Source organism: Natrix helvetica (assembly GCF_964273705.1).
Source record: "Natrix helvetica genome assembly, chromosome: 7".
NCBI lineage: Eukaryota > Metazoa > Chordata > Lepidosauria > Squamata > Natricidae > Natrix > Natrix helvetica.
This window is the reverse complement of record NC_138558.1, coordinates 24,932,363-24,993,310: the sequence shown is the minus strand read 5'-3', so window position 1 is coordinate 24,993,310 and position 60,948 is coordinate 24,932,363. Positions and strand designations below refer to the sequence as shown.

General features: G+C 39.9%; 1 protein-coding gene across 3 annotated transcripts; it reads right to left on the bottom strand.

Moving 5' to 3' along the window:
- Positions 1–414: 414 nt before the first annotated feature.
- EGF (epidermal growth factor) lies at positions 415–57,334 on the bottom strand. Of its 3 annotated transcripts, none has more exons than XM_081960077.1 (20): positions 56,686–57,334; positions 52,472–52,603; positions 49,450–49,649; positions 47,374–47,552; positions 46,497–46,727; positions 45,838–46,040; positions 40,926–41,048; positions 35,213–35,335; positions 33,177–33,302; positions 31,547–31,731; positions 29,089–29,237; positions 26,893–26,997; positions 24,203–24,426; positions 20,413–20,580; positions 19,147–19,293; positions 17,983–18,099; positions 17,071–17,196; positions 13,429–13,570; positions 10,331–10,495; positions 415–2,050 (listed from the first exon to the last, which is right to left on the bottom strand). In XM_081960077.1, the coding sequence occupies exons 1-20, from the start codon at positions 56,810–56,812 to the stop codon at positions 2,017–2,019; spliced, it is 3,006 nt and encodes a 1,001-aa protein (XP_081816203.1). In that variant the 5' UTR covers positions 56,813–57,334; the 3' UTR covers positions 415–2,016. The 3 variants fall into 3 exon arrangements, 2 of the variants coding, with proteins under 2 accessions (XP_081816203.1, XP_081816204.1); XM_081960078.1 differs by having other exon boundaries at positions 31,547–31,683; XR_014175958.1 differs by lacking the exons at positions 415–2,050; positions 10,331–10,495 and having other exon boundaries at positions 13,433–13,570; positions 19,154–19,293.
- Between the last annotated feature and the right edge of the window lie 3,614 nt (positions 57,335–60,948).

The window sequence follows — 60,948 nt, the reverse complement described above, 5'->3', positions numbered from 1 at the left end:
TTCCTGCTATAGTTGTTAAGCGAATCACTGCAGTTAAGTTAGTAACCCAGTTTTTAAGTGAATCTGGCTTCCCCGTTGAATTTGCTAGTCAGAAGATCGCAAAAGGGGATCCCATGATCCCACCACACTGCAACTGTCATAAATCCATGCCAGTTGCCAAATTTTGTTCATGTGACCACGGAGGTGCTGCAACGGTTGTTAAGTGTGAAAAACGGTTATAAGTCACTTTTTTCAGTACCATTGTAACTTAGAACTGTCACTAAATGAACTGTTGTAAGTTGAGGATTAGCTGTATTTTGAGGTCAATTATTGTCACGCTGGTTCAATGTATTTTGTTGCTTTTTTCTAACCTAGTTTTTTTAATTTTCATTTTAATGATCGTGACTTACAGTTGGTATGTGAGTTGATGGCCAGATAAAATTAATGAATGAGTGCAGATCCAAAATGCTAGGAATTCTTTGAAGCAGTCAGATAAATCAGGCACCAATGGGCACACAGGGATAAACCAAATTTATACATCATACACTGGAAACACACAAAAACCTAGGAAGGAAACAAAAAAAAAACACATCCCCTCCAGCAGTGCACAATCAGATAAGCAAGGATCAATATCAGGCAATCATGTATAAAACAATACTTTAATCAAGGAACCATCAAGCAGGAAACCACACCTCTACCACTCCTGGCAAACGTAAACAGGTAGTAAATGCTATCCTCATTTGCGGTGATGATGTTACCTACTTGGGTAATAAAATATCTTCAAGCAAGCAAGCACCCAAACTCATAAAGTACCAAGAACTCCACAGATGTATGTCTTTCACCAGGTTTTAATTTTTAAGATGATTTTGCATTTATTTGATTGTAGATTTAATATTTACCTTATTTACCTTTTGTTAGTTCCTTCAACAAAACAGAACAACAAGAAATAAACCAAATAAATAAATTTGTATTCTACTAATAGTTGTGTATGACTTCACAAAGCTGATCCTGACACGAGACGAGGAAAACAAAAACAAAAAGAATGTTACAGAAGATTAAATAAGATTTGATTTAATCAACTCAGTCCAATATTTAGTTATCTAATAAACATTAAAACTCAATCAAAATTACATTAGATGCTGGGATTAATTGTAGCAACAACTGCTCCTAAGGATATCTTTATTTAGAGCAGTCTGAAATAGAAGGATAGCTGTGGTTTTAATGCACCTTTCTTGTTTTAGAAGTTTACATGCTGGGTTTTTTTCACTTAAGTTTGTAATAAAAAGGAGAAATACAATTCTGTTAGCTGATTAATTCTGCATCGTTCCATGCATTATTTCCAATAAAATAAAATTGTTGTCCATGTGAAGTACAATGAATGAGATAATGAGATCCAGTTTCTCATTCCTTTCTTTCACTGTTCAGTTGCCCAAATCCATCCAAAAGCATTTCCCCTCCAGGCCAAATGTCGTAAGTAGCTCGCAAAATCTTGGACTGTGATTCTGTACTTTCCTTCCAACTGTTCAGCTGGTAATAATGATGGGAGATGGGATTAAGCATTGCTAGGCCCCTCAACACGGAAAGGAGAGCCCAGCCAACAGTGGTCTCTAGGAAACAAAGTGCATTTTCATCTCTACAATGTGAATTGGTCATGTCATCATGTTGGCATTCTTTAATTTAGACCATCCCTCCAACTGTTTGTGCACAGCTAACAATAACACTGTCACTTGATTGCAATGCGTTCAGGCAGCTGTGAACTTTGAAGGATCACATAACAATGAGCTAAGAAGAACTTTGGGTCCATCAAAAAATACTTGATAGCCCTCCCAGTGGTTATTTAATATATTTAATATATGAAGCATTTGATGGATAATCTCAAGTCGATCCCTGATATCCTTTGATTTCTCCTTTGTTTTGCATTACTCTGTGTTACTATAGAATTACCAAAGGCTTAATAGTTGGCAGCATCATGTCTTTCCTTTTAGGGCTGGTAGGAGTGCTGCTGCAGCTCATGTTAGCAGCTATTCTGTCTTCTGCCTAGGTTTCCCTCTTGGAAAATCTCTGTTGTCTCCTGTAGAAAGAAATAAAAATCAAGGAATAAAATTCTCTGTGGACATACATTTTATGGTTATAAAATATAGTTCAAGCATCCATTTGTTTTGGTAGCTGAATTCCAATACAGCCCATTCCCTACCCTGAAGTGTAATACTAATCTTTAACAGTTGAGGGTGAAACTATTATTATGGTATTCCTCCAATTATAAGATGGCTTGGTCTTCTAGATGGCAATTATAGGAAATGTAGATCAGTAACATACATACTTGCTGAACAAGAAGGAGAATGCTATACTACTGGTCATAGCTAGGAATAATCAGATTGACACGGAACACGAGAGATAGAGAGATTGAGTTCAGTCTTCCCTCGCCTACAATTCTCAGATATATTTAACATCCATTAGGCTTACAAAGATGTCAAAATTAAAACGTGTCTATTTCCCAATGGGTAGAGAAAGGATGAACGATCAACGGCTCCAGTGGTGGGTTTCAAAATCTTTTAGAACCTCTTCTGTAGGTATGGCCTGCTTTGTTGGAGTGGCTTGCTGGCCATGTGACTGGGTGGGAGTGGTTGCCAGCCATGTGACTGAGTGGGAGTGGCTTGGCAGTCATGTGACTGGGTGGGCATGGCCAACTTGTAAAATGTGGTGAAACTCACTTAACAACGCTCTTGCTTAGCAACCAAAATGTTGGCTCAGAAACTGGCATTTGAAGCATGTAAGTCTTAAAGCTGTCAAGTTACAAGACCCTCGCACCCCTAACCCTTTAGAAAAAAAACCCAGGGGTGTTCAAACTTGACAGCTTTAAGACTTGTGCACTTCAACTCCCAGAATTCCTCCTCTCGCTCTTCATCTTGATGATGTACGGGCGGGTGGGGGGAGGGATCTGGAACTGGTTCTAATCGGCACTGTAGATTTGTGGAACCTCTTCTATAGAAGAGGTTAGAACTGGCAGGAACCCACTCCTGAATGGCTCTTACCCAACAGATATTGCTTAAATTTCAATTAATCTATCTGAAAATGTTCATCCGGATGTGCTTTTTCCAGATCCTTGGAATGTATGTGGTCCCTGATTGTTGCACTTAATTTTAACTAATAAATCAGAAGCTGAAAAATATTAAATGATTGCTTGATTATGTACGATCAAGTTATTTTCAACTCCTAGCCGCCACATAGATTTTCCCATCTCTCCAATCTATCCCTGATCTGTTTTTTTTTCAAGCTTTAAAACCATGGCACTATTCATATTAACTGTATTTAAACTTAAACTCAGATTGGAAATTCAAAATTACTTTTTCTATGTTCACTCCAACTTTATACATGTAATGGATATTTAGGTCTATCAGTCAAAGATGCAACCCTTAGCCTAAAAACTTGCAGATGGCTTCACCCACAATTGAGTTCCAATTTCTTTGGATGCTTTACAGTTTTCTCTGCAATGAGAGTTGTTTGATTAACTTTACATAAGTCAGTTTCCCAAAGCTTCAACTTTTCAGGACAATCAATATTGACGTCCACAATAAAGATGAACAGACTTCAAACCAGATACCTTTTAACTTTTATTGGAGCCTCAAGTACAAACAATCTCCAGTTATTTCTAAAGACCAAGAATGCTATGGAGCAAAGTTCATTTACCTTCCAAAACTAAACGAAGCTCATAATCTTTCACATTCAAGGCCACTCTTCCCTCTACTGAGCTTTCATCATTTCAGCTTAATTTAAATTGGAAAAATCCCTTTTGCTGTTGCTATTGCTAATCTATTACGAAACGGATATCAGAAGTATTCTATGTAAGCAGCCTATTTTACATTATTGTCTTAAAGGTAAAGGTTCCCCTTGCACATATGTGCTAGTTGTTTCCGACTCTAGGAGGCTATGCTCATCTCCGTTTCAAAGCTAAAGAGCCAGCGCTATCTGAAGACGTTCTCCGTGGTCATGTGGCTAGCATGACTAAATGCCAAAGGCACATGGAACGCTGTTACCTTCCCACCAAAAGTGGTTTCTATTTTTCTACTTGCGTTTCTTACGGGCTTTCGAACTGCTAGGTTGGGAGAAACTGGGACAAGTAACGGGAGCTCATTCCATTACGCGACACTAGGGATTCGAACCGCCGAACTGCCAACCTTTCTGATCGACAAGCTCAGCGTCTTAGCCACTGAGCCACTGCATCCATTTTATTATTGTCATAAAATTGCTTAAATAATAAGTAAAGCATTTAGGATGCTAACAGTGGATTGTATTAATTGTGCCACTTTTTACATATTAACTACTGATTACACTCAAGAATAATCTCACCATTCAAAAGTTAATACTTTTCTAATAGTAAACTCCCTGTCCAAGCGGGACTCCCATAGTCACAAATATACATACTGTACATAATTGGAATCAAAGACACCATCCATATATAAGTAGACCCCAGGTTTTGCTTAAATACCCCTCCAATACAACCTCCCTAAGGTATAGAATAAGTATACAGTACTTCAAGAAAGTGAATGGCATTATACACGCTGGCGTATGTCTCTCTGACTAGCAGCCTGAAGAAAAAAAACTTCATTTTCTTTATTTGTTTATCTGTAGATTCCATTAGTAAGACTTCTTGGTAAATGACTACAGCAGCAAGATGAAGATATTGTTTGTATTTTATAAGCCTTATCCCTGCAGGCCACGTTATTTTTATTTTTGCGAGTGTATTTTGTTAGATCTGCAAGCTTCTTAAACAGCAAAATGAGTTCATGTTTTATGGATGAAGCGAAGGCCTCTTACTGACCTGCTTCCAAAACATAATCAATACGTCTTAAAATACAGCAGAGTATGAGTAAAAATGAAATAGCAATCCCAATTCAAATATTGGCTTCTGGACTCCAGTTAAAGGGGGATTTAGATCAGTGATTCCATTTTGATCTAGTTAGCCTACTGATAGTGGTAATATAAACCCAGCCAAGCATGTAATTGAAAACTTGCTTTCAAGATAAACAGTTACATTGTCCGAAACCAATCGGTAAAAGGGAGAAATGAATCAGGGAAAAAATAAATGACAACAACAACAACAACAATAGAGTGATAGAATAATAATAGAATAGTACCAGTGGTGGGATTCAAATAATTTAACAACCGGTTCTCTGCCCCACTGACTGGGTGGGTGGGCGTGGCCACGGCAGGTGTTAAGTTCTTAATTGTAATTAAGATGCATGAGGCGATTCGGTAAAGTACTAGTTTTTTATTTCAGACTCAACTAAGTAAAACCATAACAAGAACAGTGAACTCCAGTTTGACAGCTATTTATATAGCAGCTGTCAAACCGGCAGCCAATCAGATGAATGTTAGCTCCCTCTGGTGACGCCTACAGGAATTGACCAATCCAGACATTTGGTGGGTGTTGATTGACACCTTATGTTTGCTAGTCTTAGACACAACACCAGGCGTGCCCAGGGTGTGTGACAGGTAGCACTAGGCCTCCTACACCCCCCTGGGAGCAAAAATGGGCTGTGGGGGTGCCCCCCCGTGCCCCATTTTGGGCCTAGTAGGCCTCCCTGCAGCCTCCTGGGAGCAAAAATTGGCTGTGGAGGGGGGCACGCGTTCTCTGTGCCCAGTTTTGGGCCTAGTAGGCTTATCTGCACTTACTTAGAAGCCAAAATGGGGCACGTGGGGACTCCTGGAAGGGGTGGAGCAGGAAGGGCTAGCCAGCAATTTAACAACTGGTTTGTCCAAACCGGTCTGAACCAGCTGAATCTCACCACGGAATAATATAGTCTAAACACTTGGCTGACAAAACAAAAATAATAATAGGATGTTTTTATAGAATAAAACAAGAGGAATGAATCAATGTTTCTAAATTTCAAATGTTCAGGGTATTTTTATAATAGTGGTGGTGGTGATGATAATTTTAATGCAATTTCATCACTTTGGATGGCTCTATATTTTGAATCCATCATCTATATGGGCCATTCAGCTGAACTGAGGAGTCAACAAACAACAGTTAACATATAATGTAGCATTCTGTCACCAGGTGAATTAAAAGAATACTGCTTTCAAAGAAACAATATATACATTGAGCAGGTTCAGGACATGATGGTTCTCAGACCATCTTGCATGTGAGGTGAGGTGATCCGGGACAGATGAGGGCTCTGCCAAGGTTGGTTTAGTAGTCCTCAATATAAAAATGTAAAATCTGACGTGTGTCTATCTACTAATATCAACACGCAAGTATGTAAGTTCAGAAAATCAGGGAATGCAGTTTCTCATACAAAGTACAGATATAAACAATTAAAAAACATAAAAACTAAAAGACTATTATAGTTAGGCAGTTTTGAGAAAACATTTGCCTTAAAAAATGTGGTATTATGCATAATATTCATTAGGCTGTTCCCTTTCAACGTTAAGCAACGTTATACCAAGCAGAGAAAAAAGCGTAAGAACTATAAACCAAACTGAAGAAACCAGATAAGGAAATATAGTTTAAGATAGTTTCTCCAAACCCATTCATTCCATATCTTTCTGTCCTTCAAAACCCATCATTGTTTTCACCAGGTCTATATCAGAAGTGGTATTCAGCCAGTTTTGACGGGTTCTGGAGAACCGGTAGCGAAAGTTTGAGTAGTTCGAAGAACCGGCAAATAGGCTGGCCCCGCCCCCACTGCCTCCCAGCGGATCTTCTTTTGTTGGCCTGAACAGGAGAACGGGGCTGGAAAACAGATTAGTGAGGTGGGGAGGGAATGGGGATTTTGCAGTATCCTTCATCTACCACGCCCACAAAGCCATGCCCACAAAGCCACGCTATGCCCATAAAGACACGCCCACAGACCCAGTAGTAAAAAAAAATTGAATCCCACCACTGGTCTATACACACCATTTTATATACTGCATTTTGAGGATCTTAACTTCAACAGCTCCTTCCTGCTAAACTCTTGGCTCTTTCGAACCCACCCCTCTGAAATCTTCACACCTATTCATCTTATTGTGTGCTTTCTCTAAATCAACACACAACAGAATTCCTTTCAAACATTCATTTTATTTTTGATTGCATTTTCTCTTTTAGAGATTCCTACTTTATCCTTCACCCATTTTCAGAACAACTTTTATTTCCATCAAAATTGCTCTGCACTGTCTCTGCCTCTTTTAATCTTTATGACTCCTTGCTGTCTTTGATTACAACTGTCTTTTTCTCTATACACACATCTCTATATATTATTCAGCTCTCTATATAAATTAGCCCCCACTCTACTTTTCTTTCTATAGATAATATAAAGTCTTACTTTTATCCTAACTGTAGTTACATATGATAATGCATTTTTATTGGCATCTTCTTTCAATTCAATTTTAAAGCAACGCCACGAATTACTGTGGCACTATCTTAAAAAAAAATTCTTTCACAATGCTGCATTCTCTCCAATATATTTTCATAAATATTTTTATGCTTTTTCCCCTGCAACCTTTTGATTACATTTCACAATTCTTTCATTCCCCTCCACCCCCGGATTCATTGCTCCAAGATCTGATTTTGACATTATCAAATAATTATCCATTTCAATTAATTATCTGTGATATTTTTCACTACCTTTCTCAATCTTTCATCATAGATAATCAAACCAGCCACGGTTTTGTTTCTGTAGTGGTTAAGGTACTTGACAAAGAGCAGGGAGATCCAGAATCTAGTAATCCTTGAGAGCAGAATCCAGCTGGATTATTTTGGGCACTCAAACCCTCTCAACTATAATCAGTGTTACACTCTGTAACAAGCTAGCTGATAAATAAATCCCTTGTCACATCATGTACTGATAGTGTCACTGTAAGAACTAAGTGAGCCCAGTGCAAAGATAAGTAAATCTTGCAACATGTGGGACAAACACTAAAAAAATGAATTGTAAGACATAATCTTCCATATTTTACCAAACAGATGGGCCTATAGGGATTCACTTTCAGCACTAACTGTGGATTTGATCAAATGGGATTTTTACATAATGCTTTTTAATAAGAGCAAGAGGGCGTAGACAAGATTATCAGCTTTACTCTCTACCACCTGTAGCAAGACCTACAAATCATGGTACCAATAAACCCCGATCAATGCTCAATATACCCCGAGCATGTTTATTCTATTCTAATATAGAGCCAACAATATATTAAAAGCCAGCCAACTGTTATTTGCCTGCCACCAACTACAAGGCACATGTAGTAGTCTAACACACCCAATTAGGAAAAAAATTCACAAGTTCTCAAGAACTTGTGACCACCCATCCCCACCCCAAGTATTTTATTCAGTTCAGCAAAGAATTTGGTAGATATCATTTTGACCGAAATTAAATTTTCCCAGCAAACAAAGATGAGCTGTGCAAGTCCAAGAAGACAGAGAGACTGAAATGCAGAGGTAGCTAGGGACTGTACAGCTGAATAAGCAGGGCACGTAAAGCAGGAGATTAAAAATTGGCCTTGTTAATTAACAATTAAGAGCCCTGAGCCAAAGATTTTGATGCTATTCCTTCTGAGAAATTAGATCTGCAGACCCCACAGCTTATTTTTTTCAGCAGGTGAGAACAAGTGCACAGTGATACTCTACCTTTAATGTATTCTTACTTCATATAAATTGACTTAAGAAAAAAGGTGCCATTGCCTTCTTCGCAATGAACTCTGTCCCTTCTTTTTAAAAAATTGATTCTGTTCTCAACTGAAGTATTTTTCCCTTGTATTTACTTCATCTTATTGATTAAGAGCCAGAGGAAACCCAGGAGCAATGACCACCAGGATCTGCTCAGCTGGATAGTCCCTCACCGCATCTTCCACCATTATTACCAGTTGGAAGGAAGCCTGAAGGAGAGAGATGATGATGGTAGGCATTTTCCCCTCCAAACACATCCAAAATTAACTATTTCAGGAAGGATCCCAAAATTTATTGTTTCATTTACAATATTGCTTGTCGATTGCCAGGAAAATTGTTAGCCTGACTAGTGGGATCACATAATGTTGATGATAGATATAAATATTTCATCTGTAATGATGGAATTCTACCTGTTTCTAGGAAGAGATGCTTATTTTATATTCTGAGAACCGCATAGAGGCAGAGAAGATTTATATACACCATTAACATATAAACCTAGCCAAGTGAAGGTCTGATTCAGAGATGGGTTGCTAATTTTTTTACTACCGGTTTGGGTGCACTCCCACACACGATCCCGCGTGCACAACACTTCTGTGCATGCGCAGAAGCGCCTGGGCAGGTGGGTGGAGCCTCCCACCACCACTACTACCTGTTTGTCCAATTCGGGACAAACCAGCAGCAACCCACCTCTGGTCTGATTTCAGTTTCATTCTAGTCCATTCTTTTTCTACATTTGTTTCTTAAAAGCATGACACATTCACCAATTTTCTGACATGAAATAGAAATATTGGGAAAATTATTTGCTTCTTTAGAAGTTGTTTTGATCCCAATGTAAACAACACACACACCTATTATATGCTGTTTAATTGCCAAATTAAATCCATCCTGTTGTCACATTTTTAAGACAGTTACAATAGTTAGGGAATAAAATAAAAGGGCATTTTAGATGAAGTGCAGTCATCAGAAGATTTATTGTGCAATTAATTTGGTGGGAATTCCAAGGAAATAATCTCACAGTTGAGTTTTCTTTTCTTTTCTGTTTTTGATATGGGGTTTTTAGCAGTTTAGATTTTTTTCTCTAATTCTATTCTATCATTTCTATTATTCAAGAGGAAACCACAATCTCCCCTATCCTAGATAACACAGCAACCACTATAAGCATGCTGGCTTTTCATAATTCTCCACAATTTCTTGCCTCCAATTCCTTCCTATTCTTTAAAAAATCATTAGCTGGAGTCTCAGATGTCCAATGAATAGGATCTACTACTTTCATCAAAATAACAAAAACAGGATTGACAGGACAGAACATCATGGCACATGTGCCAAAGTCCCAGAGTTTTTTCTGGATAGTGTAATGCTGTTCTCATCATTTACCTTCACATATGTGTCAGCCAAAAGGTTTTAGGCCCACGTGTATATGGCCAACATTAGATGACCATTAAAATTCAACCTTCAAAAGTTGGTAATTTCAATTCCTCAAACATATTGCTAGAAATGTTTAAAAGGCAAGCACAGTAGGATATGCAGTCATAAATTAAAATAGACTCAACATCCTTATTACTGCAAATGTATATTAAGACCAATAATGTACATGAATATTAAATTAATGAGTAAACAAATCAAAATCTTGGGTTTATGATGTATGAAAGAATGTATAAAGATCACAAACAACATAGCTACAGATTATCATATACAGGAAATAAAGTCTACCTATAGAAGTAGAAGGCAGCCATTCCAAGGAACAGGACCAAGAACAGCACAGCCAAGAACGCAGCAGTTGCGATGTTTTGCTTCTTAAGCTGCATCTCATGTTGTTGTTCCCACCACTCCAAGTCACTAAACTGACAGCGGTCACCCAGGTAGCCTTTCGCACAGCTGTTGATGAGCAAACCAACAAAGAAGCCAATGCCAATTATCAGGAATGGCTGATTTCACTCAATGAAGTACAGTCTTTCCGGGAAATTGTGATTTCTAGTCATCACATGAGAAATAGCAGCAGTGAAAATATGCAGAAAGGACAACCAACATGTTTAGAAGGCTACTGAACTTGCCACGAAGGCCAAACAAAACTTGATGGAAATACATAGCATTGCAACAATAGAATGGCCCATGTGCTAAAAGTAAACATTCAGGACTGAGAAAACTTCTGGGAGAATATTTTTTCTGCCATCATATTTTGTTTTAAAACGCCTTGGACAAATTCAGAAAAGAGCAAGCTACCATGGCTGCTAGTTTTGAAGGCCAGTTACTATCATCAAAATCCTAACCAAAATCCTAACCAAAATCCTAACCGCTCCTTTCGTATTAAGCTTAAGACCCACCTATTCCAAGCAGCTGGCCTGGCTCAACTTTGATCTAACCATATCGCTCCTGACGGGCTTTTACTGGGTATTTTAATTATATTTAATTATCTAGGGGTTTTTAAAGACTGTATTTTAATTGTTTTATTTATCAGCCGACCTCCTCCTTGTGTATGTCTCGGTATATGTCTCTGTTATATGTTTGTTTTGTCCATATTTATTTCATATGTTTCATTGTACGCCACCCCAAGTCCTTCGGGAGAGGGTGCGGCTAAGAAATAAATATTTTTTATTATTATTATTATTATTATTATTATTATTATTATTATTATTATTAATACTTTAAAATGGAATCTGCTTGGAGAATAACAATGGTGGATGCTATCACCTTTGTTTCCATCTTTATAGCTTTTCTCTATGCACTTGACCGACCATTACACAGTCTAGACCAGTGTTTCTCAAACTTGGCAACTTTAAGTCCTGTGGACTTCAACTCCCAGAATCCCCCAGCCAGCATAGCTGGCTGGGGAATTCTGGGAGTTGAAGTCCACAGGACTTAAAGTCGCCAAGTTTGAGAAACACTGGTCTAGAATGATGGCTTAAATGAGCACTAGCATGACCCTGCAGAAATCTTCTTTACTTTCCTTAACTTGGACTCCAATTGCAGAATTTTTACAATAGCCACTGTAGGAATTCTAAAAACTATGATCCACATATTTGCAGACGCTGAGATTAAGGACAGATATACTACTTTTTTTCCTTAATCTGCTACATATCAGACGTATTTGGATTACAATTTCCATCTTCCTGTTAGTAAAAATGGGAATGATGGGAGATGTGGCCCATGTCATAAGGAAAGCACCAAACTGAGAAATGCAAGGAAATTCACTTTTAAAAATATTTAAATTAATGAACACTTTAATGTTTGCTTTATTTTGACTCTAGACAACAGGTTTCCATTTTACAATGTTAGCTCTGGTTACTTGGGAGTTAAAAGACAAATAGTAAATGATTGAAAGTAATATTTTTCTTGCTCCTCTGTAGGGCATTCACTAAATCCAACTTTATTTTGAATTGCACTGGGTAGAGATCCCATGATGAATAAAAAGGCAATTCTTACTTTTACTGAATTCTACAGACCCATCTCACTCAGAGATCTGCTAAAAAGATACCTGGACTGTTAAATAAGTAATAATACATTTTGAACTATAATAGTGTGAAACCATGTGCTATGTCTCAACCTTAGCATGACAAGCATGCTTATTTTTAATGGAAGCTATAAAGCCTTCTGATATATCTTGAAAATGGGAACAAAAATGTTTTTTTCCCCAATTTGGTGATGGAATGAAATCTGTGTGTTAATGAATGATGAAACACTGCCACCTAATGTAAAACTGTACACAAGAACAATAGGTATAAAATAATTTTGAAGTCAAACTCAGGTTGTCATAAATATGTGGTACCTAAGAACAAGATATGGAATAACTTAATTGGAATAGTATGCTGAACATGTTTTACAAATTTCCAGATCCATCTTTGGATATTCTCAGATGGAATGAGTATATCTACAAGAAGATTGCAGGAGAGTTCTGCAGCATAAAATCCCTCTCATACCCTCCTGCTCAGTCACAAGTATCTGAAGGGGATAGTGTCAAAAAAACCAAAACACTAAGATAGCAGCCACAATGGTGTAACTGAAGTGCTACCTTGATTTTATGTTTATGTAACACATCCTGACTGCTCTTTAGAAGGCCAGATCCTGAAGATGAAACTCAAATACTTTGGCCACCTAATGAGAAGGAAGGACTCATTGGAGAAGAGCCTAATGCTGGGAAAGATTGAGGGCAAAAGAAGAAGGGGACGACAGAGAATGAGGTGGCTGGATGGAGTCACTGAAGCAGTAGGCGTGAGCTTAAATAGCCTCCAGAGGATGGTAGAGGATAGAAAGGCTTGGAAGAACATTGTCCATGGGGTCACGATGGGTAGGACACAACTTCACAACTAGCAACAGCAACAACACACATAAAAATCAGGCAAAGCTTAGATTGCAGCATTATGGCTGATATCTTGATTTTTTAAAACCATACCTAAAAAAGCCCCATGTTCAGTGTAAAAATACCAAAGCTAGAGCTGATGCACACAAGGATCTAGTGAGGTAAAGGAAAATAAAAATTTCTATACCTCAGCCAAACATTATATCCTCATATGTTTTAGATTTGTAAGTGACTTGGGCCAAATGCTCAAAACTAGGTTAATGAAAGCTAAGCTTCTTTCTTGATGGCAAGAGCTCACTGGGTAAGTTAGGATCAGACATTTTCTCTCATCCCAAATTACCTTACAAGATTATCATTGTGAAAATGAGAGATTATGCATGCCTTAAGCATGCATGGGATATAAATAAAATACATGTATTTCACATGTCTAACAACACTATTTAACCTGCCTATTATGTCATTGGATACTAACCAAATTAATAACTATAGAAATATGTTGGAGTTCAGTACTTACTTGCATGCAAAAGTCTGCAGATCTGAAAAATAAATGCAAACTCCCTGATGGAAACAGTAGGATGGTGAGCAGTCCATAGGACCTTCTTTTTCAGATAATGTAGAGTCATCCCTGGTTACAACAGAAGGACTGATGATAGATTCTGAAACAATTTAAAAGAAGGGGTGGGGTTAATGTGTTTGAGTCTCGAGGCCAAATTTGAATGACCTGATTTGTGAGTCCCACTTCTAAAACAGTAAATATCAGCCCCTGGAAGAAATAAAGGCAGATACAGTGAAATGTCTACTTAGCAGGTCTTATTGCAACAGAACTGGGATACAAAATGTGAAATCCCCTATGACCACGTTACCTAAAGTCACTGCATAATATCACTTCCTTAATAATAGCTATTTAAGAACCAATGTGATGCAATGTCTGAGATGCTGCATTTAGCAAGGTAAATGCTAGTCCTCACTTAAAAACTGAGTGCTTTTGGAATGGTTATTCATTACAAGCCTGTTATAAGTCTATTCTCAAAGTAAAGCAGGAGGGGAGGGAGGGAAGGAGGGAGGAATAGAGTGAGAGACAGAAAAACTTGGTCCATAGCAGTTGAGGAGGAGCTAAAGAACATTGTTACTAAGCATTACATGTAAATTAGAGTCCTTTCCCCCCCTTACTATGACAGAACATTCCAGGTCATATATAATACTATTTTTCCACTGTGTAGCTAGCATTTTAATTGGGAAAACATAAGAACATAAGTACTGTCCTGCTAAATTGGACTGCTGTTCCATCTAGTCCATCAGATGGATAAAATTTCACAATGGATAACCAACTGCACATGGACATCAACTGGTCTCCCAGAAGATTTGACACTTCTAACTATCAAGCTGATAGCCACCAGCCAAGGTTCTCCTCCTGAGTTGTTATTTCAGCAAAACGAACAGATAGGGATATATTGACGCAGTAAGCAAGAGTAAGAAAGGGGGAATTTAAATGGAGATGTCAGAGAAAGGAACGTGCATTTGTAAAGTCTAATCGCCAATTTGCAAAAACATGGACCTGTATCAGAATTGGCCCAGTTTGGGATAAGCTGACAACTTGCTAAAAATTGCTGCCTTCGTGTCTCCAAGCAGTTCTCTTAGACAGTAAACTTATGATTAAATGTCAGCCTTTGCATTCTAGCTATGCAGATCAAGGTATCTGATTATGAACATAGTTTTCAATGAACCCTGATTGGAAATGTCAGCAACTTGAATCTCATGACTATTAACGAACATAAAATTATTTGATGAGCATTATGACTGACTCAGTACTTGCTTTCATTTATAGGCAGGGTAATGATTTCCAATAAATCTCTATTGGGTGGTTCATTCCATTAACGCTGCCAAATAACAGAAGAAGAAAATGTCTCCTGACATCTAGAGGCTTTGCATATTGATGAACTCATGATGTTAAACATCACCTAGAATGCAGAGAGCCTGGAAGAAGGGGATAAATAATGCCAGCAACCTTACAGAGTTTGGAAGTTCAGCGTCAGCAAGTACTTAAAACTTTTTAACAAGGGAATATGGCCTTTTCGGTGCCAAGAACTGGGTTTTTTTTGAGGGGGTGTGTGTGTTACATACTCAAGTCAGCTGTGATGGTTGCCTTGATATAGTATCTCTGGAACTATCTGGAATTTTGAACCCATTTTAAAATGCAAAATAAGGCTACGAGGCTCATCAGAAGCTTAATACCTCTTTCCTGTCATATCTATGAAACATATTTTTGCTTTGTCCGAATCTGTTGCAGTATTCACATCCAGAAAGCACACACAGGTAACTAATTCATCAGGATTCATTAACTTCTCTTTATATATAATATAACACATGAAGTAAATGGACAGTACCAAAAGCAGATTTTCCAATGTGGTAGTAAATACAAGCAAAACACAGGCAGAGGAGAGAACAGTTTCAGTTTCAGAGCAGCAGCCTAGTTTAGAGCTCAGCACAGACTCAGAGCAATTGGGCTAAGGTTCCTTGCTGTCTCCTTGTTGCTCACACAGCAAATACTGTTTCAGTTTCCAAACAGCCCTCATTGGCTGACCCAGTTGCCATGTCTCTTCATTGGCTTACCTTGTTACCATGTCTCTGCCAGTCATGAACTCTCATACACACTGGCATGTTTGTTTTACTATGATTTGACGTTCTGTGGGGAAGCGCTCGTATGCAGTCCATGACCTGCAGGTTACATTTCATTTTCCAGCTACTTTGTATATAAATTACTATATGAACTCATTAAGGCAGTTCCTTGAATATTCTTATTTTTTAGCAAGAATGACACCTGTCAGTTCTTTCAAGCTGTTCTTTAATGGTTCACATCTGTAGACAAAATCTGCCCGACCAAGCACTCTACTACCTGCATCTACAATAAACTCTGTGAACTCTTAGGGAGTGGCTGTCTTCACTCTCTTTCTCTCACGCATAAGATCTGGCTCAGTTGCCTCTTACTCCTCTGGAATGCATCCCCTCCCTCCTGGGCAGCCACCTTTTCACTACCTTCTATCATATCAATATTTAAATCAAAATGAAAATTAGTTATTCTGCTACTATCCCCCATAGGTCACAGTGTGAAACTGCTTTCCTAAACTGAAGGAAAATAAATGATGTTGGAACACCATCCTCTCCTGACCCCTAGTACCTCCTGAGGTGAAAGTAGCCCCTTCTTGACATCCTTTCAAAAGTCCCTTAAAACTTGGTTTCGTCAACAAACTTGGGGGTCTCATGGAAATGGGGATTTAATGAGGTAGTTACATTGTGTATAGCATCTATGATCTCCCAATCCTTTTTGGCTTTTAAAAATACACAATAATATCTATGTTTTAATCTTACAATATTTTTATAATCATTGTTTTATAGTTTGATTGTATGCTACCCAGACTCATGTGTCTGTGAGATGGGCAGCCTATAAATATGCTGAGGGGTGGGCTGTTGTGGGTTTGCATGGGTTCATGAGAATCTCTAGCTAAGAATATGCCCAGGTCAGAGAACCCACAAATCCCACCCCTGCCTCAGAGATGGTATTCGGCTGGTTTGCCCCAGTTCAGGTGAACTGGTAGTGATGGCGGCGGGAAGCTCCGCCTGCCCGCCCAGATGGCATCATGGATTATCTACGCATGCGCGGAAGGTTCAGCTCATGCGCAGAAGCACCATGAACGCGCACTTCTGGTTCCAAACTGGTAGTGAAGATGATATTATTTCATGCCTGTCCTGCCTGGCCCCACCCACCCTGCCCCACCCCTCCCAGGAGACCCCCAAGCTCGTTTGGGATGCCAGATAAGTACAGGGCCCACATGGAGGCTCAGGGAGAGCCTCCGGAGCCTGGTGGATGCCATTTTTGCCCTCCCAGAGGCTCAAGGAAAGCCTCCGGAGCCCGGGGAGGGTGAAAATGCCCCCCCCTGCCATGGTGCAGGATGCCAACTAGGCCATGCCCATCATGGCCACGCCCACCCAGCAACCAGTCAGAGAACCCATTGCTAAAAATTTTGAAGCCCACCCTTGAATATGCTAAATCAATGTGATAAATAAGTACGTCTAGACTCTTGGCATAAAACCCCCTCTAAGTAGGATGGAGAAATTTTTCAGAATGCCCAGAGGTACATCCTTTATTCTAATAACTCACCAGAACAATGAAGTCCATCTTCAGAATAACCCAAAAGGCACTCACAGAAGTAGCTTCCTTCGGTATTGATACATCTGGACCAGTTCTGATTGCACTGTTCTTTGTTCAGAAGGCATTCATCAACATCTACAAGATTTTTAAAAAGGGTATTTATAGCTTGGAGACTATACTTGAAAGAATTAATCAAATTCTTTCTCACAGAAGAGTTGGGAGGATAGAAGAGGACTGGGAAGAATCATGTATGCTGTCTTAAATTCCTGCTGAGAAGACAGGATATAAATACAGTGAATCAAATCTGCTGTAGATGAAGCTCACTCATATATGAATGCATTTGTTCAGCAAACGTATTACATTGATAACTACTGTATATTGATTTTAAATGTGATCTGGGACCTCCAAACGCTGACCAGCCTGACGGTCAGTGATAATCTATTCTAAACTGAAGGATAAACCTAACATCAAGGCCAGTGATAGGTTCCTACTGGTTTGGACCGGTAGTGGTTTGGCGGGCTGGGTCACTGGAACCGGCAGCAACCCAGGCTGCCACGCCCCCAAACCAGTTCTCCGGGCAGTGTCATAGGCGCCGCCATCTTGTTTTTTGCTTCTGCACATGCACAGAACAATTTTATTGAACTGCGCAAGTGCGCGCAGTGCGCCCACAAGCGAACCAGCAGCAGTGCCTGCCTGAACCCACCACTGATCAAGCATATTAAAAAGTTTTAAAAGTTCTAACTTCAAACCTGAATTTATAGTTGCTGTATTGCTTATTAATCATATGCTTGTATGCTTTTTGGAGGCACTGGCATGGTGCCAAGGGTATATTCCTGATCTCGAAATGACGACCCAAGGTGAAATCCATGCAAAAATATAGAATATTAATATTACAAAGTAATATCTGTCATGTAAAATTACCATGGCACAGTTGATCTTCCATGATGAACCCTGTCTGGCACTCACATACAGCACCATTTTGATACGCAATGCATTGGGAATTGAGATCACAACCCAATGGTGTACAGTCGTCCTGATCTGTGGCATAAAATAATGATAAGAAAATTTATCACTCTACAGTCATCCATAGTTTATGTATTCACAGTAGTAAATTTTTATGAAGAAACTCACTAGAGCTAACTTTTTAAATTGTATCCATCTGTCCCCTCTTTACAAGGCACGTGGGTTATGGACAGGATGACAAACCTTCTCAGCCAATTTTATGAAATATTCTCTTTCCAAGTTATCTGTACCTTCTTCACTATTTGCATTTTGCAACTGATCAAAACAGCATTGTTCCAGTGGGCATTCCTCTTTTTTAGTCACTCAGTTAGCTTCCCAGAGTTGAGAGGAAGTGACTGGTCCAAAGTCAACCAGCTGGCTTTGCGCCTAAGGTGGAACTAGAATTCTCAGACTCCCAGCTTCTAGCCTGATGCCTTACTCCAAGGGTTGGGAACGATAGGCCTTTTATGACCTGTGAACTTCAATTCCCAGAATTCCTGAGCCAGCCATCCTAGCTCAGGAATTCTGGGTGTTGAAATCCATGTCATAAAGGGTCCATCGTTGCCTTAATCCAGGGGTGTCCAAACTTGGCAACTTTAAGACTTGTGGACTTCAACTCTCAGAGCTGGCTGGGGAATTCTGGGAGTTGAAGTCCACAAGTCTTAAAGTTGCCAAGTTTGGACACCCCTGCCTTAATCACTGCAGCAAGCTGGCTCTCATTCATTCATCCCTTGGATTAAGTTAAATATCTCTAGCTAGTACTTTGCACTTTCTTCTTTATAATCTTTTGTTTCATAACCAGAGTCCGTTCAGATTGAAGGCGCTATAAATGTTGCAAAATATATAAATAAGTAATATTTGTCATGAAGCTAGTTGCTGGCACAGTTTAATTTGCCACTGCAGAATCGACAGACCAATGATCTAATTTAGTATAAGATTTTCTATGCTCCAATTGCACATGATGACAAGAGCCATTGGCATAAACTGCAGAGATGCTTCTTTAGTCCCTATCAGCTATTTTGCCAGTCACTGAGAATGCACATCTCCTTCTATCATTAGGAAATAAGAAAAGGCAATCTTTACTAGACACCACAATTTCAGCAGTCAGTGTTTGTTGCTTCTCCCCATGGCTATCCCCATATTTGCTGTTAATCAGAAGATGCTGGGATGATATTTCTCCGGCAAACATTTTCTTTCCTAATGCATTTTCCTTGTATGTAGAGATACGGCCTGAAAGAGTAAAAATAAATAGGTGATATACCCTGCACTGTGTCATTTCAAAATTGTCATTTAGTAGTCGAGAAATATCCTTGTAATGAATTTGACTGCTCAATTAAAGCAAAAAAGTTCGACTTGTTAATGTAACTGTCAAAATAGACCAGTAATAGAGTCGCATTGCTTACCATATGCTGTAGGTGTAATTAAAATGACAATCAGAATATTTTCCTTTTAAAAAGTTAATTCATTGTTGGGGCAGGTTTTGCTATTTGATAAAATGTATTACAATGCTATTCTATTATTATTTGCAGCACTTGCCAAATAGTAATTTGCCAGGAAGCTTGCTTCTAACATTTTAGAGCCCCTAATACAGGGATGGCTAACCATTTTGTCCACGCGTGCTGAAAGCGTGCGCATGCGTGCAACAGCACATGCACATGCTCACACTTATAATGCATGTGTGACACCACACCTACCCAATTTTGGGCCTAGCAGGCCTCCCTGAAATGTCCTGTGACCAAATATGGGGTGTGGGGGAGCACGCCGCACCCCTTGCACCCCATTTTGCGCCTAGCAGGCCTCCCTAAAGCATCCTAGGATCAAAAATGGGGTACAGGGGGCGCAGGTGGGCAGGGTGGCATGAGGGTGCAGGGGGAGCAGGGGGCTCAGGGGGAACACCCCTCCGCTATCCCCTGCTACCCACACACCCCGTGCATGCGCATGTTGTTACAGTGTTATGTCGGCCTTGTATGCAGCTTTATTCCTCTCTAGCATTCATCTCCATTGTTCAGTAATGCATTTCCCGCCTCTCTAGGATTTATCTCTATCTGTTCCTGTGAGGCACTTCCTGTTTCTGTTGGATGCATATACTTATATTCTCGATGGCTTGTATAGTGTTTTAACTGCATTTTGATTAAACAGAATGCGCGGCATAGACCCGAAAATCAGCCTGCTGGCGGGAGGTGTACGCACATGCACAGTGGAGCTCAGCTGGGTCGACGGCTTGTGTGATGGCAGAGACATCATGTCACCTGTGGCATGCGTAGCATAGGTTTGCCATCACTGCCCTAATAAGTCCCCATATAGAGCTAATCAGAAAAAAGACTGAAGTACACTTGACATACAGTATACCTGGTTTGGCTGAAGGGTGAACTACAAGCAGTGAAGAGGGTCTCATCATGCTTCCTCCAAGACGTATCTTCTTGAGGCCATTTTTCTTGTCTATTCTGAGTAATGAAGGCCTAGTCCAGTCAGATACCCAAACGTGGTGCTCAAAAACTGTGATGCCATAGGGATGGCCTAGAATGCAGATAAAAGATTGACAATTCCATTATATACATGCACTGAGTAAATATATCAGTTAATATGCACCTGATATATTTCTATCATGAACATTGCAGATCAAGATTCAAATCTGAGCTCCAAGGATTGCATGGATTGTGTCATAGTCTCTTCTGCAACTTGCAGATTGCCCCCACGCTACCCCTGTTCCAGTACAGATGAGACTAAAATCTGTCTGTTTTTCGAGGAGGCATCCCTCAATCCCTTAAAACCCCTGAACAATCCTTAAAGACTCCTGGGCCCATCCACTTTGGGACTGCAACTTTAATTATATACCCTACACAGTATTAGAACTGTCCCTCCTGGTCGTAAATCAAAGATTAGGGTCAGAGTGAGGCAGAATCTTTTAAATTCTTAGAACAGACTCTTGCCCAAAGCACACCCATCAATCTGTATTAGATGCAGAGGGAAAAACATGTGTCCTTCCATATGGCATTGGACTCCAGATGTCATCACTGCTACCACAATATTACTGGATAAAAGCAAGAAAAGCAGTTCAAACAATATATGCAGACTTTGTATCACCAAGTGACTTTATATCAGGAACATCCAGTGATGGGATTCAGACAGTTTGCACCACTTTGGGAGAACCGGTTGTTAACTTTCTGAGCAGTTTGGTGAACTGGTTATTAGAAGGAATCATTAGGGCAGAGAACCGGTTGTTAAATTATTTGAATCCCACCACTGGGAACATCAGACAGGAATAATCTGTCCAAGCATTAAAGCTATGAGATGCCAGCTCACTGGTAGCTTGTTCCACTAGAAAAATGGTTCTAACCGATGTTTAATTGACTTTAAATACTACAAATTACTTTTTGTAATCCAAAATATGTTTGTATTGCCAGTATTTAATTGTATCTAAAATGTCCCATTCTTCTAGGATGGCGAACCTTTTCAGCACCGAGGGCCGAAAAGGAAGCGTGCAAGCTCATCTGGCCCACAACCTAAAAGAGGAGCTGCCCAGGGCACATGCGCGTGCCCAAAAATGAACTCCCAGTTTCTGGCACACGCATGCACGCTGGCCAGCTAGTCTTCTGGTTACTTGCACTCATGATGATCAGTGCGCATGGTCACACAGGAAAATGGAAGACCATTTCTTCCAGATTCCAGCACTGCCGCACACATGAAGGCAAGCTGATCATCATGTGCGCATATGCGCCAGAAACCTGGAAGAGGAACGGGAATGCCATGGATGCCAGGCGACATGGCTCCACGTGCCACTTCGGGCACGCGTGCCATAGGTTTGCCATCATGGTTCTAGGATTTTTATGAGGATTTTGTCGGAACTGGGAGGCCTAAGAGTACAAAATCCAGATTGTAGTTATAGCACAGGTATAGCACAGTTAATGAACATTTGCAATGACAAGGGTGATGAAAAAGTAAGTTTGTGACCAATCTACACATTGGCAACCTTCACCAGTCTGTAGAGTAAAAGAAAGCTGAACTAAAACCATAAGCCCAGTTAATATCCACTTTGCTTAACCACTAAGTTGCAGGTCCCAATTGTGATCACTAAGCAAGGGCTACTTGTAGTTATAAGCATTGTCTTTATCTTTGTTCTCTTAACACAATAGGGTGCAATCTGTAGCCGTACATCAGTGGTGGGTTTCAAAATTTTTTAGAACCTCTTCTGCAGGTGTGGCCTGTTTTGTGGGAGTGGCTTGCCAGCCATGTGACTGGGTGGGCATCACCAACTTCTAAAATGTGGTGAAACAAAGCTCTTGCTTAGCAACCATAATGTTGGCTCAGGAACTCTGGCATTTGAAGCACGCAAGTCTTAAAGCTGTCAAGTTACAAGACCCTTGCACCCCTAACCCTTTAGAAAAAAAACACCCAGGGGTGTTCAAACTTGACAGCTTTAAGACTTGTGGACTTCAACTCCAAGAATTCCTCCTCTCGCTCTTCATCTTGATGATGTGCGGACGGGTGGGAGGAGGGAGCTGGAACCGGTTCTAAACGGCACTGTAGATTTGTGGAACCTCTTCCATAGAAGAGGTTAGAACTGGCAGGAACCCACCCCTGCCGTACATATATACTCCCACCTTCATTTCTTTACAACTGGTGATCTTTTTTTAAAATCGCACAATTGGAGCAAAATGGCATAATTTTTAAAAATCAGTCACACTTCTTGCCATTTTAAGATAGGAAGCATACAAAAAATTATAGACAGAAAAACTTCAATGCTTCCCCACCCCCAAACAGAAAGAATATTGGAAATCTTGGCAGTATCTGCATATATGGCATATCTTCACTCGGGGTTTTTGGTCCTCCTTTTAGTGCAAACAAGCCAGCAAATGATTGCCCATCTTCACCTAAAAACCTGGCCCTTGCACCAGCCAACAAACAGAGAATGCATGAAAATCACTGAAAGTCTTAGAATGCATTCACAAATGGTTCTTCTGTTCTCATATAAACATAATACCTTATCTAAGAACGACAAAAAGTACCCATGCTGGATTAGATCAAAACCTCCTTGCCAGTTGTCAAATAGATTTGCATTTGTGGCACTCACAAGCAGAGGTAGAGACATAGGTCTCCACTGCTTCCCCCCCCCCCCCCTGCAACTGGTAGTGGGAAGCATATTACCACCAACACTGAATCTCAAGACCGATCCTCTTAAGATCTGTCTCCTCCACAGAAGCATCTTTTCAGTATCTTAAATTACAGAAATGGGCACTAGATGGCGGTAATGCTGCAATAAGAATCACTACAGTAATATTAACCTATTAATAGCTGGGCTAAAGGGGGGGGGGTGTATTGTTTCTATTTTCTTCCCTTTATCGGCACACAGTATTTCAATTTTCAAAATTTGTTCACATTTCTTTGCACAAAACTTCAAGAAAGTCAGGAGGGATGGAGAAAGGGAAGGAAAAAAGAGGGAGGGGGAGGAGGGGGGAAAGACACACACACACACACACACACACACACACACCAGTCCCTTTGTTAAGCTCACTCCCTTAGCTAGCACCCTTTTGATTTATCAGAACAAACATACATTGGAATGTGGACCAGGTATTTGCTCTCCAAAACAGAGTCTATATATAATTCCTTTAATACTTTCCTGCTTCTCATTCCCAAAAAACCCACTATTTTTCTTCTTCATTTTGCACAGGGTTGCCTGAACCTCATCTTGGGGCAACATGGAATCAGACCAGAGAAGTAATGCAATATGGATGGGTCACCGACAAGCAAATAACCATCTGGCTATCGTGGATATTTGTAGGTATTTGCTGCTTTCATCACTGGGACCCTAATCAATTTTCTGGAGCAGCAGTGACTAATAAGTGCTGAGGTGGTATTCAGCCGGTTCGGACCAGTTCGCCCGAACTGGTAGGGGAAATTGTGGGTGGGCCACCCACCTGCCCCGCCTTTATGCCGTGCATGAGAAAAGTGCATGCACGGAAGGCTGGGTGCATGCATGAAAGTGGTGCACATGGGATGAACCAGTGATAACAAAATGTGAAATCCACCGCTGGATAAGTGGTACAAAAAAAGGGAGATCACTCTACTGTGGTCATTCTTCCATTGACATTTTGATATGTACATTATTGGATAGAAAGCTAGCATCCCAAAGCCTCACCTACATCATTCTGTGTAAGTATTTGGCGATTAGAACCATCCAAGTTTGCCATTTCAATAACAGACATTTTGGCATCACACCAGTACAGCTTGTCCTCAGCGTAGTCAATAGTTATTCCACTGGGCCAAAGCAAGCCTGAATTTGCTATAATGACACGCTCTGAGCCTTGTAAAGTAGATTTTCCAATATGTGGATTGAGCCCTAGGTTTGTCCAAAACAGTTCCCTTTATTGAAGAAAAACAAAATAAGTCATTGCATTTTTTTAAAAATCCTTTCACATTAAAAATCTATATCTGTCAGAGTGAAATATAAACAATATTCATAGGTAAATAATTTTGTTAGGAATGTAAGCTAACAGTTTGGGTTAGCAATATATTAACCAGGATGGTAGTACTGTAGCTTTAAGTACTGCTATAATGTGATTGGTTGCTGTTACCTCAAGCAGCCATAAGAGGGAGCCAGAATGACTGTTAGCTCTCTGTTTGTTAGACGCTGATCTGTGTATTGTGAGGTACTGTGTTTTTGCTACTGTTAACCTAAACTGATTAGTTGATACTGGACTGTGCTTGAAGGATCATTCCTTAACTGAGAACATTGATAACTGACTGACGGAACGGTGTATGACTTGGACTGAAAATTGGACTCTGAATACCTCTATTTTCACATAGTAAACTACTATATTTTTATACTATTCGGTATCTCTGTATGCTGGTTTGTGCGTGTTCTTGCATACCACTCTCATTACGCTTCTCTGCACACTCGCTCTCCTAACGGGGGGCTTACTTACTTAACAGGTTTTAAAATCCATCTTTGATCCCTCAACCATGATTAAAACATAGGAGGCACTAGTCATTGCACAATTACTGGACTGATGACTAGAACAGAAAATGAAATTTATTTAGAGGAAATTCCTCATGGGCAGGGGTGAAATCAACTTACCTTCGCTACCAGTTCGCAAATGTGAGCCCACACACCACCTCCGCACATGGGTGGCACATGCACAGAGAGTCAAAAACGGTACGTGATGAAATTGGGTGGGTGGGCAGAGCCTGATACCGAGCACGTCTGCAAAAGTAAGTACAACAGCGAGGGGGGAGGGAATCTGCTGTGCCATGTGATTTAGATTAGCTATAAAGCAGGAAATCTGACGATTCTAGCTAATATAAATTATGCATCACAGTTGATTGTCGGAACTACCAATTCGCCCGAACCGGTACCATTTTTTTACGAGTTCGGGAGAACTGGTCCGAACCGGTAGCATTTCACTTTTGCTCATGGAGATAAGAGAAAGCCAAACATCTAGCTAACTATTCGGAGAAGAGTCAAAGAGCATGGGTTCTGGGCATGGCTGTTTGAGGAGAAAGGCAGAAGGAAGTGACCTCCGGTTACCAATATCTTAAACAAAGAGCAGGCAGAGTGATGAACAGACAAAACATAAAATTTGTTGTAGTTAACCATTTAGTTGTGTTCGATTCTTGGTGACTCTATTGGCAAGTGCTCTCCATTATACCCTTCAAGCACAGCTTCTTTCAGTTGTTGGAAGTTCAATTTTTTATACTAGATTTGATTTTTTTTCAAGTCAGCATGTTCTTTGCTTGCCCCTCTTCGTGTTCCACCAACCATTTCTAACATCACAGACTTTTCCAATGAATTTGCATCACTGGTGGGTTCCGGAGCGGTATTCACATGGACGTGTGCAGTGCACACATGCGTCTTAGCGCCTCCATGAGCCTCCGCGATGCTCCAGCTGCTCTGCGGAGCGTCACGCAGGCGCTGTACGCGCCATGCGTGTGCGCAGAAGTGCAGAAGCCTTAAAAGACAGGTAAGGAGCTCGGGCGGGCGGGCGGGTGGGCCCTCCGGAGCGCCGTACCAGAACGGTATCCAATGTTCCGGGCAGGCTTCGGTACGCCCATACTGGGGCGTACCACCTGCAACCCACCACTGATTTGCATGCATAACAAGGTCAAAGTAGATCAGACGAGGTCTTATAATTTTAGCTTCTAGTGATGTGTCTGGTTTTGTATGATGTAACACCTCTCTGTTTATTACACTGGCTATCTATCACACACATAGTAATTTACACCAGTATCATAGTTCAAAGGTGTCAATTCTTCTTCGATCAGCCATTCTTAGTGTCCAACACTCACACCCATATATCATTATAGGGAAGACTATTGCTCTAACTAGCCTGTTTTTTTGTATTTATGATCAAAGAATAAATAACTATTTATCTACATTCTACTTCTACTTTGTGATCAGTCGCTCATAAGATGCTAAAGAATTAGAGCCATTGGATCTGTACCTTCAATAACTTTTTGGGGGGTCTTTTAATGGCCATGTAATCCCTTGCAATGGGGTGGAGTTGGGGCAACCGAATAGAACTGAGAGTTTACTGGCTGGATGAGCTTCCTGTCGCCAATGCGGAGTTCGCAGCAGAAACAATCTCATTGTACCCAGAGAGAGAAATATCTGCCTCTACCTAGGATCAAACTCACCGCCTTCTGATTGTGAGGCGGCAGCTCCACCTCTGCGCCACCACACCACTCAACCTGCACCTTCAGTAACTATACCTGCAAAATCTTTGCACAGGTAAAATAGTTGCAATAGAAGCAATCGTTTTACAGACTTTATTCATGGGTGTCTATATCACCCAATAACATTTTGGAAACAAATTTGACTCAATATTTTACCTGGTAAATGGATGGACAGCAATTCCTTGAGGATGAAACACCTTCTCCTGGATGATTATTTTTCTCTGCATTCCATTGAGATTACTACTTTCAATGCTACATTTCCTACAAAATAGACACACAGAATGGGGTTTCTTATTGTGATAACTTTAATCTGTCACTTTACTTGCCTCCTTCCGGTTGATTCTCTTATAGGTAAAGGTAAAGGTTCCCCTCGCACATATGTGCTAGTCATTCCTGACTCTAGGGGGCAGTGCTCATCTCCGTCTCAAAGCCGAAAAGCCAGCGCTGTCCAAAAACATCTCTGTGATCATGTGGCCAGCATGACTAAATGCCTAAGGTGCACGGAACGTTGTTACCTTCCCACCAAAGATGTTTCCTATTTTTCTACTTGCATTTTTTACGTGCTTTTGAACTGTTAGGTGGGCAGAAGCTGGGACAAGTAACGGGAGCTCACTCCATTACGCGGCGCTAGGGATTCAAACCGCCAAACTCCTGACCTCTCTGATTGATAAGCTCAGCGTCTTAGCCACTGAGCCACCCCGTCCCTTATATAGTTTTCTCTTATACCATTATATTAATTAAACATTTTAAACGTTTCTCCTCAGTTCTATCTTCTCCTATTAACAGAAGTTGTAAACTGAATAAGACTAGGAGTAGGAGCAACCAGAATCCATAAATTAAATTAGTAACTTCATTAAAAAAGCATCTATTATTAGGTGTACGTCTTCAAGTCAATTTTTGATTCCTGGTGGCTGCCTGGACTAGTCCCTGTGGTTTTCTTGGGCAAGATTGTTCAGAAATGGTTAGCTATTGCTTTGTTCTCAGGGCTGCAAGAGAATGACTGGTCCAAAATAATCCAGCTAGATTTATGCCTAAAGCAGGGGTAGAACTCAGGCTATCCTGGCTCCTACCTTGGTGCCTTAATCTCTAGACCAGTGGTTCTCAACCTGTGGGTCGGGACAGGAGATGTTTCCTCAGCGGAGCGGAGCGCCTGAAAGGGACGCAGGCTCAGCCTGCCAGGCTGCCACCGCTCCACTGAAGACATTGCTGAGCAGAGAAACGTCTCCGGTCCCAGCCGAGCTGGTGGAGCGCAGGCAAGCGTCGTCCCGTCGCCAGGGGCGGGGCAAGAACGTACTTCCGGGTTCAGCGCTGAAAGGGAGTGCGTGATCCGGTGCGATCTGGCAGGAACCCACCACTGGTCAGGACCCCTTTGGGGATCGAATGACCCTTTTACAGGGGTCGCCTAAGACCATCGGAAAACACATATTTTTGATGGTCTTAGGAACCAAGACACCAATTTGATGGTTGAGGATCACCACAACACGAGGAACTGTATTAAAGGGTCGCGGCATTGGGAAGGTTGAGAACCACTGCTCTAGACCAAACTGGCTTTGTAAACCAATTGTTACTATAGGCCTGTGATGGCGAACCTATGGCACAAGTGCCCGAAGTGACACACGGAGCCATGTCACCTGGTACGCACAGCATCACCCGTTCTTCTTCCGGGTTTCTGGTGTGCATGCGCGCACAACAATCAGCTGGCTTTCGTGCATGCGACAGTGCCAGAAACCGGAAGAGCTGGTGTTCCGTTTTCCGGTGTGAGCATGTGCGCTGGCCAGATGATCATCACACATGCATGCACAGCAGAAACCAGAAGACTAGCTGGCCTCCACGCATGCACACACCGGAAACCGGAAGTTCATTTTCTGGCGCGTGCATGCCTCCTGAGCAGCTCCCTTTTTGGCATTCGGTGCCAAAAAGGTTTGGCATCATTGCTATAGGCAAATGCGGCAATTGCTATTTCTTAAGAAGATATTATCAAAAGTTTTCCCTTGACATGTGGAAGTCCTGGAAGGGAGATCTGTGAAGTGAATTAAAAATAACGTCTCGGACACAATTGATTGGGAGTGTGTTTTTTACCCTAACAATGTTCCTTGGTTTCCTGTTTTTTCCAGAAGGAAGGAATTCACTATTCAATAAAGAAAATGCATTAAGTGAATTCTTCTGGTTAGCATATTATTCAGCAAAAGGTCTCTTTGAGTCTTTTTTTTAAATCTCTAAGTCTTTCTGTTATGACTAATCTTAAATACCATTTCAAAACATTTCAGTTACTCTCTCCTTTCCCTTCCTACTTGTTTATTTATCAGCATATTTTTTTCACTACCAGTAGGTGTCCTTACACAAAAAGCATACCGGGGGTCAGTCCAGTACAATTTGCGATTAATCCAGTCTAATGCTAGTCCTTCTGGTCTCTCACTTGCGTCACATACAACTTTTTCACGATTGGTGCCATCCAGCTCAGATCTCTCTATACACTTCAGGTCTGTATGGGTAAAATAAATCTGTAACAAGAAAACCGAAGGTTTATAGATGATTATAGGTGTCCCTCAACCTGTAACCACAGAATTTCTGTTGCTAAGCAAGTTAGCTTTTAAGTGAGTTGTGCTCAATTTTACAGCTTTGCAACCTTTTTTGCCATGGTTGTTAAACAAATAATTGCAGTTGTTAAATAAAACAAATCAGGGGTATTAAACTCAATTTCACTGAGGGTCGCATCAGAATTGTGGTTGACCTTGGGGGGGTGGGGCAGGCAGGCATGGCTGACTGGGTGGGCGTGGCTATCTTGATGCCACTCACTGGGTGTGGCTGACTGGGTGGGTGTGGCCAGCTGGGGGGACATGGCCAGCTTGACACCACTCCCCAAACTGCTGGCATGTTTCCATTTGCATTGGGTAGACTGGGCCGAAGCCACATTGGGTGGACCAAGCTGAAGCAACGCAGGCCAGCCCCTTACATTTTCAAGGATGGCCCTGTGGGCTGGACCCAGGGGTGGGTTTCAACATTTTTTATTACCAGTTCGGTGGGTGTGGCTAGATGGGCATGTGACTGAGTGGGCATGGCCAACTTGACATTGCTCATGCACATTCAGTCACATGGCCCCCTCACCAAGCCATGCCCACAGAAACAGTGGTGAAAAGTTTTCACAGGGAATGGACGGGACTCCGGCTTCACTGGAGCTAAGGGAGCGCCTGCAAACTACTTAGTAAGAAAAAATGTTTTTGTCCTCCCTGCCCTCCAGGAACATTCTGCAGGCTTTAGCAAGGCTGGGAGAAGGGATAAACGGCCCAATTTTTGCGAAAAACAGGGGCATTTGTCCCTTCCCCCATCCCTACTGAAGCCTGAAGAATGCTTCTGGAGGCTGGAAGAAGGGGAAAACGCCTCCATTTTTGTGAAAAACGGGGGCATTTTTCCTTTCCCCCAGCCCTGCTGAAGCCTGAAGAATGCTTCTGGAGGCTGGAAGAAGGTAAAAATGCCGCCGCCCACCCCTCACTCAACCTGCTGCTCAACCTCCCTCCTGCCTTCACCCAAAACCTCACGTCGCACCAGGAGACTGTTTCTCACTGCCTCCTTTTCCAGCCAAAAAACATGCCGGCAACAGCAGTGGCAACTGAGGGAACCGATTTGGGGGCATGGCCAGACTGCCATTACTACCGGTTCGGAAAGGTACCCCGTATTTTTACTACCTATTCGGGTGAACCAGACCGAACTGGTAGGAACCCACCTACGATCGGATCCAATCACATCACCAGTCAGATGTGGCCCGCATGCCTTGAGTTTGACATCCCTGAATCAAGTGGTTGTTTAGCTAAGCCAGCTTCCTCTCATTGGCTTTGTTTATCAGATGCTGATTGGGAAGGTTGTTGCAGGATGCTGCAATAATTGGAAATACATGCAGGTTGCCAAGTGCCCGATTTTTGGTCACATGACTGTGGGGATGCTGCAATGGTTGTAAGTGTGAGGACCAGTCATAAATCATTTTTCAGTCATTTGGTAATTGAATCGTTGTAAGTTTACTACCATTGTACTGCACCTCTTAATTGGGGATAGGATTTCTTCTCTCACAACTTTTCACATTAATATTTATTTGAGAAAAAAAATAGTTACATTATTTACAAAGTTGAGATTGTGTTTCTCCTAAACCTATTGATATACAGACAGTGTTTAATCAAGATGCTGGATGGAAGCCACATATGATATCACCAATAAAACCATGGTGGCGCAGTGGTTATTATTGCAGGCTAATTCTGCCAACTGCTAGCAGTTTGATCCCCACCAGCTCAAGGTTGACTCAGCTTTCCATCCTTCTGAGGTCGGTAAAATGAGGACCCAGATTGTTGGGGTCAATATGCTAACTCTGTAAACCACTTAGAGATGGCTATGCAGCATTGTGAAGTGGTATATATATAGACCCCACCACCTACCTGGAAAAAACCACCAAATCCAAAATAAAAACCTCTCCCATCAGTGAAGATATCCAGCAAAGAATCATCCCCAGAGAGAAATCATCCAGATGCCCCTATGACCTCCCCAAGATACACAAAGAAGGAACACCACTCAGACCCATAGTCTGCTCCATAGGCTAACCTCTACAGAATCTTGTCAAATTTCTTGCCAAACAAGATATATAGATATAGATATAGGTGATATATAGATATAGATATAGATATAGATATAGATATAGATATAGATATAGACACATACTGTATATATCATGGAGCACTATGAACTGAACAGTTAAAATACAATGCAGTAAGAGCATTGATCCTTGCAATATTTTGAAATCCCCCTTTCTAAAAAAAAAAAGCCTTACCTTACTTTCCATCGGATCCCATTCCAGACCTAAGACTATTCCCATCTGCCAGCCAAGGACTCTTGAGTATTCCGTCCCATCAAAAGCAATGCTACGGATATCTTGACTGTTTGCAAACAACAGAAATGGCTTTGGTCCTGTTTGTAATAAATGTAGTAACATGTTAAATCTTCTACTGCAACACTCTGCAGATAAAAATGGAAAGAAGCAAATTGTAGCATGGGCTTCCTCTCTTCTCTTCTCACTTACAATCCTTATATGGCACTAATCACAGATTACATTAATTACAATGTAATTTTAAATAACCACGGTGATAACCTGCCAATGAATTTAATATATGCCAAATATGACAGCTGCTTATATTTTTCAAAACGGGTAGATGAATATTGTTGCATACATTTTTTTCCAGGAGAGAAATTAGCTGTAATGGGCTTGCATTAGAGAATAATGTTCTGAAGATATATCAGTAGTACTTGGCTAAATCATACTAAATTTAAGTAGAGCATAAATATATGTGTAAATGTCTCCTTAGCCACCCCCCTCTGGGGGTGGGCTTCAAAAATTTCAGCATCGGGTTCTCTGCCCGGTTCCTGGGTGGGCGTGGCCTTGGTGGGAGTCGACCTCCTGCCCCACGGCGGGGGAGCCATTTTCGCCTTCCCCAGGCTCTGGGGGCTTTCCTCGAGCCTCTGGGAGGGCGAAAACTGCCTCCCCTGGGGTCGAAGGCCTTCCGGGAGGCCCGTATTCTCTCCTCTCCGAGCCTCCTTGTGGACCCTGCACTTACCTCACATCCAAAACCGGGAGTGTGGAGACTCCTGGGAGGGGAGGGGTGGGAGGGGTGAGGCAGGGTGGGTGGGTGGGACCAGCCAGGGGTGGCATTTGGAGGTTCTCTGAACTGGCCATAATGTTAGCTATGGGTTCTCCTGAACCTGGGCAAACCCACCCCTGACCCCTCCCAAAAAATACCATGTCAATTTCAGTCTTTTATTAAACACCAATTTGTGACTCAATATTGCTTCCCATATTAATCTGGACTATTTTACTTAGCTATGCTTTCAATTCTGTCCTATCATGGATATCTATATTTTTTTAAAAGTGAAATTTCAGCCCCTCCCCCCCTTGTACTAATGGAAGAGCTAATAAAGGAGATCTTTCTAGATCTCTTTAAGATCCATCTAGGCTTATATTTCGCTATACATTTTAGCAAAGTGCACCATGTGCTACAGCAGTTTATTTCAGAACAACCAGAAACAGCCGTTGGCATTACATGGACAGATGCACCTGGAAAAAGCACATGTCCAATCCTTCTTGCAACCCATGCCAAAATATCCATAAATCAATATCCTGTTACTGATAGAAGGGTTATGCCTATATCAGCCTAAATTGGCCTGAATTGGAGACAGCCTAAATTGGAGACAGCCTAAATTGGCCTACATTGGAGACAGAAAGATCATCACGATGTCATCTACTGTATCTTCAAGGATGATTCATAGATTGCGTCCATTGCAAAAATTGAGCGAAGAGGGAAAATCCTATATAATATCACTACATGTCTTTTAAAAGCAATTTATGGGGCATTTTCACGTCTCAATTAAAAGAATGTGAGGATGAGTCCAAAGATCACAATACTTACTTAAAGCAACACAATGTCTTTTGTCATCCTGGAGATCAAAGCCAGGAAAGCAACCACAATCCCAGGTTGTTGGACTCAAAGATGTACAAATCTGGCTACAACCACCATTATCAGGCGATGTACAACCTAAAACAGATTCACTTGTTAAAAATGGATATTCATCTAATGTCACTGCACTTAGACCAGTGTTTCTCAAACTTGGCGACTTTAAGTCCTGTGGACTTCAACTCCCAGAATTCCCCAGCCAGCTATGCTGGCTGGGGGATTCTGGGAGTTGAAGTCCACAGGACTTAAAGTCACCAAGTTTGAGAAACACTGACTTAGACTGACATGAAGTACTGTAGCATGGTTCACTCTGCTGAGCTTCTGTTTACAGATGATCTCTAGTTGAACTATGACTGGTGGTTATTAATTTAGGGATTCCCAGGATGAATGAAGATGGAGGTAAGAATCCTCTATATCTCACTGTGTTTCATTAGGATGTCAATACCAAAAGAATCTTCCAAAGGGATTCTGCTTCCTAAATTGTCTGTCTTGGGCAGTAATTGATATATTATAATACATTATACAATAATGTATAATAGGGCAATATTAAAGTATTTCAAAAATTTATAATTTAGATCAGCCTCCTCCATCTTCAAATTCAGTTGACCACAAATCGCAAATTTCTCACTCAGCATGGAACTTTCCCCTCATTAGATTATATTTCTTCCCAATTTGTTTTTTTGCTCCCTAATATAAAAACTTAAATTATCTCTTGTTAATATTATAGGAACATACTTGATATCTCTTCTATTTCTCACCAATTATATCTCTGGATATCTCACAAAGGATTTAAATAGTTTGGATTTTAACAGCTTGAATTTATATTTCAAATAAAATCAGTTAATTACAATTTATTACTATCCAGGTATGATAAAATATCCAATAGTAGCATTTATATTTCAAACAATGGGTAGCTTAGAAAAATGTTTGCTTCCTCCTCCTAAAATGCTTTATGAGAACCTCTGGCAACGCATATTCTGTACCTGTAAATCTCAATATTTCAATTTTTCTACCTAAAAACCAATTGTGGCATACAGTAAACATGGTATGAATATCAGCCAACTTTTAAATTCCTTTCTTCTTTTTATACCTTCTAACCATCTTATTTATTCAAAAGTTCTCCAAATACCGTATTTTTTGGAGTATAAGACACACCTTTTCCCTCAAAAAAGAGGCTGAAAATCTGGGTGCATTTTATATACTGAATACAGCATTTTTAGCCTCCTGAAACCCTTCGCTGTTTGCAAAAATGATCGTGCATAACCTTTAGGAGGCTTCCAGAGTGCTCCTGGGAGCTGGGGAGTGCTAAAATGAGTGAAAAACAGGTCGTTTTTTGCCCCTCAGCCCCCAGGAACACTCTATAAGCCGACTAAAGACTATGGATGCCTTTTTTTTAACAACAAACAGGCCAGTTTTTGCGAAAAATGGACCGTTTTTTGCTTGTTTTTGCACCCCCCTAGTCCCCCGGAGCATGCTAAAAGCTATGCATGCCCCCTTTTTGGCAAAAAATGGGCCTGTTTTTGTGAAAAACAGGTCATTTTTGGGAGGTCTGCAGAGTGCAAAAACTTTTTTAAAAAATTTGCTTCTTCAAAATCTTTGTGCGTCTTATACTCCAGTGCAGTAGTTTTAAATTGACCTACCGGTAATTTTCACTTGGCCTAATAAAAATATTATACTTTGATTCCCTCATCCCTGGACAGCTAGATTCCAACTTGCTTTTTTACTGAAATAAGCTAAATAAGACAATTCTTCTAGGTACGTTATGCTTCTACAACTCCTGTCCAGTACATCCAGTTTAACTCAGGATTATAGGAATGAATCAAATATTTCCAGTGGTAGGTTGGTTCAACACCAGGCTAAAGAAAGCTGAAGTACAATACTAATACTAAACACTGTTAATTATAAAATACTATCCTATTTCAATACCTAGCATTTGTCATCTACAGCAACATTTTCAGAATAAGCATTGAAAAATAATTATATTTGTTTACCTGAGCATGTTTTTCCATCGGCTTGGAGAACTGATCCTTCAGGACAAAAGCAAAGAGGCCCTTCCTGTGTCTGTCCACAATGATAACTGCAGTGAATATAATTGCTTGAACAGGAAATCAGTTCTACGATGCATTACAATAAAGAAGAACATTTTTTTTAAATTGATAGAAATAAGTTGGAGGAATTCAAGCAAGAGTTAAATACAAGTAACTTACTATGTGTTGTATCAACTGATATTATTTTCATTCACTCCTTCCCAGTACTTATGTCATAAACCCATGATGGTGAACCTATGGCACACATGCCTGAAGTGGCACACAAAGCCATTCCGCCTGGCACATGCGGTAGCGCCCGTTCCTCTTCTGGCACGCATGTATACTTGCTGGTCAGCTGGCCTTTGTGCATGTAGCAGTGCCAGAAACCAGAAGAACTGGTCTTCTGTTTTCCGGCGTGAGCATGCACACCAATCCATTGATCGGCATGTGCCCATGTGCACCAGAACCCGGAAGACTTTTTGTCCAGTGTGCATGTGCGCACTGGAAACCGCAAGTTCATTTTCAGGCGCGTGCATGTCCAATTTCCAGCTCCCCTTCCTGATTGCGGCCCAGACGAGCGTGCATGAAGGCTCGCCATCACTGTCATATGTCAACAATTGTTCCAGACTAGCTAGATAGGTTTTTTTTTTAAAAAAAAGAGAATATATTTCCAATTTCTAAAGCTAAAAACAGAGCAACCTAGTTAGGTAAAGGCTTCTCCAGAGAAGGTGTGTATATGTGACAGAAAAAAATTGGCAACAGGTAAATATTTGATTTTTCCAGAATAAATATATAAAAAAGAACAACTAATAAAGCATGAGTAAAAACATCATGGGAAAACGTCTTATCATGGTATCCTCCCCTCCCCTTTCATTTATTTCCTTGTTCTTTAACCACGGCTGTAACTTTCTTTAAAAATTGGAAGAATTTTAAAGTATTTTTAAACATCATCAACAGCTCATTTTTTTAAAAAAAAGGAAAACCCAACTTATTTGAATTAGAGGTTCTTGGGGTAGGACCCCCAATTTTGTGTTAGGGAGAATACTTTGAATCTTGAGATTATTTTATAGGCACTACTACCAAAAGGCTGCTACAATGGATATACATGGTTACCAAAGACACATTTATCAGAAGCAAATGAAGGTGTCGTTTCTCCCATTACCCTCTATTTTCCCCAAGGATGATTTCTATGGTCTTCTTTTTTGTAAAAGGAGACATACTTTTGAACAGAATACTGGGCTTCTGTAGTCTCCCTGTTTGCCTAGGTGCATATGTACACAAGCAACATTTCCACTGGGATTGTGTCATGGTACAGTAAGTGGGAATGACCTTCGGAGACATGAGGGAGAGCCACAAGTTCTACTGTCAGCTCATAAAAGACTTCATGGCGGCACAGTGGTTAGAATGCAGTATTGCATGCTAACTCTGCTCACACTGCCAGGAGTTTGATTCCTTTGATCCTGACCAGCTCAAGGGTCTTCCATCCTTCTGAGGTCAGTAAAATGAGGACCCAGATTGTTGGGGGCAATATGATAACTCTGTAAACCATTTAGAGAAGGCTGTAAAGCACTGTGAAGCAGTATATGTAAGTCTAAGTGCTATTGCTATCATAGTCCACAAAAGAAGAGAGAGCATGAGAAAGTTTCAAAGGTACACAACACAGTTTTACAGAGAGTAAAAGGAAAGGAGGGGAGAAATACAATAGTCTCACAAGATTCTGTTGTGTAACCTTAGAATAGAGATAGTAGTTCTAGTTGTGTCTTCTCTGGACTCCCTCTCTGATTGCCAGTGAAACAAATGCAGCTGGAGACAAGGACAATTTTCAAAGGAGATGCACAAATCTTGAAAATCAGAGATCCCCAAACCTTTGAGCACCAGGGACCGGTTCTGTAGAAAACAATTTTTCCACAGGGTCTCTTGGTTTTGCATGCTACTTAGATCCTGCACATGCACGTATGAAGCTTCACTCACTTGCACAGCCCAGTTTTTAACAAGGGAGTTTGTTGTAAAGGACAGGGCTGTTTTAACATTTTTGAAGAGATGTCTTGTTCCCACTAACATGTGCAAATCCACCCTTTCAAATGCCACGCGCACTGCTTTTGTGTGCAGCAGGCATGAAATGCTGCTATCTTCACCACTGGTTCAGAACTGGGAGTGTGCATGCAGAGAACTTTCTGTGCATGTACAGATTATCTGTGATGATGGGTGGCCGAAACCTCCCACCACAGCCACTACTGGTTCGCCTGAACCAGGGCGAACCGGCAGAATGCCACCTCTGGTGTGCGGCCAAAAAGCATTCTCAGAAATACTGTGCTTAAAAGCTGGCCTTCTGCTTTTCACCATGCTAACTTCCCATTTAATTTTTGATTAAGAATAATCAATGCGGATAATGTTCCATTGCTGCCTTATCAAACATCACAATTTGGCAGTAATTTTTGTATACACTCTGGGGAGCCCATGAGGCCTGCAGGCTTAAATTGTACATCTCTGTACTGCATGAAAAAAAAGATTAATGCCCTTGTTCATCCAACAGCTTGCCCATGGGAAATCCCCTTCTATTATTTGTACTAATAATGAAAAGATTCAGAAAACTCAGCTTTTGTCCATCTCACTATATCCCTAGATAATGTTCTACAAAACTATTTCACAACATATCTCAGTAGTGATACAATCGTATATTAGAATCCTGTGGAACAAATGAATCACAATTTAGGGCAGTGGTTCTCAACCTTCCCAATACAGCAAACCCTTTAATACAGTTCCTCATGTTGTGGTGACCCCCCAACCATAAAATTGGTGTCTCGGTTCCTAAGACCATCGAAAATATGTGTTTTCCGATGGTCTTAGGCGACCCCTGTGAAAGGGTCGTTCGACTCCCAAAGGGGTCCCGACCCACAGGTTGAGAACCACTGATTTAAGGTATGGTGAAAATATATGGAATACCTGGGAAGAGTAAACAGAAATTACAATGCAGTGGCAATATTTTGAGGTTAAGCATCCTTTTGTAAATAAGCCAACCACAACTTTGTATTTTTAATCTTGATTCTTAGAGATGCAGAATTTATCATTGGGCTATAATGGACAAATTCCATCATCCTAAGCAAGTTTGCCTAACCTTATCTTGACCAATTTTCATTAGCAAAAATGTTTACCAAATTTGTTTTGTATTTCTTATCCCACATGGTCAGTATGAAATCAACTATTTCTACCTGGTATGGAGTCAGGTTAAAGAATAACTTTATCTATCCTCCTACAGTGAAGTAACAAGCAAATTCTAGAACGGATAACACCAGATATGTCACTGGAAGACCAAATCACAAAACTGCATCTCACTTATTTTGGCCATGTCATGTGGGGGAATTCAGTGGCGAAAGTGATTATGTTTGAAAGAGGTAGTGGTAAAAGAAAACCAGGTCACAAAGGACGCAGTGGCTGGACACCGTTAAAGCTGACACTAGCCAGAACACAGAACCACTCAAAGAAGTAGTGCAAGGTCAGAAGATGTGCAGAGACCTTGACGCTAGCATCGCCAAGAGTCAGACATGACTGAATGGATAACATCTACTTATCATCGTTTATTTGCTTTCTGTCAGGATTCAAGGCACCATATGGAAACACTTGCAGGCATAGATTCTAAAAAACTCTCTAAAACTGGAACAAATTAGGGTTTCCTACAGCCATTTTCCGGGATCCAGGGTAGATAGTCATTCATTTTAACAGAAAATAATAAACATCATCTTAAAGGTATGCTATAATGATTAAGTCAGAGACTTAGTTTTAGAGTATTAATGTCTTAGAACTAATAGATTCAAGTAACAGAGCGAGCAAAATCATTCTTGTGCTATTCGTTGTCTTATTTCCATTCATAAAACACTCAATGGAAAGATCACTTACAAATTTGTATTAAGACCAACTACATTCTTTTAATTTTATTTAAGCTGCTGAGAGGCTTAGATATGAAAGGACTAGATTGTTGAAAGATTGATTTACAAGTCATTTTCAAGATGCAACTCACAGTGGTTTATCTGCTTTTTGTTTTCTCACAGGTTGTCAAACAGGCTACAATTAAAATCAAATTTAACCTCTTCTTCAGTCACTCCTCTTCAATATTCATACTAATGTAAAGCTTTAGGAACTGAAGAAATAAAATAGCACCATTGGCAGCTATATGGTATATTTTTACTGCAATATATAGTTTAAAAGGAATTGAATTTTGAGTTGGTTTATCTGTGTTTACTATTATCTATCTCAGTTTTACAGGTTTGCAATTTTAGAATATTTCAGCTTTGGCCTTGCTAGATAGAAGCAGTAATTCATTTAGCCAAAAGTATCCCAAGTTTTATTTATACAGACTATATTCTCATCTTCATTCCTCATGGTTTCTCCTCTAGTCATACATGAAAGTGAATGAATCTAAGGGTATATTCTTTGCTAATGAACCCTAGGATTTGGCCAAAATTAGAGATGGAAAATACTATATATCTCTCAAATAAGGTAATTAGATGTACCAAAAAATTACTTTGACATCCATAAATGGGGGGGGAGGATTTCTACTTTTGACAGGAAACCAGGGAAAATGAATATGCTTTTATAGAATTAAAATGTATAGTATCATATAGAATGTTATGCACAGCATAACATTTGCAAGTGCTATAGGGCACTAAGATTATTCTGCTTAAATTATGCTTGGGCCAATTTTTTAGAGGAGAAAAGTAATGATGTTGCAAAATGAAACAAGTTGGCCAGAACAAGTTTTCCTCTATATAAATATTTTTTGCAATTTTACTTGTGCTAAGACTAATGGTGGGCTTAATTGAGATTTTTACCAGGAAATTGTACTTCCAGTGTTTGTAGACTGCAAAAAAAAGGGTGTTGTTATCAACTGTTCATCCCTGGTTTAAGGAATTCCATCAGAGGAAAGCTTGCTTTGCAATACAGTCTGTCTACAAATTAATAGCTCTTACCATTACAAAGGGTCTCTCAGTATTTTATGAAGATCTGCTTTTACACAATTTCCATTCTAGTTCCTCCTCCAAAACAATAGCAAATACCTCTGTTGCGTCTTCTGCATGATAGTCTTTCTGATATTGGTCTACTGCTATCATGTCTCCCCTTGAACTTTTTATTCCAACTTTCTTTGCTGCTAGTAGAATAGAATAAAATAAAATAAAATGGAATGGAATGGAATGGAGAGTGGAGTGGAGTGGAGTGGAGTGGAATGGAATGGAATGGAATGGAATAGAATAGAATAGAATAGAATAGAATAGAATAGAATAGAATAGAATAGAACAGAACAGAACAGAACAGTTGGAAGGGACCTTGGAGGTCTTCTAGTGCAACTCCCTGCTCAGGCAGGAAAACCTATACCATTTCGGACAAATTATTGTCCAATCTCTTCTAAAAAAACTTTCAGTATTGGAGAATTCACAACTTCTGGAGGCAAGTTGTTCCACTAGTTAATTGTTCTATCTTGACTGCTTTTCTCCTAATGCACTCGTTTGTCAGTCTTTTTTTAAAATATGATGTTTGAACATGGTATTGTATAATGCAGATAAAATTGGAGTTTCTTGTTTCCTGTGATCAGTAACTTAATTGTCAAATATCACACGGGGAATATAAAATAAATTATTTGGAAAAGTTTGGGGTGAGGGGAGGGGAATTGTAGGATGCTACCTACCATCGCATGTTTTCTTATCAGACAAGAGAATAAAACCTTTTGGACATGTGCAATAATAGGATCCAGGGATATTCACACAGCCCAAGGTACAGCCATGATTCCATAAGGCACATTCATTGGCATCTGATAAATTTAAAAATACATAAACAATTAGGTTACACATGCTTGTGAGTTCTTAATAGCAGTAAGCTATTATAACAATAATTAATGCAATAATGTAATTTAGATATCTTGTGAAACAGAAATATCCTTCCCCAAAAAGTAGCCAGATCAGAGAGAAGCAGTAATTCATTTAGGATGAACAGCCAAAAGTATCCCAAGTTTTATTTATACAGACTATATTCACTATATATATATTTGGATAGATTGAAGAAAACTCAGTTTAGTTATTGACATCATATGATGCTAATATCCTGGGAAGATCAATGACAGCAGTTTAGAATGGAAATGCTTTTTTAAAGTAATGTATTGGGCTGTATTTTAGTTTCTGATTTTTTATTATTCATGCCCATTGGCAAAACAAGGTAAGGCTAAGTTAAGATTTGTGTCAAAGAGATTTCAAATACAGACTTGTATATTTTCAATTACTGAGTCTTGATTTCAAATAATCAAGAAAATATCAAATGGCTGAAACTATTAAAAGCTATCCCGAACCAGAGTAATTACAGGAGACAATATTGTTACATATTGCATTGCTTGTACTTATTTCTTGATAAACAGTCATGCTACTCCAAGGGAAAAGAGAGTATGCATAAGTCAGGGTTGAACTGTGTCCTTGAAAATTCAATAAACACTCTTTAATCTCACACACGTAGAGAGACTCAACCATCATTCCAATGGGGAAATTGTGAGCCTCCTAGACTATGCTAGATTCAAAAAAGCAAGGGAATTCCTGGAAGATTGGCATTCAGACAAAGCAGCCATCAACAGACACACAGAAATAAGCCATGTTTACATATCATTCAAAGGCACACAAAAGCTAAGAGGGAAACAGAAAGGCCAGAACACAGCCTCTCCAGCAGCCAAAACTCAGATAGAAATTAATTCCAATCTAGCAGAAACAATATAGTAGCCAAAGAACTACCAAGGACAAAACTGACAGAGCCAGCTACTGTATATAAACAGGGAGCAAATCCCACACTCACTCACACTGCTGATGTTACCAAATCAGGTTATGAAATGCCTGCAAACAGCCCAGCTCAGAGAACACTAAGAACTCCAAACTATGCTACTTTATGCTACAATAACCTTCAGTCACCTGAATAGGATCACAGCGTTCCCACAGGGCTGTTCATTCTGCAAATGAATGTTAATCCATTTTATTGCCTCCTGCAATAAAGCTTGCAACTATTAACCCAAATCTGAATCAGGCAAGCATTTTAACCATTAAAACCACCACTGTGCTGTAACTAAAAACTACTGTAATTTCCTTGCGACAACCATGTTCAATGGTGCATTTTTATTTCTAGCACATCGTGGTTTTGCCTCCGCAGAGCATAGAGTTTACATGATTTTATCCTGAAATTTCCCTTGCTGTAAGGCCTCATTGTAAATCTAATCTGGGCGGTTAATTAGTCTGGATGGATAAACTGAATAAGGCAGATGCCAAGACTAAAGAGTTCATCTGGTCTGGGAAACTTAAGCTCCTTATGAAGCTGCTTTATAAAGAGGCATTTAGAAGGAGAGAAAAGAAGAAAACAAAGGCAGCTTGAGACCAGGACAACATGACCTTCATATTTCTCTTTTCCAGTCGCTTTTGCAGGAAAGAGAATGAATGGACTGCAGACAACAAATAGTATGTCTTAAAAGCTCATGCATTATCAAGGAAAAAAACACTCACAGAAAACGATTGCATTTCATGCATGATATTGTACAATATATGTGAGATTCAAGAAAATAGATAAAGAGGTCGGCTGAGTCATGGTTAGGGGAAAATTGGCAATTAGGAAATAACTCAGCACTAACTAACATGGAAAGAGGGATCCCAATTGGGGATGTGGTCCTTTGGATGTAGATAACACCCAACTTCCTTCCTGTATGCATTTGCTCCCTCTCTGTCCATCCTGGTTAATTATTATTTTATTCAATTCAATTGAATTTTAAATTTATGTTCTTTTTTATTTTCTTAATTGAATATCTGTAAAGCTGTCTAGAGTTGCCTTTGGAGAGATGGTATGAAGGAAGGAAGGAAGGAAGGAAGGAAGGAAGGAAGGAAGGAAGGAAGGAAGGAGAGAGAAAGAAGGAAGGAGAAAGAAAGAAAGAAAGGAAGGAAGGAAGGAAGAAAGAAAGAAAGAAAGAAAGAAAGAAAGAAAGAAAGAAAGAAAGAAAGAAAGAAAGAAAGAAGGAAGGAAGGAGAAAAAGAAAAAGAAAGAAAGAAGGAAGGAACGAAGGAAAGAGAAAGGAACGAAGGAACAAAATTTGAGGGACAAACTGAGATACACTAGAACTAATCTGGTTTAAATTTTACAAACCCAAGTCTTAAATTTCTATTAGCATATAAGGAGAAAATGTCAAAGCAAGCATGTGCACATAACACAAAGGAAATAACGTTTATACAGCTTTCAGTCAGAGAGATGTACATATTACTTACTCAGGAGCTCTGTCTCTTCACTGCTTGCCTTTATGATAATATGTCAGTAGTAGTTGTCTACCCCTGGCCCACACATAGGAAATGTACACTGAAATACTTCTTTTTACTAATAAGCCCCAAATGAAGTAAGATTGAGTTGTGAATTACTCGACTTCTTAAACCATGGCTTGCATTAGCTTCCAGAACAGATTAACTCATCACCCAATGCCCATGCTCTTCTTTACATCTACCCATAATGACCATTTTTCAGCCCATCCCATCCGACATGCTGTGTTTTGGGGGAAAAAAGCAGCTGAGAGAATCCTGTAGATTCTGCCTTTAAACTCATGGAGAAAATGTGGAATATAAATCTAAAAAACAAATGAAAATCTAATCATCTGTTACTTACAAGTAAAGATTAAACAAGGCTACCCACAATTTCTTAAAATTCTTTGTATTTGTCTAAACCAGTGTTTCTCAAACTTGGCGACTTTAAGTCCTGTGGACTTCAACTCCCAGAATCCCCCAGCCAGCATAGCTGGCTGGGGAATTCTGGGAGTTGAAGTCCACAGGACTTAAAGTCGCCAAGTTTGAGAAACACTGGTCTAAACAAACCCTGTGATTTTTCCATGTATAGAGCTTCTATATGTGATAGCGTTGGATCAGGGGTGAAATGCTCTGGAGTCTGCTACTGGTTTGATTCACACACATACGCACTGCAGGCAGTAAGAAGCCTTTCCTGAGTCTGCAAAGGTAAGTAAAACACCGAGGGGTGGGGGGGTGGGACAGCTGATTGTCACACAGCTGATTTTCGTAACTTTGTAAAACTTTTTTAAAGTATATTTTACTATCTATTAGCGGTAGTAAAAAATGCTTAAAAAAGTTCTTAAAAGGTTCAGACAATCACGCAGCACAGCTGATTATCAACAGCTGATTGTTGGAGCCTTTTAAAAAACTTTTTGTGACAATCAGCTGTGCTGCGCAATCATCAGAACCTTTTAAAACTTTTTTTAAAGCATTTTTTTTTTACTACCTATTCACCCGAACCGGTAGGGGGGAAAATACTTTAAAAAGTAAACAAAAGGTTCCGACAATCAACACAATCAGCTGTGCCACACGATCGTCTGAACTTTTAAAAACCTTTTTAAAGCATTTTTTTTTACTACCGGTTCACGCGAATCGGTCTGAGCTGATAGCATTTCAACCCTGCATCGGATGCCAGATTATCTATTGAAATAAGTTCTACATGGACTACCCTTGAAAATTCTTCAGAAATTACAATTGGTGTAAAGTAAGCAATATGAATTTAAAAGATCCAAAATAAGTAGGCCATCTGATGCCAGTGATGAAAACACTACATTGCCAATACTGGGCAAAATTTATATTCTTAATACCCAACTTTAAATCTATAAAGGTTAAATGGTTTAAATGATGGCTCCTCAGTTTATAAATTTGTCGAGTTGTTAAGATTTACTGGTGTCAAGCTCCAAGCCAAGAATGATATGGAGAAATTCTGGATTCTTTATTGTTTCCACAGCTATAGAAAAAATCTTGCCAGATTAAGCATTCTACTATCTGCATTTGCAATATACTTTGTGAACTACTGGGGAGAGGATGTTTCACTCTCTTTTCCTCACACATGATAGATAAATTGCCCCTTATTTCTCCGGAATGTGCCCCCTCCATCTCAGGGATCCACTTCTTACATACATTTCATCACACCAGGAGAGTCCTTTCTGGAGATGGCCCTGCTATCACATGGCCATCTCTTTCAGCATTACTCCCTGAATGGACATACATTCAGAACTTAGCATTTCACTTCCCATCTCTTATTATTTTCATATTGACTTACTATTCAATATAAATGTCTTTCTAATGTTTTATAGTGGTACCTTGGTACTCGGCATTAATTTGTTCTGGCGGTACGATGGGTACTAAAAAGGACAACTTTCAAACAAACCATGTGAATTACCACGCAACCCTTTGTTTTGTCTGAGAACAACTTTCTGTCTATCCCTTTTTCTTCGTCAACAATCTTCCCAGTATACGTAGCTGACTTCCTGTCTGTTCCCCATAGCCATCCTCCTCTTCCTATGACAGCGTGTTGAGTACTAAACAAAGACCAAGTACTGGGGCAACATTTTCACATCAAAATGCATTGAGAACCAAATTCGACAGGTTTTGAGGCCATGGGTACCACTGTATATTCTTCTTGTTTTGAAATTTTGAAATTTCAATAGTTTCAAAATTGAAAAATAAGTAATAATTATGTTTTCTATAAGAAGCATTTTTAGGCGGCATTGTGGGAGCAAACATTTTCCATATTGTGATAAGTAAAGTTACCAAGTCCTTTAGAATCCATCCTTTTGCCGATCTGTTTTAAGGGGTGCACCACCAGTATCTCGGTAGGTTGAGGAAATGGTTGTTTCAAATTAATTACAACAATATCCTTTCCAGTGTATTTATTGGCTCTCCGAATAGTTCCGGTCCTTGAGTCAGAATAGTATATATGGTCACCAAAGATAAATATGTCATAAGCTTCACTTCTGTAGTGAAATAAAACAAGTAGAGGCGTCAGTTTATTGAAGTTGCTCATGCTCAAGATAAGGAAAATACATTCTCAGTATAGCAAGGTAGTTTACCATCTTAGAAATATTTGTATAATATCTAATTGGAATCAGTGGGATTTTACAAGTAACCTTTTCCATTTAATTCAAAATAGGAAAAATGAAGCTAACTTTTAATATTTGGAAATAGGATCTTTTAGTTAACTTCAGATAATTCGCACTTTTGGCAAATAACTTTTTTTTTCTCCTTCTGATTTTACATAATATTTTAATTTGGCCTCATTGGAGGAGATACAATAAATGTGTCATATAAACAATTAAACAATTTCTTATCCATTTGGACAGACCTCAGTAGAGGTCTGCGCCCTCTGACAGAGGGGATACAGCTAATCGATGCAATTTTTTTCAAATACCATTTTATATCCATAAACATACCGTCCCATTTGTCTGTATAGCTTGATGAAATGCCCATTGTAGTCACAGGTTCCAAAATATGAAATTTCATTAAAGGCGTCATACTGTATCCAGAACAGCTTTACATTGATAAAGTCCAAGGAAATGGTTTTGATTTTTTCTGTGCTCCTTAGAACTCTCCGTATTTTATTTCCATCCAGATCTGCTCGATAGATGCTATCAAAAGTCCCTTCAGTAGACCAAAATAAAAACCTGCCGATAAGAACGGTTATCATTATTTCAAAAATTATCAAAGCAATTGTAAAGATCATAGATTATTTTACTCACTAATTTGTTATCTAGTATTCTTCATTTTGTTTTCATCCAGGCTTAAATATTAAAAATACATGCATCATTTCTTACTATCAACATACAAGTGGTTTGCAACACCTGCAATATGCAGAAATGTATCTATGCATGCAGAAAGATAGAAAAGCAAATTGTCGTTTCATTAAACCAGGCATTCACTTACTAAATTGAACATGTAGGGGAAGATAGGAAATATTGGGTTCATTTCCCATTACATTTTCTCAGTGATGAAATTCATTTTTTTTTTACTACCGGCCCTGTGGGCGTGGCTTGGTAGGCATGATGAGGCTTGGTGGGCGTGGCAGGGGAAGGATAATGCAAAATCTCCATTCCCACCCCACTCTGGGGCCAGCCAGAAGTGGCATTTGCCAGTTCTCCAAACTACTCAAAATCTCCACTACCGGTTCGCCAAACTACTCAAACTTTCCGCTACCGGTTTTCCAGAACCTGGCAGAACCTGCTGGATTTCACCCCTGTATTTTCTCCAATCCATTACTGCATACCATTTAACTTTGAGTTTTGCTTCTGCGGTAACTAAACGTGGAAATACCTTTGACTTGGGTCAACTTCTATACTTGTAGGATTGTGATTGTTCTTTACAAGTATTCGAGAATTGTTTCCATCCAAGCTGATTACTTCAATAGCTCCTTGGGAGTGAGCCAAATAAATGCCTTGATTTATCCAATCTATTGCAAATCCAGTGACATCCTTTTTTATGGAGTAGACGGTCTATTACATAAGCACATTCACACATAAAATTGAAATGGTTATACTAAAATGCCATCAATCCTTTTTCAGTTACTATTAAGGCATTGGAATTCATGAGCTACAACTATATGTTCATTATGATGGATACTACCTTGGTTTAACATTTAAGGAAATGCCTTTAGGCATTTATTATTAAATTCAGAAGAAGAAGAAAAATCAATCCACAACTACATAAGCTATTACTCCTGAAACACAGATCTGGTTCTCCCCCCCCCCCGTACTTTCATAAATCTTTTCATGCTCTAGGCAGACAGCCCCTTGTTGGTAGGATAAGAAAAATCCAAGAACAAAGTTCATTTTTCACGTCCTCTCCCACTAGCCCAAATTTCCTGCCAATATCTATTGGGAGAGTCCAAACAGGTGAACTTTCTTGATTCAGCCACTAAACATTTCTAGAATGCATAGTTTTGTCATTGCTATGATTGAAATGACACTCTTGGAAATATCCATGGCCATCACAAGACTTGGAAAGATGAGCTACATTTGTCCATGGATCTATTTTTCTTTCTCCTTAATCTGACTGGGTCTTGGGATACCATCCATGAATGGCAGGATTGCAGCTTTAAAAAGAGTTGACAACTGGAAAACCTGAGCATCTACAGTATTATGTGCAAAATATAGATTATACCGTGTTCTGTATCAAGCATCATATGTAGTAAAGGCATAGCAAAATGTACCTCTAATACTAGACCAGGAGTTTTAAACATTTCAGGCCACAAATTCTATATAGCGTATTTTTTGGAGTATAAGACACACTTCCCCCCCCCCTAAAAGAGGGTGAAAATTTGGGTGGGTCTTATACACTGAATGTAGCCCTGTCCACCCACTGGGCCCCACCCATTGGTCTCTGCCTCCCAGCAACTTGTCTACTTGCAGCAAACCACCTGTTTCAGTTTCAGCTTCAACACAGGATGATTAGCATAAGCAGCTGATTGTCGGTTGGATTGACCTCCTGACCATCAGCTGTTTCAGGCTGTAGGGACTGCCATTGTCTATTACTGCCTTCGCGTGATCCATTTTCAGCATCCACATCCCATTTTTGGCCTCTGCATGCCCCATTTTCCGCCCACTCCAATATGATCTCGAATGGGATGTGCGGAGGCTGAAAACAGAATGCAGAGGCCGAAAATGGGGTACACGGAGCCAGTAATAAGCTATGGCAATCCTTGCAGCCTGAAACAGCTGATCGTTGGAAGGCCCGACGATCAGCTGCTTGTGCTAATCAGACTGTCCTGAAACTGAAAAAGACTGCTTGCTGTTTGCTGCAAGGAGACAAATTGCTGGGAGTCAGAGGCAGATTTTTTTTCTTGTTATCCTCCCCAAAAGCTAGGTGCGTCTAATACTTCGGAAAGTCTTATACTCTGAAAAATACACTATGTATTTTAAGTTCCAGAATTCCTTATCAGAGGCAAAGTTCTAGTGTGGTGTTTTTCAACATCAGCAAATTTTCAGATATGTGTCCCATGCTGCCGGGGGAATTCTCAGAATTGAAGTTCATATATTTTAAGTTTGCTGAGAGTGAAAAACATTGCTCTATACAAAAACTGGTCACATTTGAATGACCATTTTCATTTGTTTGTTTGACCTTGATCATTCAAAGTATTTCCACCAAGCTCTGAAGAACAGTTTGTAATGCCCACATTTAGACACTAGTTTCCTTCTTCTTTCGTCAAATATAATAAGAAGAAATGGTGAGAATGTCTGCCATCTAAATTGCGTTAACTTCATCAGCCCCCAAGATAAACAATAGCATGTGGCATCACTTCCTTTCCAAGAAGAAACAGAGATACTTTTTTGGTTAAAGATGTCCCTTCTTATTTACAATCAGGAAGAATTTTGAAAATTATTATTTCCTTACCTCTTGATTTGAACCATCCAAATGTACACGTTGTAGAAGACATTTTTCTTTGTCCACCCAATAAAGATATTTTGCTTCATAATGGTAATCAGTTAATGCTGATAAGTCAACATCATCTACCAGTCTTTGGTGATTGGTTCCTTCTACATCTATTCTATAGATCACATTTCCTTGGCTGAAAACTAGGAATGGTACAGGAGCTAAAGAGAAAAAAAGTGAAAAGTGACAAAATGCCTGGCTCCAAAGCAAATGGTTCTATTTTATTCTTTTCTGCATTATAGGTAAAGGTAAAGGTTCCCCTCGCGCAGATATGCTAGTCATTCCTGACTCTAGGGGGCAGTCTCATAGCCGTTTCAAAGCTGAAGAGCCAGTGGTGTCCAAAGACATCTCCGTGGTCATGTAGCCAGCATAACTAAACACCAAAGGTGCACAGACCACTGTTATCTTCCCACCAAAGTGGTCCCTATTTTTCTACTTGCATTTTTACATGCTTTCGAACTGCTAGCTTGGCAGAACCTGGGACAAGTAACAGGAGCTCACTCTGTTACGCAGCGCTAGGGATTTGAACTGCCGACCTTTCTGATCAACAAGCTCAGTGTCTTAGCCACTGAGCCACCACGTCCCTTTTCTGCATTATAGATTCCTTCAAGTTCAACATTTAATACATCCTTCAAAAATATGAAATGTAGCAAAATATCCAGTTCGAAAGTTTGGGGAAGTGGTTAAGTATTGACTTAGAAACCAGGAGAGTGTAAGTTCTAGTTCCTTCTTAGCCATTAAAAACCAACTGGGTGGCTTTAAGGGTAGTCACCTTTTCTCTGCCCAGCCCACCTCACAAAGCTTTGGTTGCGGGAAAAATAGGAGAATTATATCTATCTATCATCTATCATCTATCTATCTATCTATCTATCTATCTATCTATCTATCTATCTATCTATCTATCACCTATCTACCTATTTATCTTTCTATCATCTATCTATCTGTCAATATCATCTATATCTATCTATCTATCTATCTATCTATCTATCTATCTATCTATCTATCTATCTATCATCTATCTATCTATCTATCACCTATCTACCTATTTATCTATCTATCATCTATCTATCTGTCAATATCATCTCTATCTATCTATCTATCTATCTATCTATCTATCTATCTATCTATCTATCTATCTATTAACTATCTATTTGTCTTCTATCTATCTTATGACTAGTCTTCACATTTATGCACATCTCTGCAGTCACATGGTCAATTTTGGGTACTTGGCAACCAGCATGAATTCACAACAGTTGCAGCATCTTTGGGTCATGTGATCGAATTTGCTTAACAACTATGCAAAAAAAAACCATAAAATCAGGAGTGATTCACTTAATAGCTTTATTATTTAGTGACAAAAGTTCCAATCCCAATGTGATTGTAAATTGACAACTACTTGTACACTCCCACATCTGCTATCTAAGGCAAGAATCACTAGTTATGGTGTTTTTAATTACACTCAAGGAACTATATTTTAATGGACTATTGGTCCACTGTGTGTATGAAATGAATCAACATGAAGTTGTGTTGGCTATTTAGACATGGAGCTCACAATCACCTGACAGTGTATTAACCATGGGAAAGTGGAGAGGAACCCTGAATAGCTGTCATTTTCCAAGAGTTTCTTCCTGTCCAAATCGATGCAACAGATTGGTCAAGCTACAGATCCTGTGATCCAAAGAGTGTCGAACTAGAAGATGGGCTTTTTTTGCTGTAGCCCCTGCCTTCTGGAATATTCTCCCCTCGGAGATTAGAATGGACCCAATTGTTGACCTTTCGCAAGGTTTTAAGAACTTGCCTGTGTATACCAGGGCCTGCATCTCGCAATGTGTTAAAGGCCTCATTTGTTGGCTTGGCTGTCAATTGATTAAGCATCATGGCTGCTTTTTGTACTTATTTATTTTGTGAAAGTTTTTTTTAATTTTTGATGTTTTTAAATTGTTTTATAGTTTTAGAATTGTAAGCTTCCCAGAGTCATTTGTTTGAGTTATAGAAATTGAATAAATGAAGAAATTAATGAAGAAGAAAGGAAAGAAAGAAAGAAAGAGAAAGGAGGGAGGAAGGAAGGAAGAAAGTCGTGACTAGATATACATGCATATACAAACATACACATGGCATGCTCACATGCATATGTTTAATAATTTCCACTGCAGCTATACAGAGTGAAGTCCCAGTGAGACACAGAGCTGTGGGAGTGTGTGTGTATGTGTGTTGCAAATGCCCTTCCTTTCCTTCTCCACCCTAGTGGAGAAAAAGCTTTTTAGGCTTTTATATGCTTGAGTTCTTATTTCCTCTATGGACAGCAAACTAGTAACTTTGTTTAAGAGCTAAGATCAAATGTTCTGCAACTAACGGTGTTCCATACTCATGAATTTTAAAATCTGCTATGTAAACGACGCCCTTGATATTTATTTCCTCATTTACAAGCTATGTTATACAAGAAAAAGTGAATCCAAGATTTGAACTAGAATGGCTCTTCGGCTAAATGCAAGATACAATTGAGTCATTTACATGCCAAGTTTCACACATTCAAAGAATGTTGAGAGAGAGGAGCAGCTCTGCCTATTCACGGGTGCCAATATGCATCCTAGACAGACACATTCATGTCGAGATGTCTGGTTTCCATTTGAAAAGGTATCTTCATGCTCTCTTCCACAGAAGATGCTGTTTAAATCCTTTTTTAAAAAAAAGGTCAATATACAAAGAACAAAAAGCAAAAACAGACAGTGGAAGGAAAAATCATACAATAAAGCTAGGAATCAGCAATATATTTAGAGAGTGGATTCAGTGTAACTAGCCAAATAATATTAGTCAGATTTCCCTGGGAAAGTATTTGGGGGCTGATGTACAAAAGACATACAAAATATCACCATCTTCATATCTCAGGAGGAGGAGGAAAACTTGGAGAGGGAGGGACTCAGTGTTTCCTTTCACCAAAACAGCTTTTACGACAGACTGATCAAAAACAACAAACTAACCTTACCGCTTACGTGACAAGATCTCTTGTCCTCTCCCAAAGAATAGCCTGGCATACAGGAGCAGATAAAGGATCCGGGGACATTGAGGCAATTTTGGCTACAAATCTGGATCCTACCTTCCAGACATTCGTCTATATCTGAAAAATAGTAATGTATAGATCAGAGCAGAAATAAGAAGTTTACAAATGTTTCCCTATCAGTGCCTTGATTAGTGACTATGCATTTCAATTCCTCTAGTTCACGGGTGTCAAACTCGATCACGTCACAAGTTGTATTGTGATGTATCATGACTTTTTTGTCTTTGTGGAGCCGGGGTGGGCGTGGCCAGCCCATGATGCATCCGGTCCACGGGCTACCAATTTGACAGGTCTGTGAGTAGTTAAAACAGTGACTGTATATGTTTAAATAATGCTTTATGCAAGTGCCCTGATCCAACAGGGTGGCTTTGACCATATTTATAATGAAGCAGGTGTTCTATTTATATTTGCATCTATCGTTTAATAGCTTCCAGTGAACCAAAGTGCAGAGTACTTATTTTGAACATTGCTTACGTAAATGCTTATGCATTTGACATATTATTCCAATTCTTCATAATGCATCTCTTTTTTTGAAAAAAAAAATCATTTCATGGTGATACGTATTGTACGATCAGGTGATCAGAAGGATTACTGCATGAGTCCTTGGCCTGTTTCCCCACCTATCCCAAACCATTCTCCAACATAAGAGATTCATTCAGTGGTGGGTTCCGGATCCCGTTGCAACCGGTATGGTGCAACGGGGCCCGGCATCTCCCACATGCACGCGCGCAGCTTGCCCGCACACATGTGCAGCGTGCGCATACGTCCTTACCTCTGTGACGCCTCCGTGACACTCCACCTGCTTGGCGGAGGGTTTCCCCATCTTTTCTTATTAGAAAATCTGTGTTCTGACCTAGGCTTCCCAAGAGCATGAAGCAGACTCCTCGTTCCAATAAAACCTCTTTTATTTAGGTTAGCCTCTCCAGCGAAGTCCCAGCAAACAGTCCTTCATGAGATTTCACAACTACAGATCTTTATCGGGCTTGGAGAGCTGCCAGGCCAATATCTTCCAAACGCCACTCTGTAGCAGGCAATACTTGGCAAGAAGTCAGGAACAGATTTTCACCCTAATGAATTGAACTAATTGTCTCCTGCAAACTTCACTCCCCTTTTGCTCTTGTTTATTTCCTTTGGGAAGGGCCATTCACCGCCCATCTGTCCCTTTACTCCCAAGTTGGCCTTGTTCGTTAGCTGTTCCCTTCTCCTGGCAGCTCTGTGCATGCGCACTTTGGGAACAGGCTCCAGGTGTTCTTCTGCCCCATTGATCTCCAACTTTGAAGGCAGCTGATAACTGTCGGACGGCCTGGCCTCCTCTCTGCCTTCGATGCAGAGCACTTATCAGCCTTCCCCAGACTCCAGGACTGGCCCATGTTCCTCCCCAACCTCCTCACTGTTTGAGTCTCTCACCAACTCCGCTGGCCACTGGCAGGGCACAACAATCTGTTTCTTATTTCAGAGTTGGGCAGCTGTGTTATTTAGTAGCCAAATCATGTTTGGCTACTACATTAGTTAACCCAATATATTTTTAACATCATCTGCTTGGGCAGGATCTGGACCAGAAATTTTGTCTTTCAAGTTTTTGGACTTGTGCTGGAGCCCATTTTCAGGGAACTCCTCTCCAGCAGACTATGTTAAAGAGAAGTTCCCTGAAGATGAGTTCCAGCATGAACCCAAAAGCTTGGAAGAGAAAACCTCTGGTCCCACTCAACGACCTAGATTACTGTAGATCCTGTAACATTATCCTGGGACACGTATATTTGCCTTCATTACCTGCTTCTCTTTTAGTCTTGAAGTGAAGTAGCTGCAGCTACCAAAAAAGTCTGTCTATAAAAAAACTTGACAGGCAGTAGTGAAAGAAAGCCCCGGTTTCTGCTCTGTATGCTCAAAAGCCTCTTTATGCCATCTCAGCAGAGACAGCCTGAGAGAATGAGTCTAAATAATGAATCACGTCTTTGCAAAGCTGGCAGTAAAATTCAGAATCCTTAGACACAAGGAACTACATTTACCAAGAATAAAAAGCAAAGTTCCAGTTACAGAAAGTGAAACATTAGTATGCATGGCATGAAGACAGAGAGATTCACTGGGGGACTGCAAAGCAAATCACAGCCCTTTTTAATAAATACAGAACCTCAAAAGGAGCAACGCTTGGTGCAACTTTGAAATATACTTTTGAAAAAAAACAGAATTTCTAGGATTGTTGGGAAAAGAAGTTACCTGTGGCACATCCTGTCTTTTGTTTGTTTGTTTGCGTTTGTTTGTTTAATTTGCCTATAATGATTTCTATAGTTATCAAGGTCTCTCAATTTATATGAGCATTTTTTTTTATTCCACAATAAACCTATATGAGAGTGAAATTTTGAGTAATGAGCAATAAAATAAAAACTAGAAATAATAACAGTACTAACCCCTAAACAATAACCCAAGTCATTTGTATAACTTTCAAATGTAACAAATGCACTGACTTTTCATTTTCAGCAACAAATAACACCACAAAACATTTAACAAAGGAAGTCCCAAAGGTGCATTTTTTTCAAGAGGCAATTGGACTTTCTGGTTTTTCTTTGAAGATGTTTCGCTTGTCATCCAAGAAGCTTCTATGAGAAATGAAACACCTTCAAAGAAAAATCATAAACTCCAATTGCCTCTTGAAAAAAACCATGAACTGCATGATTGAGAATCCCCATAGATATTTAGCAATAACAAAGGAAGTTACACAAGACAAGTTATTAAACGCTGGGAATCTAATAAGGATTATTTTTTTTTTGCTGAAAATTGAAAAAATGAATTGGTGATTAATAGATTTGCTATTTTAAAAAGTTGCACACAAAAAGAAGTTAATTATGGTACAGGTGTAATTAGGAATGAGATAGGATTGTTTGTAACTGCTGCAAAGAAAATTGGGAGTTGCTTCCTTATACACGGTATGTTTTCTATTTTTTTCTATTTATATTTCTTAATCACACTTCTTAATTTCTCAAGACACACTTTTTCTTTTCTTTAATCTTACTTTTATGTTTATCTTTTATCTCTGATTGCACACCAGGTCTATAACATCTGAAAGGATGATCAAATGTCACTACTATGTAGCATCCAGTGTGTAGGATTGGAGTAAATGATGAATTGTTTCCATGACAGGATGGCAGGGCCTTAAAACTCAGGAAAGTCAATGAATAATAAACAAAATGGTCATGGAAATCCAACTTTAGATAGAGATGGGCTGATGGGCACTGGCTCTGAAAAAATAGACCCAATAGCAGTGACAAATAAAACATAGTGAAACCATTTTACCAATAATAATTCATTTGATGTAAATGTATTGATTTGGGGACACTTTCCACTGAAGCAATCTAAGGAACAAGTCCACAGGGTTCAAAGGATCTATTTCCAATTAAATGTGCATAACATTGAAGTTAATACACATTAAATGCCTAGAAGCTTCTGGTTTTGTTGAGGTGTGTGACTATTGCTCCCATAATCCTCAAGCATAATAAGGAGTCTGACCAATAATCAGGCTGAAGAGGTTATAAGACTTGTATCAAGTGGAGTAGCAATTAGGCAAGTTACTAGTTTAATAGCTATGCCATCTTCCCAAAGAAACTCCCATAAACTAAACCGTGTAAGAATCAAGTCATTTTGCTGGATTATATTTCCCAGGTCAGATAGGTTGGCAGAACCAACTACTCCTAAAATAATATAAACAAAAAACAAAGTGTGTTTGTAGTGTAGATTAAACCCTGGATTTTTTGAACAATTACAATATAAAAATATTCCGGTACTTCAAGTCTTATCAGTATCAAATACTTACGGTAGTTTCTAGCTTCTTACTGAGATTATTTCAGATCTAGGGTGCAAAAATCTAGAACACCACCAGAAAACAAGAATTAGAGTCCAGTTTCTTCAAGAATAATCCTGATTTTTCCAGATCAACAGTTACATTTATTAAAATGTTTCTCATGGGCACTTTTATTTTGTTGACAAGACTTGGGGGGAAAGAACAAGACCTGCTATCAATCAGTTAGATTATTGTAACACATGTTGGGCATTTGCCAAATCAAAACAGACACAATGAAATAAAAGAAATAGAAATACTAATAAAAATGCATTAAGTATCTGAGGGTGTCTGAAGTTCTAATTTCACTCACCAAAGCAAGAGGAATTTTCCTTCCCCATTTGGTATCCTCTGGGACAGTTTCTGACCTCCTGAATTGACAGATCGATAATACTCATTTTAAAAACAACTGGCAAAAATTTGGAAAAGAGAAACATCATTTTTAAAAGTTTGTTTTTTAAAAAAAAAATCTGCAGTAGCAACACAGCTTATTTTAACATTTGTCATACCCTGGCACAAAAAAATAGCAGGTGTAACAATTCTTCAAGGTGCCCTTGTCTGTAATAACCAAAGAAATCTTGTTCCAGCTTGATTATTCATTCCTGCCTCATTTGACAACTGTGGTGCGGCCTCATCAGTAGCTCTGAAGAACTTAAGAAGAAATTCCAGGGTGATTTCTTCAGTGCCTGTCCTTCCACATCCTTTTTATGTAATGGTTGGGGGGGGGGGTTCTTTCCTCTTCTTCTTTTTTTCCTTTTGGAAACCAAGTATGAAATGCCTGACCCACTTGTTACAAATTTAATGCGGCTTAAAACCAAAATACACGTCCAGGTTCCAGGGCTGAAGCAAAGCAACGAATGAACGAGCTGTTGAGGTCTCTAAAGATGTTAAGTAAAATGAGACAAAGTCAATTTCTAGGAAGCTTTCAAAATAATTCCTTTCTATCCGTTCGGCTGAAGTGTTAGAAATCCTCCAGACACAAATCTCTGTTTTACCCGGGTGGTGGTAGGACTCTCCTCTTTATACAGCTTGTTCCCCAACCGCCCTTTCTTTTCTTTTTAGTGCCACTTGAGTGAAGCTTGTGTTTGCAAATAGAAACGAAGCCAACAACTTGCTGAAGTGAAGACTTCCACCCTGTCAGCAACCGGCTGAGACCCCCCTCTTCCTATAAATGCCTGATTAGGATGGCTGTGTATTTGTGTCAGATTAAAAAAATAATAAAGTATTTAACGTAAAATGTTTTACTTTATGTTGCAGTAGTATTTAAATTTACATTTACAGTGATTTGTCTTCTAATTCTTTTATTCTCCCTTCCGGCCCCCCAATTGAAGCCAGTGGTTGAGAAAGAAAAAGTGTTGGAACCAGAGGTGGGTTTCGGCTGATTCGCCCCGGATTGACTCCACCCACCCACCCGGACGCTTCTTTACATGCGCAGAAGCGTCGCCAGAGCGAACCGGTAGTTAAATAAACTGAAACCCACCGCTGGTTGGAACGACTGAAAATATAATAAATACAGGTAGTTCTTGACTTAGAGAAGTTCATTTAGTGACCTTTTGAAGTTACGGCATTGAAAAAAGTGACTTATGACCATTTCCCACATTTACGACCATTGCAGCATCCCTGTGGTCATGTGATCAAAATGCAGGTGCTGGGCTACTGATCTCATCTTTATGATGATTGCAGGGTCATAGGTTCATGTGATCATCTTTTGCGACATTTAAACATGCAAAATCAATGGGGAAGCCATATTCACTTAACAACCATGTTACTATTCTTGACTACAGGTAGTCCTCGAGTTAGGACCACAATGGAGCCCAAAATTTATGTTGCCAAGCGAAACATTTCAGCGAGTTTTGCCCCATTTAACAACTTTTCTTGCCTCAGTTGTTAAGTGAATCACTGCAGTTCTTAAATTAGTCATATGGTTGTTAAGTGAATCTGACTTCCCCATTTGACTTTGCTTGTCAGAAAGTTGCAAAAGGGGGATCGCATGACCCCAGGACACTGCAACCGTCATAAATATGAACCAGTTGCTCAGCATCTGACTTTTGATCATGTGACCCTGGGAATGCTGCAGCAACTGAAGTGGTCATAAGTCACATTTTTCAGTGCCATTGTAACTTTGAATGGTCTCTAAATGTACTGCTGTAAGTCGAGGACTACCTGTACTACAATGAGTCACATAACAACTGTGGCAAGAAAGTTTGTAAAATAAAGCAAAATTAACTTAACATCTGTTTATCTTAACAAGCGAAATTTTGGACTCAGTTGTGGTCATAAGTCAAGGACTTACGTGTATATAAAATAATCCGGCAAAGTACTGAATATCATCCACCGCATTTCAGAAATAAAAAATGATCAAATAGAATATAGCAATAGCACGTAGACTTATATACCGCTTCATAGTGCTTTACAGCCCTCTCTAAGCAGTTTACAGAGTCAGCATATTGCACCCAACAACCTGAGTTCTCATTTTACCCACCTCAGAAAGATAGAAGGCAGGGGTGGGTTGCTGCCAGTTTTACTACCGGTTCGCAACCCACACGCAATGCACGCACGCGTAGTCACTAAAATCCAAAATGGCGGAGGCCCAGCAGTGGCGAGTGAACCGGTTTGGGGGCGTGGCAGGCCTGGATCGCTGCTGGTTCTGCTACCTAGGTCTGAATTCTACTACTGGTTCGGCTGAACCAGGCCAAACCAGCAGCAACCCACCTCTGATAGAAGGCTGAGTCAACCTTGAGCTGGTGAGATTCGATCTGCCAAACTGCTGATATATATTTGGTGCCTCCATTTTATTTAAATCCAGGAGAGTACGTGTGACACAAAAATAATTCTCTTCTTCCACTCTTTGAAATATATTGACCTCTGTTTAATGGGAGAGCTTAGCTGGGAGCTTTGTAGGTTATGTATAACTTTAAAATCCTTGCTGGCTTGATTTGTTCCTAGTGAAATTGGGGACTCAATCAACTGCTTAAGTCGGAAACTTCACCCATATTCCTGGGAAATATCAAGTTGACTGTATCATTTCTGCTGGAATGGCAGGCCACAGCAGCTGGTCATCCTGGCAGTATCAAGAAGGCACCACAGCTGTATGTAAAACCCTTCCTGGGAATGTTGACTTTCTTGGCCCCAATTACCAAGAGTTTATGTCTTTGCACTCTGGAAGAGAAATAGCATGAAATACTGATTAGTGGTTGCATCATTCTCTCCCATCCAAAGAACAAGAGCATGAAAAATGTTCTTTCATGTTTAGGGATCTCTACATAGTAACGTCTTATTTACTTTATGTGTTCCATCTGTTGCTATGAAGTTGATAAGGGAATCTAATTGCCTTGTATCTGACAAGGTAATTTCTCACTTTCCTTATTTGAACTTCTTAGCTTTTTATACAAATCTAGATGTATGCTCAAAAAACTCTATCATGGAATATACTTGCCTTGCTAAAATGATCCAGAAGTATATTTATATAAATATGGATTTGTACTGTCTTATTATTTTATGCAATTCTTTTTATCCCTATTATTATGCAGAATGAGGTGGATTCTCTTACACCAGGGATGTCAAACTCACATCGTCATGGCAGCGTCATAAGACGTATTGGAACTTTTTTTCCTCTTCGCTAAACCGGGTGTGGGCGTAACCAGCGTGTGACACATCCCGCCCCATGGGCTGGGAGTTTGACAGCCTTGTCTTACATCAGGGGTGTCCAAACTTGGCAACTTTAAGACTTGTGGACTTCAACTCTCAGAATTCCCCAGAGCTGGCTGGGGAATACTGGGAGTTGAAGTCCACAAGTCTTAAAGTTGCCAAGTTTGGACACCCCTGTCTTACATGATGAGAAGGACAATAGAAATAGCCTTCCCTGGCACCACCTCTTCAACGGAGGCACTTCTGTACAGGTAGACCACAACTAAACCCAAAATTCGTTTTACTAAGTGAGAAATTTGTTAAGTGAGTTTTAGCCCATTTTACGACTTTTCTTACCACATTTGTTAAGCGAATCACTGCAGTTCTTAAATCAGTAACACGGTTGTTGAGTAAATCTGGTTTTCCCATTGACTTTGCTTGTCAGAAGGTCCCAAGAGGGGATCACGTGACTCTGGGACACTGGAACCGTCATAAAGGTGAGTCAGTTGCCAAGCATCCGAATGTAAATCACATGACCATGGGGATGCTGCAGCAGTCATGAGTGTGAAAAATGGTCAAGTCACTTTTTTTGAGTGCCATTGTAACTTTGAACAGTCACTAAATGAACTGCTGAATGTACCGTACCAGTTGCTTTGTACTCCATCAATTTGCCATCTGCCCTTAAATACAATGGAGGAAACATTATCATTATAGCTTGTTAGAAACCTATTGTTGACTATAAAACAGGAGTAAATAGATCTCCATGCCATCAAGATATAATATGCAGTGAATAATACTGTAAATGTCATGATAGCTTGACCAGAGGTGGTTTTCAGCCAGTTTTGACAGGTTCTGGAGAAACGGTAGAAGAAATTTTGAGTAGTTTGGAGAACCAGCAAATAGGCCCAAGCTGCCTCCCAGATGATCTTCTTTTGTTGCCCTGAAGAGG

What these genes read in the sequence shown, in the direction of transcription:
- EGF (XM_081960077.1), bottom strand. Translation starts at nt 56,812, where the DNA reads ATGATGTTTCTCTTTTCCAAATTTTTGCCAGTTGTTTTTAAAATGAGT. An exon ending in GGAAAATTCCTCTTGCTTTG is followed by an intron (nt 52,604 to 56,685) that starts GTGAGTGAAATT and finishes ACTATTTTTCAG; the next exon opens with ATATAGACGAATGTCTGGAA. An exon ending in CTATACAGACAAATGGGACG is followed by an intron (nt 46,041 to 46,496) that starts GTATGTTTATGG and finishes ATTTCACTACAG; the next exon opens with AAGTGAAGCTTATGACATAT.